This window comes from Triticum urartu, chromosome 3A (assembly GCF_056163025.1).
Source record: "Triticum urartu cultivar PI428250 chromosome 3A, HENAU_Tu73, whole genome shotgun sequence".
In the NCBI taxonomy this organism is placed as follows: Eukaryota; Viridiplantae; Streptophyta; class Magnoliopsida; order Poales; family Poaceae; genus Triticum; species Triticum urartu.
Genome location: NC_141875.1, coordinates 547,302,614 through 547,374,702, shown reverse-complemented (window position 1 = coordinate 547,374,702; position 72,089 = coordinate 547,302,614). Strand labels below are relative to the sequence as shown.

Sequence of the window (72,089 nt, the reverse complement as noted above, 5' to 3'; positions counted from 1 at the left end):
ATGTATGAGATTGATCATGTTCTTGTAATAGGAATCACGACTTGCATGTCGATGAGTATGACAACCGGCAAGAGCCATAGGAGTTGTCTTTATTTATTGTATGACCTGCGTGTCATTGAACAATGCCATGTAATTACTTTACTTTATTGCTAACCGGTAGCCATAGTAGTAGAAGTAATAGTTGGCGAGCAACTTCATGGAGACACGATGATGGAGATCATGATGATGGAGATCATGGTGTCATGCCGGTGACAAGATGATCATGGAGCCCCAAGATGGAGATCAAAGGAGCTATATGATATTGGCCATATCATGTCACTATTATTTGATTGCATGTGATGTTTATCATGTTTTTTGCATCTTGTTTACTTAGAACGACGGTAGTAAATAAGATGATCCCTAATAATAATTTCAATAAAGTGTTCCCCCTAACTGTGCACCGTTGCGACAGTTCGTTGTTTCGAAGCACCACGTGATGATCGGGTGTGATAGATTCTAACGTTCACATACAACGGGTGTAAGACAGATTTACACACGCGAAACACTTAGGTTGACTTGACGAGCCTAGCATGTACAGACATGGCCTCGGAACATAAGAGACCGAAAGGTCGAGCATGAGTCGTATGGCAGATATGATCAACATGAAGATGTTCACCGATGATGACTAGTCCGTCTCACGTGATGATCGGACACGACCTAGTTGACTCGGATCATGTAATCACTTAGATGACTAGAGGGATGTCTATCTGAGTGGGAGTTCATAAGATGAACTTAATTAACCTGAACATAGTCAAAAGGTCTTTGCAAATTATGTCATAGCTTGCGCTTCAGTTCTACTGTTTAGATATGTTCCTAGAGAAATTTTTAGTTGAAAGTTGATAGTAGTAATTATGCGGACTAGGTCCGTAAACTGAGGTTTGTCCTCATTACTTCATAGAAGGCTTATGTCCTTAATGCACCGCTCAGTGTGCTGAACCTCAAACATTGTCTATGGATGTTGCGAACATCTGACATACACATTTTGATAACTATGTGATAGTTCAGTTAAACGGCTAAGAGTTGAGGCACCGAAGATGTTTTGAAACGTCGTGAAACATATGAGATGTTTCGAGGGCTGAAATTGGGATTTCAGGCTCGTGCCCACGTCAAGAGGTATAAGACCTCCGACGATTTTCTTAGCCTGCAAACTAAGGGAGAAAAGCTCAATTGTTGAGATTGTGCTCAGATTGTCTGAGTACAACAATCGCTTGAATCGAGTGGGAGTTGATCTTCCAGATGAGATAGTGATGTTTCTCCGAAGTCATTACCACCAAGCTGCTAGAGCTTCGTGATGAACTATAATATATCAGGGACATATATGATGATCCTTGAGTTATTCGCGATGTTTGACACCACAAAAGTAGAAATCAAGAAGGAGCATCAATTATTGATGGTTGGTGAAACCACTAGTTTCAAGAAGGGCAAGGGCAAAAAGGGATGCTTCATGAAACGGCAAATCAGCTGCTGCTCTAGTGAAGAAACCCAAGGTTGAACCCAAACCCGAGACTAAGTGCTTCTGTAATAAGAGGAACAGCCACTGGAGCAGAATTACCCTAGATACTTGGTAGATGAGAAGGCTGGCAAAGTCGATAGAAGTATATTGGATATATATTGTGTTGATGTGTACTTTACTAGTACTCCTAGTAGCACCAGGGTATTAGATACCGGTTCGGTTGCTAAGTGTTAGTAACTCGAAATAAAAGCTACGGAATAAATGGAGACTAGCCAAAAGGTGAGATGACGATATGTGTTGGAAGTATTTCCATGGTTGATCAAATATAGTACGCTCCCTCTACCATCAAGATTGGTGTTTGCGTTAAGCATAGACATGATTGGATTATGTCTATCGCAATACGGTTATTCATTTAAGGAGAATAATGGTTACTCTGTTTATTTGAATAATACCTTCAATGGTCTTACACCTAAAATGAATGGTTTATTGAATCTCGATCGTAGTGATACACATGTTCATGCCAAAAGATAGTAATGATAGTACCACCTACTTGTGGCACTGCCACGTAAGTCATATCGGTATAAAACGCATGAAGAAGCTCCATGTTGATGGATCTTTGGGCTCACTCGTTTTTGAAAGGTTTGAGACATGCGAACCATGTCTATTGGTGTATATGCATGAAGAAACTCCATGCAAATGGACCGTTTGGACTCACTTGATTTTGAATCACTTGAGACATGAAAATCATACCACATGGGCAAGATGACTGAAAGCCTCGTTTTCAGTAAAATGGAACTAGAAAGCAACTTGTTGGAAGTAATACATTTTGATGCATGCAATCCAATGAGTGCTGAGGCATGTAGTGGATATCATTATGTTCTTACTTCACAGATGATTTGAGTAGATGTTGAGTATATTTACTTGATGAATCACGAGTCTGAATTATTGAAAGGTTCAAGTAATTTCAGGGTGAAGTTGAAAGATCGTCGTGACAAGAGGATAAAATATCTATGATATGATCATAGAGATGAATATCTGAATTACGAGTTTGGCACAGAATTAAGACATTGTGGAAATTGTTTCACAACTAATACATCCTGGAACACCATAGTGTGATGGTGTGTCCGAACATCATAACTGCACCCTATTGGATATGATGCATACCATGATGTCTCTTATCGAATTACCACGATAGTTTATGGGTTAGGCATTAAAGACAACCACATTCACTTTAAATAGGGCACCACGAAATTCCGATGAGATGACACTGTATGAACTACGGTTTAGAGAAACCTAAGCTGTCATTTCTTAAAAGTTTGGGGCTGTGACGCTTATGTGAAAAAGTTTCAGGCTGATAAGCTCGAACCCAAAGCGGATAAATGCATCTTCGTAGGACACCCAAAACAGTTGGGTATACCTCCTGTCTCAGATCTGAAAGCAATAAAGGATTGTTTCTAGAATCGGGTCCTTTCTCGAGGAAAAGTTTCTCTCGAAAGAATTGAGTGGGAGGATGGTGGAGACTTGATGATGTTATTGAACCGTCTCTTCAACTAGTGTGTGGCAGGGCACAGGGAGTTGTTCCTGTGGCACCTACACCAATTGAAGTGGAAGCTTATGATAGTGATCATGAAACTTCAGATCAAGTCACTCCCAAACCTCGTGGGATGACAAGGATGCATACTACTTCAGTTGGTGAGAGATGTTATAGATAACAATGAACCTACGAACCATGGAGAAGCAATGGTGGGCCCGGATTCCGATAAATGGCTCGAGGCCATAAAATCCAAGATAGGATCCATGTATGAAAACAAAGTGTAGACTTTGGAAGAACTACTTGATGGTCGTAAGGCTGTTAGGTACATATGGATTTTAAAAGTAAGACGGACAATGATGGTAAATGTCACCATTAAGAAAGCTCGACTTGTCGTTAAGATGTTTTCCGACAAGTTCAAGGAGTTGACTATGATGAGACTTTCTCACTCGTAACGATGCTAAGAGTCTGTTGGAATTATATTAGCGATTACTGCATTATTTATGAAATCTTGCAGATAGGATATCAAAACATTGTTTCCTCGACGATTTTTGAGGAAAGGTTGTATGTGATACAACCGGAAGGTTTTGTCAATCCTGAAAGATGCTAATAAGTATGCAAAAGCTCCAGCAATCCTTCTGAGGACTGGAGTAAGCATCTCGGAGTTAGAATGTATGCTTTGATGATGATCAAAGATTTTGGGTTTATACAAAGTTTATGAGAAACTTGTATTTCCAAAGAAGTGAGTGGGAGCACTATAGAATTTCTGATGAATATATGTTGTTGACATGTTGTTAATCAGAAATGACGTAGAATTTCTGGAAAGCATATAGGGTTATTTGGAAAGTGTTTTTCAATGGTAAGCCTGGATTAAGCTACTTGAACATTGAGCATCAAGATCTATAAGAATAGATCAAAACGCTTAATGGTACTTTCAAATGAGCACATACCTTGACATGATCTTGAAGGTGTTCAAGATGGATCAGTCAAAGAAGGAGTTCTTGCCTGAGTTGTAAGGTATGAAGTTAAGACTTAAAGCTCGACCACGGCAGAATAGAGAGAAAGGACGAAGGTCGTCCCCTATGCTTAAGACATAGGCTCTACAGTATGCTATGCTGTGTACCGCACCTGAAATGTGCCTTACCATGAGTCAGTCAAGGGGTACAAGAGTGATCTAAGAATGGATCACAGGACAGCGGTCAAAGTTATCCTTAGTAACTAGTGGACTAAGGAATTTTCTCGATTATGGAGGTGGTAAAAGAGTTCGTCGTAAAGGGTTACGCCGATGCAAACTTTGACACTAATCCAGATTATTCTGAGTAGTAAACTTGATTCATATAGTAGAATAGTTATTTGGAATAGCTCCAAATGTAGCGTAGTAGTTGCATCTACAAGATGACATAGAAATTTGCGAAGTACATACGGATCTGAAAGATTCAGACCCGTTGACTATAACATCTCTCACAAGCATAACATGATCAAACCCAGAACTCATCGAGTGTTAATCACATGGTAATGTGAACTAGATTATTGACTCTAGTAAACTCTTTGGGTGTTAGTCACATGGGGATGTGACCTTGAGTGTTAGTCACATAGCGATGTGAACTGGATTATTGACTCTAGTGCAAGTGGGAGACTGTTGGAAATATGCCCTAGAGGCAATAATAAATTGATTATTATTATATTTCCTTGTTCATGATAATCGTTTATTATCCATGCTAGAATTGTATTGATAGGAAACTCAAATACATGTGTGGATACATAGACAACACCATGTCCCTAGTAAGCCTCTAGTTGACTAGCTCGTTGATCAATAGATGGTTACGGTTTCCTGACCATGGACATTGGATGTCATTGATAACGGGATCACATCATTAGGAGAATGATGTGATGGACAAGACCCAATCCTAAGCCTAGCATAAAGATCGCGTAGTTCGTATGCTAAAGCTTTTCTAATGTCAAGTATCATTTCCTTAGACCATGAGATTGTGCAACTCCCGGATACCGTAGGAATACTTTGGGTGTGCCAAACGTCACAACGTAACTGGGTGGCTATAAAGGTACACTACAGGTATCTCCGAAAGTGTCTGTTGGGTTGGCACGAATCGAGACTAGGATTTGTCACTCCGTGTGACGGAGAGGTATCTCTGGGCCCACTCGGTAGGACATCATCATAATGTGCACAATGTGATCAAGGAGTTGATCACGGGATGATGTGTTACGGAACGAGTAAAGAGACTTGTCGGTAACGAGATTGAACAAGGTATCGGGATACCGACGATCGAATCTCGGGCAAGTATCGTACCGCTAGACAAAGGGAATTGTATACGGGATTGATTAAGTCCTTGACATCATGGTTCATCCGATGAGATCATCGTGGAACATGTGGGAGCCAACATGGGTATCCAGATCCCGCTGTTGGTTATTGACCAGAGAGTCATCTCGGTCATGTCTGCATGTCTCCCGAACCCGTAGGGTCTACACACTTAAGGTTCGGTGACGCTAGGGTTATAGAGATATTAGTATGCGGTAACCCGAAAGTTGTTCGGAGTCCCGGATGAGATCCCGAACGTCACGAGGAGTTCCGGAATGGTCCGGAGGTAAAGAATTATATATAGGAAGTGCTATTTCGGCCATCGGGACAAGTTTCGGGGTCATCGGTATTGTACCGGGACCACCGGAAGGGTCCCGGGGGTCCACCGGGTGGGGCCACCTGCCCTGGGGGGCCACATGGGCTGTAGGGGGTGCGCCTTGGCCTATATGGGCCAAGGGCACCAGCCCCAAGAGGCCCATGCGCCAAGAATCAAGGGAGAGGAAGAGTCCTAAAGGGGGAAGGCACCTCCGAGGTGCCTTGGGGAGGAGGGACTCCTCCCTGGCCGCACCCTTCCTTGGAGGAAGGGCCAAGGCTGCGCCTCCCCCCTCTCCCTTGGCCCTATATATAGTGGGGGGAAGGGAGGGCAGCCCAACCTAAGCCCTGGCGCCTCCCTCTCCCTCCCATGACACATCTCCCTCCTCCCGCAGCGCTTGGCGAAGCCCTGTTGAAATCCCGCTACTTCCACCACCACGCCGTCGTGCTGCTGGATCTCCATCAACCTCTCCTTCCCCCTTGCTGGATCAAGAAGGAGGAGACGTCGCTGCTCCGTACGTGTGTTGAACGCGGAGGTGCCGTCCGTTCGGCGCTAGGATCATCGGTGATTTGGATCACGACGAGTACGACTCCATCAACCCCGTTCTCTTGAACGCTTCCGCGCGCGATCTACAAGGGTATGTAGATCCACTCCTCCCTCGTTGCTAGATGACTCCATAGATAGATCTTGGTGACACGTAGGAAAATTTTGAATTTATGCTACGTTCCCCAACAGTATATTCACTTGTATTTCACAAAGTAGTTAGATTCCTCACTTGTACTGATCCATGGATTCGTACAAATCTGGAACCAACTCCTTATCTATGAGTGAATGTCTTCGCACGATGAGGTCAATGTCTTCTAAACTGATTTATCTTCAAAATCTTCTGAGAATGCATATGACCTCTTCCCCTTCCCTCGCACCTTAATGCTGTCGCAGGTACATGTCCGTGGGAGAATCCCTTGGCTCTCATAGTCTGCATTCATTTGCAGAATACTTACAGAATCACATAAATTCTCCCGAAGCCAGTTCCTACTTGTCCAGCAAGCGAAAACCTTTGAAGCCTTTGAACGTATTGAAGCCTTTCAGTTTAAAGTTCATGGCTTCAGAGAAATCAGCAAAGAAGGGTGGCAGAAAGCGTCGAGGAGAAACATCAAGAGATCTGCCCGATGACCTCTCAGAGCTGTACAAGACAGATCCTAAAGAGGATTACAATCAGTGCAAGACACGAATCCAATGGATTCGACGCTATTGGGCAGAACAGTGGTTCAAGTACAGATTTGTGACAAAGGAATATGCTGAAAAGAATGCCATCAAGCGACCATGGGGAGACATCCTCTACAAAAATCTTCAACCCAGGACCAGAGATGAAGCCATTGAACAAGGCTTCTATCCCTGCATGGTCCGTGGACCACAGCCTGCGGATGCTGACCCATCGTCACTGCTATGGTGTCGTGACAACAATCTGTTTAAGCGCAACTTCCAGTTTGCCCAGAACTCAGCGAAGCAGAACAAGAAGTCTTTGGGATTAGACTTCAACCCTGGTCCCTCTGCTCCCCGTGCCGATGAAACTCGCGAAGCTGAACCCAATCTTCTTGGGCCCTTCTACAACCTTGAAGGTCTCATCACCCATATAGTGGTTCAAGGGACTGCCGTAAATGAGCCTGCCGATGACGTTGACTCAGATGAAGCGCCTGCAGCGCCGAAGCCAAAGAAACTGAAGCAGCCAAAAGCTTCCAAGCCTACCTCTGCACCCAAAATCTCACGAGCGAAGCCATTGGCAACTGCACCTCCTGAAGACAGTGTGCAGTCTGAAGATTTGTCACTCATCTCCAAGCCCCAGAAGGTCAAGATGCCTCTGCCACACACCGGCCAAGAGCTGACAGTTGCTGCCATTCTGCGCAACGATACCATTGATCTGTCCAGTGATGAAGATCTTGCAGATGACGCTCTTGAGAAACTCATCAAGAGCAAAGAAGAAGCAGAAATTTTCAATGATCTGCCTCTCTTTGATGTGACAATCATCCACAACTTCATTGATGAGTGGTTTGACACGCCCAACATCAGCTTCGAAGATCTGCAACTACCCATTGGCCTCAGTGTCGCCTTCCATGGTGCCATTGCTTCAGAGCTAGCTCTCACTCAGCGCATCGTCGAACTGAAGCAAAAGATTGACTATGAAAAGGCTCAGTTCAAGAAGCATATGGCCAAGCTCAGCGTGCAAGAGGTGAAAAACTTCAAGATTATGCTGTTGGGGAACGTAGTAATTTCAAAAAAATTCCTATGCACACGCAAGATCATGGTGATGCATAGCAACGAGAGAGGAGAGTGTGATCTACGTACCCTTGTAGATCGACAACGGAAGCGTTAACTTGGTTGATGTAGTCGTATGTCTTCACGGCCCGACCGATCAAGCACCGAAACTACGGCACCTCCGAGTTCTAGCACACGTTCAGCTCGATGACGATCCCCGGACTCTGATCCAACAAAGTGTCAGGGAAGAGTTCCGTCAGCACGACGGCGTGGTGACGATCTTGATATACTACTGTCGCAGGGCTTCGCCTAAGCACCGCTACAATATTATCGAGGACTATGGTGGAAGGGGGCACCGCACACGGCTAAGAATATGATCACGTGGATCAACTTGTGTCTAGAGGTGCCCCCCTGCCCCCGTATATAAAGGAGCAAGGGAGGAGGAGGCCGGCCCTAGGAGGGGGCGCGCCAAGTGTGGAGTCCTACTAGGACTCCCTAGTCCTAGTAGGATTCCACCTCCCATATGGAATAGGAAAAGAGGAAGGGAAAAGGAGAAGGAAGGAAGGGGGCGCCCCCCTTCCCTAGTCCAATTCGGACCAGACCAAGGGGAGGGGTGCGGCCACCCTTGAGGCCCTTTTTCTTCTTTCCCGTATGGCCCAATAAGGCCCAATACGTATTCCCGTAATTCTCCGGTACTCCGAAAAATACCTGAATCACTCGGAACCTTTCCGATGTCCGAATATAGTCGTCCAATATATCGATCTTTACGTCTCGACCATTTCGAGACTCCTCGTCATGTCCCCGATCTCATCCGGGACTCCAAACTCCTTCGGTACATCAAAACTCATAAACTCATAATATAACTGTCATTGAAACCTTAAGCGTGCGGACCCTACGGGTTCAAGAACAATGTAGACATGACCGAGACACGTCTCCAGTCAATAACCAATAGCGGAACCTGGATGCTCATATTGGCTCCCACATATTCTACGAAGATCTTTATCGGTCAGACCGCATAACAACATACGTTGTTCCCTTTGTCATCGGTATGTTACTTGCCCGAGATTCGATCGTCGGTATCTTAATACCTAGTTCAATATCGTTACTGGCAAGTCTCTTTACTCGTTCCGTAATACATCATCTCACAACTAACTCATTAGTTGCAATGCTTGCAAGGCTTATGTGATGTGCATTACCGAGAGGGCCCAGAGATACCTCTCCGACAATCGGAGTGACAAATCCTAATCTTGAAATACGCCAACCCAACATGTACCTTTGGAGACACCTATAGAGCTCCTTTATAATCACCCAGTTACGTTGTGACGTTTGGTAGCACACAAAGTGTTCCTCCGGCAAACGGGAGTTTCATAATCTCATAGTCATAGGAACATGTATAAGTCATGAAGAAAGCAATAGCAACATACTAAACGATCGGGTGCTAAGCTAATGGAATGGGTCATGTCAATCACATCATTCTTCTAATGATGTGATCCCGTTAATCAAATAACAACTCTTTTGTTTATGGTTAGGAAACATAACCATCTTCGATTAACGAGCTAGTCAAGTAGAGGCATACTAGTGACACTTTGCTTGTCTATGTATTCACACAAGTATTATGTTTCCGGTTAATACAATTCTAGCATGAATAATAAACATTTATCATGATATAAGGAAATAAATAATAACTTTATTATTGCCTCTAGGGCATATTTCCTTCAGTCTCCCACTTGCACTAGAGTCAATAATCTAGTTCACATCGCCATGTGATTTAACAGCAATAGTTCACATCACCATGTGATTAACACCCATAGTTCACATCGATATGTGATCAACACCCAAAGGGTTTACTAGAGTCAGTAATCTAGTTCACATCGCTATGTGATTAATACCCAAAGAGTACTAAGGTGTGATCATGTTTTGCTTGTGAGATAATTTTAGTCAACGGGTCTATCACATTCAGATCCGTAAGTATTTTACGAATTTCTATGTCAACAATGCTCTGCACGGAGCTACTCTAGCTTATTGCTCCCACTTTCAATATGTATCTAGATCGAGACTTAGAGTCATCCAGATATGTGTCAAAACTTGCATCGACGTAACTTTTTACGACGAACCTTTTTGTCACCTCCATAATTGAGAAATATTTCCTTATTCCACTAAGGATAATTTTGACCGCTGTCCAGTGATCTACTCTTAGATCACTATTGTACTCCCTTACTTAACACAGTGTAGGCTATACAATAGATCTGGTACACAGCATGGCATACTTTATAGAACTATGGCTGAGGCATAGGGAATGAATTTCATTCTATTTCTATCTTCTGCCGTGGTCGGGCTTTGAGTCTTACTCAATTTCACACCTTGCAACACAGGCAAGAACTCTTTCTTTGACTGTTCCATTTTGAACTACTTCAAAATCTTGTCAAGGTATGTACTCATTGAAAAAACTTATCAAGCGTCTTAATCTATCTCTATAGATCTTGATGCTCAATATGTAAGCAGCTTTACCGAGGTCTTTCTTTGAAAAACTCCTTTCAAATATTCCTTTATGCTTTCCAGAAAATTATACATTATTTCTGATCAACAATATGTTGTTCACATATACTTATCAGAAATGTTGTAGTGCTCCCACTCACTTTCTTGTAAATACAGGCTTCACCGTAAGTTTGTATAAAACTATATGCTTTGATCAACTTATCAAAGCATATATTCCAACTCCGAGATGCTTGCACCAGTCCATAGATGGATCGTTGGAGCTTGCATATTTTGTTAACACCTTTAGGATTGACAAAACCTTCTGGTTGCATCATATACAACTCTTCTTTAAGAAATCCATTAAGGAATGCAGTTTTGTTTATCCATTTGCCAGATTTCATAAAATGCGGCAATTGCTAACATGATTCGGACAGACTTAAGCATATATACGAGTGAGAAAATCTCATCGTAGTCAACACCTTCAACTTGTCGAAAACCTTTTTCGACAATTCTAGCTTTGTAGATAGTAACACTACTATCAGCGCCCGTCTTCCTCTTGAAGATCCATTTATTTTCTATGGCTTGCCGATCATCGGGCAAATCCATCAAAGTCCATACTTTGTTCTCATACATGGATCATATCTCAGATTTTATGGCCTCAAACCATTTTGCGGAATCTGGGCTCATCATTGCTTCCTCATAGTTCGCAAGTTCGTCATGGTCTAGTAACATGACTTCCAGAACAGGATTTCCGTACCACTCTGGTGCGGATCTCACTCTGGTTTACCTACGAGATTCGGTAGTAACTTGATCTGAAGTTACATGATCATCATCATTAGCTTCCTCACTAATTGGTGTAGTAGTCACAGGAACAGATTTCTGTAATAAACTACTTTCCAATAAGGGAGCAGGTATAGTTACCTCATCAAGTTCTACTTTCCTCCCACTCACTTCTTTCGAGAGAAACTCCTTCTCTAGAAAAACTCCGAATTTAGCAACAAAAGTCTTGCCTTCGGATTTGTGATAGAAGGTGTACCCAATAGTCTCCTTTGGGTATCCTATGAAGACATACTTCTCCGATTTTGGTTTGAGCTTATCAGGTTGAAACTTTTTCACATAAGCATTGCAACTTCAAACTTTAAGAAACGACAGCTTAGGTTTCTTGCCAAACCATAGTTCATACGGTGTCGTTTCAACGGATTTAGATGGTGCCCTATTTAACGTGAATGCAGCTGTCTCTAATGCATAATCCCCAAACAATAGTGGTAGATTGGTAAGAGACATCATAGTTCGCACCATATCTAATAAAGTACGATTATGACGTTCGGACACACCATTATGCTGTGGTGTTCCAGGTGGCGTGAGTAGTGAAACTATTTCACATTGTTGTTAACTGAAGGCCCAACTCATAACTCAAATATTTTACTTCTGCGATCATATCATAGAAACTTCTTATTTTTGTTACGATGATTCTCCACTTCACTCTGAAATTCTTTGAACTTTTCAAATGTTTCAGACTTGTGTTTCATCAAGTAGATATACCCATATCTGTTCAAATCATCTGTGAAGGTCAGAAAATAACGATACCCGCCGTGAGCCTCAACACTCATCGGATCACATATATCAGTATGTATTATTTCCAATAAGTCAGTTGCTCACTCCATTGTTCCGGAGAATGGAGTCTTGGTCATCTTGCCCATAAGGCATGGTTCGCAAGCATCAAGTGATTCATAATCAAGTGATTCCAAAATCCCATCAGCATGGAGTTTCTTCATGCGCTTTACACCAATATGACCTAAACGGCAGTGCCACAAATAAGTTGCACTATCATTATTAACTTTGCATCTTTTGGTTTCAATATTATGATTATGTGTATCACTACGATCGAGATCCAACAAACTATTTTCATTGGGTGTGTAACCATATAAGGTTTTATTCATGTAAACAGAACAACAATTATTCTCTAACTTAAATGAATAACCGTATTGCAATAAACATGATCAAATCATATTCATGCTCAACGCAAACACCAAATAACACTTATTTAGGTTCAACACTAATCCCGAAAGTATAGGGAGTGTGCGATGATGATCATATCAATCTTGGAACTGCTTCCAACACACATCGTCACTTCACCCTTAACTAGTCTCTGTTCATTCTGCAATTCCCGTTTCGAGTTACTATTCTTAGCAACTGAACTAGTATCAAATACTAAGGGGTTGCTATAAACATTAGTAAAGTACACATCAATAACATGTATATCAAATATACCTATGTTCACTTTTCCATCCTTCTTATCCGCCAAATACTTGGGGCAGTTCCGCTTCCAGTGACCAGTCCCTTTGCAGTAGAAGCACTTAGTCTCAGGCTTAGGACCAGACTTGGGCTTCTTCACTTGAGAAGCAACTTGTTTGTCGTTCTTCTTGAAGTTCCCCTTTCTTCCCTTTGTCCCTTTACTTGAAACTAGTGGTTTTGTTTACCATCAACACTTGATGCTTTTCTTGATTTCTACCTTCGTCGATTTCAGCATCACGAAGAGCTTGGGAATAGTTTCTGCTATCCCTTGCATATTATAGTTCATCATGAAGTTCTACTAACTTGGTGATGGTGACTAGAGAATTCTGTCAATCACTATCTTATCTGGAAGATTAACTCCCACTTGATTCAAGCGATTGTAGTACCCAAACAATCTGAGCACATGCTCACTAGTTGAGCGATTCTCCTCCATCTTTTGGCTATAGAACTTGTTGGAGACTTCATATCTCTCAACTCGGGTATTTGCTTGAAATATTAACTTCAACTCCTGGAACATCTCATATGCTCCATGACGTTCAAAACGTCTTTGAAGTCCCGATTCTAAGCCATTAAGCATGGTGCACTAAACTATCAAGTAGTCATCATATTGAGCTAGCCAAACGTTCATAACGTCTGCATCTGCTCCTGCAATAGGTCCGTCACCTAGCGGTGCATCAAGAACATAATTTTTCTATGCAGCAATGAGGATAAACCTCAGATCACGGATCCAATCCGCATCATTGCTACTAACATCTTTCAACACAATTTTCTCTAGGAACATATCAAAATAAACACAGGGAAGCAACAACGCGAGCTATTGATCTACAACATAATTTGCAAAATACTACCAGGACTAAGTTCATGATAAATTTAAGTTCAATTAATCATATTACTTAAGAACTCCCACTTAGATAGACATCCCTCTAATCCTCTAAGTGATCACGTGATCCAAATCAACTAAACCATGTCCGATCATCACGTGAGATGGAGTAGTTTCATTGGTGAACATCACTATGTTGATCATATCTACTATATGATTCACGCTCGACCTTTCGGTCTCCGTGTTCCGAGGCCATATCTGTATATGCTTGGCTCGTCAAGTATAACCTGAGTATTCCGCGTGTGCAACTGTTTTGCACCCGTTGTATTTGAACGTAGAGCCTATCACACCCGATCATCACGTGGTGTCTCAGCACGAAGAACTTTCGCAACGGTGCATACTCAGGGAGAACACTTCTTGATAATTAGTGAGAGATCATCTTATAATGCTACCGTCAATCAAAGAAAGATAAGATGCATAAAAGATAAACATCACATGCAATCAATATAAGTGATATGATATGGCCATCATCATCTTGTGCTTGTGATCTCCATCTCCAAAGCACCGTCATGATCACCATCGTCACCAGCGCGACACCTTGATCTCCATCGTAGCATCGTTGTCGTCTCGCCAATCTTATGCTTCCACGACTATCGCTACCGCTTAGTGATAAAGTAAAGCATTACAGCGCGATTGCATTGCATACAATAAAGCGACAACCATATGGCTCCTGCCAGTTGCCGATAACTCGGTTACAAAACATGATCATCTCATACAATAAAATTTAGCATCATGTCTTGACCATATCACATCACAACATGCCCTGCAAAAACAAGTTAGACGTCCTCTACTTTGTTGTTGCATGTTTTACGTGGCTGCTACGGGCTTAAGCAAGAACCAATCTTACCTACGCATCAAAACCACAACGATAGTTTGTCAAGTTGGTGCTATTTTAACCTTCACAAGGACCGGGCGTAGCCACACTCGGTTCAACTAAAGTTGGAGAAACTGTCACCCGCAAGCCACCTATGTGCAAAGCACGTCGGGAGAACCGGTCTCGCGTAAGCATACGCGTAATGTCGGTCCGGGCCGCTTCGTCCAACAATACCGCTGAACCAAAGTATGACATGCTGGTAAGCAGTATGACTTATATCGCCCACAACTCACTTGTGTTCTACTCGTGCATATAACATCAACATATAAAACCTAGGCTCGGATGCCACTGTTGGGGAACGTAGTAATTTCAAAAAAATTCCTACACACACGCAAGATCATGGTGATGCATAGCAACGAGAGAGGAGAGTGTGATCTATGTACACTTGTAGATCGACAACGGAAGCGTTAACTTGGTTGATGTAGTCGTACGTCTTCACGGCCCGACCGATCAAGCACCGAAACTACGGCACCTCCGAGTTCTAGCACACGTTCAGCTCGATGATGATCCCCGGACTCCGATCCAGCAAAGTGTCGGGGAAGAGTTCCGTCAGCACGACGGCGTGGTGACGATCTTGATGTACTACTGTCGCAGGGCTTCGCCTAAGCACCGCTACAATATTATCGAGGACTATGGTGGAAGGAGGCACCGCACACGGCTAAGAATATGATCACGTGGATCAACTTGTGTCTAGAGGTGCCCCCTGCCCCCGTATATAAAGGAGCAAGGGAGGAGGAGGCCGGCCCTAGGAGGGGGCGCGCCAAGTGTGGAGTCCTACTAGGACTCCCTAGTCCTAGTAGGATTCCACCTCCCATATGGAATAGGAAAAGAGGAAGGGAGAAGGAGAAGGAAGGAAGGGGGCGCCCCCCTTCCCTAGTCCAATTCGGACCAGACCAAGGGGAGGGGTGCGGCCACCCTTGAGGCCCTTTTTCTTCTTTCCCGTATGGCCCAATAAGGCCCAATACGTATTCCCGTAACTCTCCGGTACTCCGAAAAATACCCGAATCACTTGGAACCTTTCTGATGTCCGAATATAGTCGTCCAATATATCGATCTTTACGTCTCGACCATTTCGAGACTCCTCGTCATGTCCCCGATCTCATCCAGGACTCCGAACTCCTTCGGTACATCAAAACTCATAAACTCATAATATAACTATCATTGAAACCTTAAGCGTGCGGACCCTACGGGTTCGAGAACAATGTAGACATGACCGAGACACGTCTCCAGTCAATAACCAATAGCGGAACCTGGATGCTCATATTGGCTCCCACATATTCTACGAAGATCTTTATCGGTCAGACCGCATAACAACATACGTTGTTCCCTTTGTCATCGGTATGTTACTTGCCCGAGATTCGATCGTCGGTATCTTAATACCTAGTTCAATCTCGTTACCGGCAAGTCTCTTTACTCGTTCTGTAATACATCATCTCACAACTAACTCATTAGTTGCAATGCTTGCAAGGCTTATGTGATGTGCATTACCGAGAGGGCCCAGAGATACCTCTCCGACAATCGGAGTGACAAATCCTAATCTCGAAATACGCCAACCCAACATGTACCTTTGGAGACACCTGTAGAGCTCCTTTATAATCACCCAGTTACGTTGTGACGTTTGGTAGCACACAAAGTGTTCCTCCGGCAAACGGGAGTTGCATAATCTCATAGTCATAGGAACATGTATAAGTCATGAAGAAAGCAATAGCAACATACTAAACGATCGGGTGCTAAGCTAATGGAATGGGTCATGTCAATCACATCATTCTTCTAATGATGTGATCCCGTTAATCAAATAACAACTCTTTTGTTTATGGTTAGGAAACATAACCATCTTCGATTAACGAGCTAGTCAAGTAGAGGCATACTAGTGACACTTTGTTTGTCTATGTATTCACACAGGTATTATGTTTCCGGTTAATACAATTCTAGCATGAATAATAAACATTTATCATGATATAAGGAAATAAATAATAACTTTATTATTGCCTCTAGGGCATATTTCCTTCATATGTTGCATGAGCTCAAAGAAGCCTTTCTCAAGAAACGCACAGAAGCTCAGGGTTCTTGGGAGCGCATGAAGAGCCTGGCTGACAAGTGTGTGCAAGGCTACAATGAGGCTGAGAAGCGCAAGGCCCTTGGGCGTCCGGGCATTGATCCCAGGATGGCTGCTAAGCAGAAGAATAAGCCCATTGTGGCCGAACCCAACGCACCAAGGCAGGAAGCAGATCCCATTGTCTTCCCAACTAGCATGACTGGCTCGAAGCCAAAGGCCCGGTCAACCGCTTCAGAGCTAAAGAAGATGAGGACTGCTGAGGCTGAGGCCAGGAAGAGGAAACATCCTGAAGCCTCTGCTACTGCCCCCTCCAAGAACAAGAGGAACACCAAGAAGGAACGGGCTGCTCCCACAGAGCCCTTGATTGTTGAACCCATCTCCATGGTTCACCCTGACGCTGAACCGCAAGAACGTCAACTGACTGTCCATGAGCCTGCTTTCATAGAGGCTCATGAAGCTGAAGACTTTCCAGTAGCTGATCCCATCACTGCTGAAGACATTGGTCACCATGACCATGTTGAAGATGATGCAGTTCTTCCTCAGCTCGAGCACCAACAGGTATCATCGCCTGTGCTAACGCACAGCGAGCTCATTAGCATTGGTCGTCCTTTGACGCCAATTGCTCAGGATGCATCATGGGCTGATCGCCCACAAGCACAAGAGAAAGAAGACTTTGAGGCCTAGCCAACTCCAACTCCACAGGCGTCGCTAGCGTTGCGCAGGCTTCACAAAGAACCAAGGCCTCCAGTCTCTGAGTCTGAAGCTAAAGCTGCTGAAGACATTCCGGCTGCATCAGCCGATGAAGAAGAAGCCCCACAAGCTGCTACTCCCCTGTCCCACCAAGAAGTTGTTCTCGAGGAGAACGTGACTGTGACCGACCCTCCAGCTCGTCAAGTGGAGGTTGAAAATCTTGAGGCTGCCACCATCAACACCAATGAAGCCACTGACGCTGTCATGGCTGAAGCTAATGTGGAGCCTTCACCAACCCAAGCATCAGAAGTCAGCGAAGCCACTGATCCCACTGCTTCTGTTCCTGCGCCTGCTGTCGGTCCTTAGTTCGACTATCATGTTGAGCACAGGCCTCAGGTACAGAAGCCAATCCCAAGATTGCCCAGGTTTCCAGGTCCTGCATCAGCACCTGGATCCTTCAATGTCAATGGCTTCAGAGCAGACAACACATTCTTCAATAGCTCCAGGAACCCCTACTCAAGGGAAAGAATATCATCTGATCGGTTCTGGAGCTATCCACAGCGAAGCTATTACTCCTGCATTCTATACAGTCAAGGTCGCATCTTCCCACACAAGCGTCTTGACATTGAAGCACTAGCTGGTCTGCCCTGTCTGGAAGAAGCTCTGGATTGCTTCAAAGAGGTTGGACTGCTGCCGTTCGTCACCGACCAAGAGCATTGGAATGAAGAGTTGCTGCTCCAATTATATACCACACTTCACATCCGCGGGTACAACAGAGATCCAAAGACTTGGGTCCTGGAGTGGATGACAGGAAACGTTCATCACGAAGCCAAAGCCTTTGACATCATTGAGCTCACTGGTCTACCCACTCCTGGCGATCTCTATGAATCTGGCTGTCAACTTCACAGTGAAGCTGTGGAGAGCATCTTTCAGAAGCCTGAACCTAACATGAGTCAGATGCTCAGTATGATGAAGCCATTGCCCCAAGATGCTGCATATCCCAAAGAGTTCTTTATTGAAGACCTAGAGTATCTGCCAAGGACTATTTATCACATCATAAGGCGAACTCTCTGGCCCATCAAAGGACACTCTCCACATGCCAAGCTGGAAGGTGCAATGAAGACTTTGGTCTTCTATATTCTTCATGGCAAATGCTTCAATGCACAGGACTTCTTCATTCGCCAACTTGCTGCATCAGGCTCTGATCTTTTTGGCTTGAAGTTCTACGCCCCATGGGTAATGCGGCTGATCAAACTTCACTCCGCTATCTCATATCAGCCATTTGCTCGCAATCATTGGATCTTTCTGCCTGATGTGGATATGTCTATTGAAGCCATCTATCCTGAGCCTGCCAAGGAACCTCTAAGTCTTCAGAATGCGGAGCATCAAAGTTTTTCTCAGAACATTGAAGGAGTTGAAGCAGTCACTCATGTGTATCCTTTGGCTGGAACTACACGTGCACCACATCCTGCTCTTACTGAAGCCATCGACAGCACAACTGCCCAACGACCCAAGAAGCGCACTCGTGTTCTTAATGACCAAGATCTTCTGGTGGCTCTTCATCAGAAACAGGATAGGCATCATGACTGGCTGAAGCGTCAAATGCAAAGCCTCTTAATGGATGTCAACCGCATTCGCAATCTTGCCACCAAGAATGCTTTTGTTGCCCATGAAATCTCTCGACGCACATGGAAGGGGTTGACGCTGATGTGCTCTGAAGATGATCTTCAAGAGGATGGCTTCTCTGAGCGCTTCAAGTTTGACTCCACACCTCCTCGAAGGGCAGTGCTGCGATGAACTCCATCTCTTGAAGACTCTGAGTTCTCTTCCTCTGCTGCAACTGTGAATGCCAGAGTGATCGAGGATGAAGACGATGCTACTTCACCGCCACCTCCTTCAGCATGCTTCGACACTGCTCCAAGTTCTTCTGCACCGCCGAACACCACCGACGACCCTGCTGCTTCACCTACTCTTCATGGGAACGAGTAGATGCTCTATGTCTTCAAACCTTTTTGGTCCTTACTGACAAAAGGGGGAGAAGCATATGAGTTTGATAGTCTTCAAGCGGGTCCATATGGGCGGGTGCTTTATATTTTGCTTCGTGTTTACAACTCTCGTTTTGATACATTTGGTTCTTTGAGTTGTAACACTTAAACTCGATGGTCGTCTGCTACTTATTTGCCACTTTGTGATGCGATGATAAATTCCGCATGTGCGATGATAAATTCCGCACTTAGATCATTTTGCAGACGTCCATTTTCCATTATGCATGTCATTATCTTCACATACCTTCACTTGCATAGTGGATTGTCATCATAAGTTGAAGAGGATCTCCACAAGCACAACCTGCCATGTGCATTTGCATTCCAAAAGCAAATTATTTATATGCACATCTTCAGGGGGAGCCCTTGCAACTTATGAAGACAATTCCTTATTCTTTACAATTTCACATATTATATTCCCCGTTGAAAACTTCAACTAGTTTGTCATCAATCACCAAAAAGGGGGAGATTGTAAGTGCATCTAGTGCCACCCCTAGTTGGTTTTGGAGTATTGACGACAAACCTAGTTGAGGGACTGATGTGTTTGTGAGAATTGCAGGATAACACAGGTAGAAGTCCCTCATTGATTCGGTTCTCCTACCAGAGATGACCCTTAAAAATGTATGAAGACATTAATGTCAAAGGTGGTATATGAAGATATTCACATTGAAGACTATGACAAGAGAAGACATCGCATGAAGCCTATGGAGCTCGAAGACTTAGATCTTTCGTAGTTCTTTTTCTTCTTTGTTGAGTCATAGGAACCACCATACTATTAAGTGGGGTCCAAGAGAACCAGTCAGAATGACTGAAGTGATGCTTAACCAAAACCTATGTCTTCGAGTGAAGACTATGAGAGCGAAACTTGTCCAGAGTCGAACAAGTCAGCTTTGCTTGTAGCCCAAGTAAAGCTGCCGCGTGAGTTTGAAATCTGACCGTTGGAACACGTGTCAGTTCCTTAGTGACCCAGGGTCATTTCGGACAAATCAGGTCGGGTTGCCTAGTGGCTATAAATAGCCCACCCCCTACAACCATAAACGGTTGGCTGCTCAGAGTTAGAGTACGGCTTTTGTCATTTGAGAGCAACCCACCTCGAAGCCTTTGAGAGAGAATTCCTTGCGAGGATAAAGCCCTAACCACCCAGAGCCTAAGAGTGTTAGGCATCACTTAAGTCTTCTTGTCTGTGTGATCTGAAGACTTATTACACTTGAGGACTGTGAATCCTCTAGCCGGTTAGGCATCGCGTTCTGAGCATCCAAGAGACATTGTGGATTGCCGGTGAACGAAGTTTGTGAAGGTTTGGGAGTCTACCTTGAAGACTTACCAGAGTGATTGGGCGAGGTCTGTGTGACCTTAGCTCAAGGGGAATACAGTGAGGACTGGGTGTCCTGAGCTGCGTGTTCAGGACTGGGTGTCCGGGACTGTGTGTCCTCAGGTTTAAATACCTAGCCGCCCTAACCAGGCGTACAGTTGTCACAGCAACTGGAACTGGTCCAACAAATCATTGTCCTCAACGAGTCACTGGTTTCATCCTTCCCTTCCCTTTACTTACTGTTGGTCCTTGTGAAGTCATTGTATGATTGCACTATCTTTTGTCTTCACTGAGTGACTGCGTGTTCTGTTTGGCTTCATAATATCTTCCTACCTGATCCTTACTACATTGCTGCTATTAGTCATTGTGCTTTCACTCCATTGAATACTTGACTATGGTTTTCTTAGTGTAGTCTACCTTCCGTTGCATGGTAATAGGTTTATTTCTATCGTTTGTCTTCATAACTTCCACGTTTTGAAGACTTTCATAAAAATCGCCTATTCACCCCCCCTCTAGTCGATGTAACGCACTTTCAGCGTGCGTCCGCGGGCTTTTGGGGGGTTGGATTTGCCAAGTCCGCCTGTAGATGCTCTTAACGTATAGTATTAAACTATCATGAGATTGAGCACTAGGGCGGACTTTATCCTACTATGATCATCACGTGTTTCTTAAACAACAACGTGTTACCACTGTCTATTGGGGAACGTAGTAATTTCAAAAAAATTCCTACGCACACGCAAGATCATGGTGATGCATAGCAACGAGGGAAGAGTGTGATCTACGTACCCTTGTAGACCGACAGCAGAACCGTTAGCACAACGCGGTTGATGTAGTCGTACGTCTTCACGGCCCGACCGATCAAGCACCAAAACTACGGCACCTCCAAGTTCTAGCACACGTTCAGCTCGATGACGATCCCCGAACTCCGATCCAGAAAAGTGTCGGGGAAGAGTTCCATCAGCACGATGGCGTGGTGACGATCTTGATGTACTACCGTCGCAGGGCTTCGCCTAAGCACCGCTACAATATTATCGAGGATTATGGTGGAAGGGGGCATCGCACATGGCTAAGAATATGATCACGTGGATCAACTTGTGTGTCTAGGGGTGCCCCCTGCCCCCGTATATAAAGGATCAAGGGAAGGAGGCCGGCCGGCCCCTATGGCGCGCCAAGGAGGAGTCCTCCTCCTAGTAGGAGTAGGACTCCTACTAGGAGGGGGAAAGAAGTGGGGAGGGAGAAGGAAAGGGGGGCGCCCCCCCCCCCCCTCCTAGTCCAATTCGGACCAGGGGGGAGGAGGCATGCGGCCCACCTTTGGCTGCCCCTCTCTCTCTCCACTAAGGCCCATGTGGCCCGTTACTTCTCCCGGGGGGGTTCCGGTAACCCTCCGGCTCTCCAGTTTCTTCCGAAATCACCCGGAACACTTCCGGTGTCCGAATATAGCCGTCCAATATATCAATCTTTATGTCTCGACCATTTCAAGACTCCTCGTCATGTCCGTGATCACATCCGGGACTCCGAACTAACTTCGGTACATCAAAACTCATAAACTCATAATATAACTGACATCGAAACCTTAAGCGTGCGGACCCTACGGGTTCGAGAACAATGTAGACATGACCGAGACACGTCTCCGGTCAATAACCAATAGCGGAACCTGGATGCTCATATTGCCTCCTACATATTCTACGAAGATCTTTATCGGTCAGACCGCATAACAACAAACGTTGTTCCCTTTGTCATCGGTATGTTACTTGCCCGAGATTCGATCGTCGGTATCTCAATACTGTAACACCCCGGATGTAACTTTCCCTATTTGTACTCCAACTCTTGTCGTTTCCGGCGTTAAGTTATATTTATTTCCTCGGGTTCGGGTTTTTGTCTCCGTGTGTTGTTGTCGTTGTCATGCATCTCATATCATGTCATCATGTGCATTGCATTTGCATACGTGTTCGTCTCATGCATTCGAGCATTTTTCCCGTTGTCCGTTTTGCATTCCGGCGCTTCATTCTCCTCCGGTGGTCATTTCTAGCTTTCTTTCGTGTGTGGGGATTAAACATTTCCGGATTGGACCGAGACTTGCCAAGCGGCCTTGGTTTACTACCGGTAGACCGCCTATCAAGTTTCGTATCATTTGGACTTCGTTTGATACTCCAACGGTTAACCGAGGGACCAAAAAGGCCTCGTGTGTGTTGTAGCCCAACACCCCTCCAACTTGGCCCAAAACCCACCAAACTCTGCTCCATCATCTAGAGCGTTCGATCACGATCGCGTGGCCGAAAACCGCACCTCATTTGGACTCTCCTAGCTCCCACTATGCCTATAAATAGGTCCTCCTCGAAAATTTCGGATCTCCCTCTCCGAAACCCTAAAAACTGCCCCTACCGCTGACGGACACATCCGATTCGGGCCGGACGCGTCCGCTCCGCCGCCGCCAGCCACCCCACGCTCGCCACGTGGCAAGCCGCTGCCGTCTCCGCCCGAGGCCCGGCCGGCCCGCAACCGGCCCCCGCCAGCCCGAGGCCGCCGCCACCCGCGCCCTTCGCCCGCCGCCGTCGCCCTCCACTCCGGCGCCGCGCCGCCGCGTCCGCCCCGCCGCCGCCGTCGCCACCTCGTCGCCCAGGCCGCCGCAGCCGCCGTCGCCGCCCCGAGCCACCGCAGGAGCCCGCCGGCGTCGCCCCTAGCTCCGGCCGGTCCCAGCTCCGGCCACAGCGGGCCCCTGCGCCGCCGCCCCGGCCACCGGCGACCTCGCCTCCGCCGGCCGCCGTCCTCGTCCCCGCCGTCCTCGGCTTCCGCGCCGCCGGTGAACAGTGTCGCAAGATCCGATCCAGATCCGTGAACAGTAAACCCTAGGTCGTTTTTTTCACTAAGTCCCAGAAATTGCAGATCCATGTGCACATGTTCGCGGCTCCGTAACTTTGCATCCGTAGCTCCGATTCATGCATATAGCATATCAAAATGTTCACCTCAGAGAGTACATCATTTCATTCCATTGCATCATTTTCATTTGAGTTCATCTTGATGCCCGAAATGCTGTTAGAAGAGGGCTACTTGAGTTATTTGTCAGATCTGCTACTCCGTTTAGCACTTTTGTCATTTTTGCCATGATTAATGTGTGCATGATATGCCCTTGAGTTCTACATATGTTTTGTTAAGGGTTTTGTCATCTTTCCAGAGGTGCAACCCATGTATTTTTGTGATGTGTGTGGTGACTTGTGCAAGCTTGCAAAGTGGTGCACTTGCTAATTCTGTTTTCAGAGACTTAGTGATTTCACCAAGTCCTGGATCTGTTTATCTCATGATGCCATATGTTCTTGTTGTTTACTAGTGATCCGTGCCTCTTTTGAGGATGATCAGTAAGGGAATTTTGTTAATATTGTAGTGCTCTATCCATCCATGCCTTTGTTTGCATTTATGGAGCACCCTAGCTTGAGTCAATCGAGCTCTACTTTTGCTACTTTGTGAATCTGGGCAGATTGTCAACTTGTTTGCAATTTTGCCAGTGATGTTGTAGTTGATCCGTGCATGCTATGCTATTGTTCTTGCCATTTCTAGTTTGAATTTTGTTCCTTCTTGATGGGTGTATGATTGTATTGCCATGACTTGCACCGTAGTGAGTGCATCGAGCTCGTAAACATGCCTACTTGAGTTATGTTTCAGCATGTGTCAGTTTTCACTAAGTCTGAAAACTGATTATGTTTTTGCTATGTTCACATGCTTGCAATTGCATTTTCTGATCCCTTTTGGCTCAAGGTTACTAAGGGACTTTTGTTAAGCTCTTTGAGTAGCTCCATGCCATGCTTTACTTTGCCATGTTCAGGCCATGTAACATGTAGTTTTGTTGCTCCGAAGAGGGCTACCTGATCTGAAATTCCAGACAAGTGTTAATTTCACTAAGTTTGAGATCTGTTTGCCATATGCATTTTTGTCGTGCTTGTTTGAACATGTTAATGGATGAATTGGCCATATCTCAGTGCTAGAATTTTGTTAAGCATCTTGTGTGCATCCCTTCCATGTATTTTGTTGTCATGTTTGGGTGTTGTAGCATGTTCATCTCATTGCATTTAGATGCCTACTTGCTGTAAATCGCAGACCGGCGTCATTTTTGAATCGCTTGCCATTTCCAAACCGTAACTCCGATTCCGGTGTTCTTTATATCGTTTTCAAGCGATTTCATCTCATCTTTCCAGTGGCACACTTGGTTTTCCAAGTTGAGGCCAGGTACATGCATTTCCTGTCATATCTTGCATTTTGCATCCCGCATCGCATCCCGCATAGCATATCATCTTTGCATTGTGTTGTTTGAGTTTGCACATGGTTGATTGTATCCTTGTTGCTTGTTTGTCTTGTTTGGGTAGAGCCGGGAGACGAGTTCGCTAACGAGGAGCCCGTTGAGTTTGCTTTTGAGGATCCAGTCAACTCTGACAACTGTGCAGGCAAGATGATCAAACCCTCGAAATCACTACTATCTTTGCTATGCTAGTTTGCTCGCTCTTTTGCTATGCCATTGCTACGATGCCTACCATTTGCTTTCAAGCCTCCCAAATTGCCATGTCAAACCTCTAACCCACCATTGTCCTAGCAAACCGTTGATTGGCTATGTTACCGCTTTGCTCAGCCCCTCTTATAGCGTTGCTAGTTGCAGGTGAAGATTGGAGGCCGTTCCTTATTGGAACATTCTTTTATTTACTTGTTGGGATATCATTATATTATCTTGTTATCTTAATGCATCTATATACTTGGTAAAGGGTGGAAGGCTCGGCCTCTCGCCTAGTGTTTTGTTCCACTCTTGCCGCCCTAGTTTCCGTCATATCGGTGTTATGTTCCCGGATTTTGCGTTCCTTACGCGGTTGGGTTATAATGGGAACCCCTTGATAGTTCGCCTTGATTAAAGCTTTTCCAGCAATGCCCAACCTTGGTTTTACCATTCGCCACCTAGCCTCTTTTTCCCTTGGGTTACCGGAGCCCAAGGGTCATCTTATTTTAACCCCCCCCCCGGGCCAGTGCTCCCTCTGAGTGTTGGTCCGAACTAGGCAGCCTGCGGGGCCACCTCGGGGAAACTCGAGGGTTGGTTTTACTCGTGGCTTGACCTATCTGAGTGTGCCCTGAGAACGAGATATGTGCAGCTCCTATCGGGATTTTTCGGCACATTCGGGCGGTGTTGCTGGTCTTGTTTTAACCTGTCGAAGTGTCTTGAATTACCGAGATACGGAGTCTGATCGGAACGTCTTGGGAGGAGGTCTATTCCTTCGTTGACTGTGAGAGCTTGTCATGGGCTAAGTTGGGACTCCCCTGCAGGGATTGAACTTTCGAAAGCCGTGCCCGCGGTTATGGGCAGATGGGAATTTGTTAATGTCCGGTTGTAGATAACTTGAACCTTAACTTAATTAAAATGAATCAACTGAGTGTGTTACCGTGATGGCCTCTTCTCGGCGGAGTCCGGGAAGCGGACACGGTGTTGGAGTAATGCTTGCGTAGGTTGCTCTCTAGTTTCTGGCTCGCGCTTTGCCTCCTCTTCTCGCTCTCCTTTGTGAATAAGTTAGCCACCATATATGCTAGTCGCTTGCTGCAGCTCCACTCATATTTTACCTTACCTTACCTATAAGCTTAAATAGTCTTGATCGCGAGGGTGCGAGATTGCTGAGTCCCTGTGGCTCACATATTACTATTACACCAGATGCAGGGCCTGATGATTCCGCTCCAGGAGACACGTATGAGCTCAAGTGGGAGTTCGACGAAGACTCTCGACGTTACTATGTTTCCTTTCCCGATGATCAGTAGTGGTGCCCAGTTGGGGGTGAACGGGACCGTTGTCGCATGTTGGGTTCTCTTTTATTTTGGCGCCGTAGTCGGGCCATGAGTGTTTGGATGATGTAATGTTATTTATGTACTTAATTGACGTGGCGAATGTAAGCCAACTATGTTATCTTCCCTTTTATTATCATATTACATGGGATGTTGTGAAGATTGCCTAACTTGCGACATATGCCTTCAATGCGATTATGTCTCTAAGTCGTGCCTCGACACGTGGGAGCTATAGTCGCATCGAGGGTGTTACAAATACCTAGTTCAATCGCGTTACCGGCAAGTCTCTTTACTCGTTTCGTAATACATCATCTTGCAACTAACTCATTAGTTGTAATGCTTGCAAGGCTTATGTGATGTGCATTACCGAGAGGGCCCAGAGATACCTCTCCAACAATCGGAGTGACAAATCCTAATCTCGAAATACGCCAACCCAACATTCACCTTTCGAGACACCTGTAGAGCTCCTTTATAATCACCCAGTTACGTTGTGACGTTTGGTAGCACACAAAGTGTTCCTCCGGTAAACGGGAGTTGCATAATCTCATAGTCATAGGAACATGTATAAGTCATGAAGAAAGCAATAGCAACATACTAAACGATCGGGTGCTAAGCTAATGGAATGGGTCATGTCAATCACATCATTCTCCTAATGATGTGATCCCATTAATCAAATGACAACACATGTCTATGGTTAGGAAACATAACCATCTTCGATTAACGAGCTAGTCAAGTAGAGGCATACTAGTGACGTTTGGTTTGTCTATGTATTCACACAAGTATTATGTTTCCGGATAATACAATTCTAGCATGAATAATAAGCATTTATCATGATATAAGGAAATAAAATAATAACATTATTATTGCCTCTAGGGCATATTTCCTTCAGTCTCCCACTTGCACTAGAGTCAATAATCTAGATTACACAGTAATGATTCTAACACCCATGGAGCTTTGGTGCTGATCATGTTTTGCTCGTGGAAGAGGCTTAGTCAACGGGTCTGCTACATTCAGATCCGTATGTATCTTGCAAATCTCTATGTCTCCCACCTGGACTAGATCCTGGATGGAATTGAAGCGTCTCTTGATGTGCTTGGTTCTCTTGTGAAATCTGGATTCCTTTGCCAAGGCAATTGCACCAGTATTGTCACAAAAGATTTTCATTGGACCCGATGCACTAGGTATGACACCTAGATCGGATATGAACTCCTTCATCCAGACTCCTTCGTTTGTTGTTTCCGAAGCAGCTATGTACTCCGCTTCATATGTAGATCCTGCCACAACGCTTTGTTTAGAACTGCACCAACTAACAGCTCCACCGTTTAATGTAAACACGTATCCGGTTTGCGATTTTGGATCGTCCAGATCAGTGTCAAAGCTTGCATCAACATAACCATTTACGATGAGCTCTTTGTCACCTCCATATATGAGAAACATATCCTTAGTCCTTTTCAGGTATTTCAGGATGTTCTTGACCGTTGTCCAGTTATCCACTCCTGGATTACTTTGGTACCTCCCTGCTAGACTTATAGCAAGACACACATCAGGTCTGGTACACAGCATTGCATACATGATAGAGCCTATGGCTGAAGCATAGGGAACATCTTTCATTTTCTCTCTATCTTCTGCATTGGTCGGACTTTGAGTCTTACTCAATTTCACACCTTGTAACACAGGCAAGAATCCTTTCTTTGCTTGATCCATTTTGAACTTTTTCAAAACTTTGTCAAGGTATGTGCTTTGTGAAAGTCCAATTAAGCGTCTCGATCTGTCTCTATAGATCTTGATGCCCAATATGTAGGCAGCTTCACCAAGGTCTTTCATTGAAAAACTTTTATTCAAGTATCCTTTTATGCTATCCAGAAATTCTATATCATTTCCGATTAGTAATATGTCATCTACATATAATATCAGAAATGCTACAGAGCTCCCACTCACTTTCTTGTAAATACAGGCTTCTCCAAAAGTCTGTATAAAACCAAATGCTTTGATCACACTATCAAAGCGTTCATTCCAACTCCGAGAGGCTTGCACCAGTCCATAAATGGATCGCTAGAGCTTGCACACTTTGTTAGCTCCCTTTGGATAGACAAAACCTTCCGGCTGCATCATATACAACTCTTCTTGCAGAAATCCAATCAGGAATGCAGTTTTGACATCCATTTGCCAAATTTCATAATCATAAAATGCGGCAATTGCTAACATGATTCGGACAGACTTAAGCATCACTACGGGTGAGAAGGTCTCATCGTAGTCAATCCCTTGAACTTGCTGAAAACCTTTTGCGACAAGTCGAGCTTTGCAGACAGTAATATTACCGTCAGCGTCAGTCTTCTTCTTGAAGATCCATTTATCTCAATTGCTTACCGATCATTGGGCAAGTCAACCAAAGTCCATACTTTGTTCTCATACATGGATCCCATCTCAGATTTCATGGTTTCAAGCCATTTTGCGGAATCTGGGCTCACCATCGCTTCTTCATAGTTCGTAGGTTCATCATGATCTAGTAGCATGACTTCCAGAACAGGATTAATGTACCACTCTGGCGCGGATCTTACTCTGGTTGATCTACGAGGTTCAGTAGTATCTTGTTCTGAAGTTTCATGATCATTATCATTAGCTTCCTCACTAATTGGTGTAGGTGTCACAGAAACAGGTTTCTGTGATGTACTACTTTCCAATAAGGGAGCAGGTACAGTTACCTCGTCAAGTTCTACTTTCCTCCCACTCACTTCTTTCGAGAGAAACTCCTTCTCCAGAAAGTTTCCGAATTTAGCAACAAAAGTCTTGCCTTCGGATCTGTGATAGAAGGTGTATCCAATAGTTTACTTTGGATATCCTATGAAGACACATTTCTCCGATTTAGGTTCGAGCTTATCAGGTTGAAGCTTTTTCACATAAGCATCGCAGCCCCAAACTTTCAGAAACGACAACTTTGGTTTCTTGCCAAACCACAGTTCATAAGGCGTCGTCTCAACGGATTTTGATGGTGCCCTATTTAACGTGAATGCGGCCGTCTCTAGAGCATATCCTCAAAACGATAGCGGTAAATTAGTAAGAGACATCATAGATCGCACCATATCTAGTAAAGTACGATTACGACGTTCGGACACACCATTACGCTGTGGTGTTCCGGGTGGCGTGAGTTGCGAAACTATTCCACATTCTTTCAAATGTACACCAAACTCGTAACTCAAATATTCTCCTCCACGATCAGATCGTAGGAATTTTATTTTCTTGTTACGATGATTTTCAACTTCACTCTGAAATTCTTTAAACTTTTCAAACATTTCAGACTTATGTTTCATTAAGTAGATATACCCATATCTGCTTAAGTCATCTGTGAAGGTGAGAAAATAATGATATCCGCCACGAGCCTCAACATTTATCGGACCACATACATTTGTATGTATGATTTCCAACAAATCTGTTGCTCTCTCCATAGTACCGGAGAACAGTGTTTTTGTCATCTTACCCATAAGGCACGGTTCGCAAGTACCAAGTGATTCATAATCAAGTGGTTCCAAAAGCCCATCAATATGGAGTTTCTTCATGCGCTTTACACCGATATGACCCAAACGGCAGTGCCACAAATAAGTTGCACTATCATTATCAACTCTGCATCTTTTGGCTTCAACACTATGAATATGTGTGTCACTACTATCGAGATTTAATAAGAATAGACCACTCTTTAAGGGTGCATGACCATAAAAGATATTACTCATATAAATAGAACAACCATTATTCTCCGATTTAAATGAATAACCATCTCGCATCAAACAAGATCCAGATATAATGTTCATGCTTAACGCTGGCACCAAATAACAATTATTTAGGTCTAATACTAATCCCGAAGGTAGATGTAGAGGTAGCGTGCCGACTGCGATCACATCGACTTTGGAACCATTTCCCACGCGCATCGTCACCTCGTCCTTAGCCAATCTTCGCTTAATCAGTAGTCCCTATTTCGGATTGCAAATATTAGCAACAGAACCAGTATCAAATACCCAGGTGCTACTGCGAGCATTAGTAAGGTACACATCAATAACATGTATATCACATATACCTTTGTTCACCTTGCCATCCTTCTTATCCGCCAAATACTTGGGGCAGTTCCGCTTCCAGTGACCAGTCTGCTTGCAGTAGAAGCACTCTGTTTCAGGCTTAGGTCCAGGTTTGGATTTCTTCTCTTGAGTAGCAACTTGCTTGCTGTTCTTTTTGAAGTTCCCCTTCTTCTTCCCTTTGCCCTTTTTCTTGAAACTAGTGGTCTTGTTGACCATCAACACTTGATGCTCCTTCTTGATTTCTACCTCCGCAGCTTTCAGCATTGCGAAGAGCTCGGGAATAGTCTTATTCATCCCTTGCATATTATAGTTCATCACGAAGCTCTTGTAGCTTGGTGGTAGTGATTGGAGAATTATGTCAATGACGCAATCATCTAGAAGATTAAATCCCAATTGAATCAAGTGATTATTATACCCAGACATTTTGAGTATATGCTCACTGACAGAACTGTTCTCCTCCATCTTGCAGCTATAGAACTTATTGGAGACTTCATATCTCTCAATCCGGGCATTTGCTTGAAATATTAACTTCAACTCCTGGAACATCTCATATGCTCCATGACGTTCAAAACGTCGTTGAAGTCCCGATTCTAAGCCGTAAAGCATGGCACATTGAACTATCGAGTAGTCATCAGCTTTGCTCTGCCAGACGTTCATAACATCTGGTGTTGCTCCAGCAGCAGGCCTGGCACCCAGTGGTGCTTCCAGGATGTAATTCTTCTGTGCAGCAATGAGGATAATCCTCAAGTTACGGACCCAGTCCGTGTAATTGCTACCATCATCTTTCAACTTTGCTTTCTCAAGGAACGCATTAAAATTCAACGGAACAACAGCACGGGCCATCTATCTACAATCAAACATAAACAAGCAAGATACTATCAGGTACTAAGTTCATGATAAATTTAGGTTCAATTAATCATATTATTAAAGAACTCCCACATAGACAGACATCCCTCTAATCCTCTAAGTGATTACGTGATCCAAATCAACTAAACCATGTCCGATCATCACGTGAGATGGAGCAGTTTCATTGGTGAACATCACTATGTTGATCATATCTACTATATGATTCACGTTCGACCTTTCGGTCTCTGTGTTCCGAGGCCATATTTGTATATGCTTGGCTCGTCAAGTATAACCTGAGTATTCTGCGTATGCAACTGTTTTGCACCCGTTGTATTTGAACGTAGAGCCTATCACACCCGATCATCACGTGGTGTCTCAGCACGAAGAACTTTCGCAACGGTGCATACTCAGGGAGAACACTTCTTCATAATTAGTGAGAGATCATCTTAAAATGCTACCGTCAATCAAAGCAAGATAAGATGCATAAAAGATAAACATCACATGCAATCAATATAAGTGATATGATATGGCCATCATCGTCTTGTGCTTGTGATCTCCATCTTCGAAGCACCGTCGTGATCACCATCGTCACCGGCGCGACACCTTGATCACCATCGTAGCATCGTTGTCGTCTCGCCAATTTTATGCTTCCACGACTATCGCTACCGTTTAGTGATAAAGTAAAGCATTACAGCGCAATTGCATTGCATACAATAAAGCGACAACCATATGGCTCCTGCCAGTTGCCGATAACTTGGTTACAAAACATGATCATCTCATACAATAAAATTCAGCATCATGTCTTGACCATATCACATCACAACATGCCCTGCAAAAACAAGTTAGACGTCCTCTACTTTGTTGTTGCAAGTTTTACGTGGCTGCTACGGGCTTAAGCAAGAACCAATCTTACCTACGCATCAAAACCACAATGATAGTCTGTCAAGTTGGTGCTGTTTTAACCTTCGCAAGGACCGGGCGTAGCCACACTCGTTTCAACTAAAGTTGGAGAAACTGTCACCCGCTAGCCACCTTTGTGCAAAGCACGTCGGGAGAACCGGTCTCGCGTAAGCGTACGCGTAATGTCGGTCCGGGCCGCTTCATCCAACAATACCGTCGAACCAAAGTATGACATGCCGGTAAGCAATATGACTTATATCGCCCACAACTCACTTGTGTTCTACTTGTGCATATAACATCAACACATAAAACCTAGGCTCGGATGCCACTGTTGGGGAACGTAGTAATTTCAAAAAAAATTCCTACGCACACGCAAGATCATGGTGATGCATAGCAACGAGGGAAGAGTGTGATCTACGTACCCTTGTAGACCGACAGCGGAAGCGTTAGCACAACGCGGTTTATGTAGTCGTACGTCTTCACGGCCCGACCGATCAAGCACCAAAACTACGGCACCTCCGAGTTCTAGCACACGTTCAGCTCGATGACGATCCTTGAACTCCGATCCAGCAAAGTGTCGGGGAAGAGTTCCGTCAGCACGACGGCGTGGTGATGATCTTGATGTACTACCGTCGCAAGGCTTCGCCTAAGCACCGCTACAATCTTATCGAGGATTATGGTGGAAGGGGGCACCGCACACGGCTAAGAATATGATCACGTGGATCAACTTGTGTGTCTAGGGGTGCCCCCTGCCCCCGTATATAAAGGATCAAGGGGAGGAGGCCGGCCGGCCCCTATGGCGCGCCAAGGAGGAGTCCTCCTCCTAGTAGGAGTAGGACTCCTACTAGGAGGGGGAAAGAAGTGGGGAGGGAGAAGGAAAGGGGGGCGCCCCCCCTCTCCTAGTCCAATTCGGACCAGGGAGGAGGAGGCGTGCGGCCCACCTTTGGCTGCCCCCTCTCTCTCCACTAAGGCCCATATGGCCCATTACTTCTCCGGGGGGGTTCCGGTAACCCTCCGGCTCTCCGGTTTCTTCCGAAATCACCCGGAACACTTCCGGTGTCCGAATATAGCCGTCCAATATATCAATCTTTATTTCTCGACCATTTCGAGACTCCTCGTCATGTCCGTGATCACATCCGGGACTCCGAACTAACTTCGGTACATCAAAACTCATAAACTCATAATATAACTATCATCGAAACCTTAAGCGTGCGGACCCTACGGGTTAGAGAACAATGTAGACATGACCGAGACACGTCTCCGGTCAATAACCAATAGCGGAACCTGGATGCTCATATTGGCTCCTACATATTCTACGAAGATCTTTATCGGTTAGACCGCATAACAACATACGTTGTTCCCTTTGTCATCGGTATGTTACTTGCCCGAGATTCGATCGTCGGTATCTCAATACCTAGTTCAATCTCGTTACCGGCAAGTCTCTTTACTCGTTTCGTAATACATCATCTTGCAACTAACTCATTAGTTGTAATGCTTGCAAGGCTTATGTGATGTGCATTACCGAGAGGGCCCAGAGATACCTCTCCGACAATCGGAGTGACAAATCCTAATCTCGAAATACGCCAACCCAACATTCACCTTTGGAGACACCTGTAGAGCTCCTTTATAATTACCCAGTTACGTTGTGACGTTTGGTAGCACACAAAGTGTTCCTCCGGTAAACCAGAGTTGGATAATCTCATAGTCATAGGAACATGTATAAGTCATGAAGAAAGCAATGGCAACATACTAAACGATCGGGTGCTAAGCTAATGGAATGGGTCATGTCAATCACATCATTCTCCTAATGATGTGATCCCATTAATCAAATGACAACACATGTCTATGGTTAGGAAACATAACCATCTTCGATTAACGAGCTAGTCAAGTAGAGGCATACTAGTGACACTTTGTTTGTCTATGTATTCACACAGGTATTATGTTTCCGGTTAATACAATTCTAGCATGAATAATAAACATTTATCATGATATAAGGAAATAAAATAATAACATTATTATTGCCTCTAGGGCATATTTCCTTCACTGTCTCCCATCTTGCAACAATGGATATGCACACCCAATCCCGGTTCATCGCATTGCTCAACACCTCCTCTCTTCATCTACAACTTTCGACGGGCAAGTCATGGGCCAATGGTATCCGGAGGGTCGTGGCGACGCCGCCCTCACACTCCGGGGCCTTTGTCCTCATCACGACCGACGCCTTGGTGAAGGAGGAGATCGTCATCTCCTTTAGCGACGAGAAGGACCAGCCGCTGCAGCAGCAGCTGGCGACGCAAGACGCGGTGTACGCTATTATGATGAGTACGAGCAGCAGATGGAGGTCATACTCCATCGCTCCGTTCTCCACATCAATGGCCCAACGGCGGCAACGGAGACACTCCTCCATGTCAAGCCGGACACCTGCAGCCCCTCATGCTCTTCATCGCGCAAGCGCGACATCCAAATTGGACACCGCATCCAATTCGGAAAATGCTATATTATACAAGTGAGGAGTATCACTTTATTTATTAGCTTGTAAACTCATTTTGGAAAAGCTACCTTCATAGTGTAAAGTATCATAGTAGTAGTGTCATGGATGACTTCATTTATTAGCTTGTAGGTTTATATTGAAAATGTTATGTTTCACAAACATCTCTATCTTTATTAACTCATTGCCACATAGGCAAATTAACCTCGGATGCATTACGTTATTAGCTAAATTACACCACTGTGAGCAGTTTGTGCATATTTACTGCACATAACTAGAACGCTTTGTCTTAAATATATATGAAGAATATCGATTTTTTCTTTTTCGATACTCCCAACTGGGCAATAAAGGCAACAGCTAAGCAATTACTCACAACAACTAAGAATGTAACTTTATACGCTACTAGGGTAAATGCGAGTGACCCGTACACTTATGTTCTGGTACGATTAGTAACGCATTGCAGCCTATAATTGGTAAAGCATCCGACCAGGATATCCACCGTCACATTGATTATCAACTCCCAAGATATTCAATGCAGTTCAACACATATTTTGTAGTCCATCAGTTTCATAATGTAGTGCATATAGATTTTTTTTAAAATTAAACCTCATATATTTTGACCAAGTTTGTAGAGAAAAATATTTACATCTAAAATGTCAATCATATATCATTACAATGTCTGCTAGCAACACTTTCTTTCCAAGAAAAAGCTTAGGGTTTCTTCGCCTCCCGCCGGCGTCGCCGCCGGTCCGCCTCGTCTCCAGTGGCCTGGTCATGGCGGTGCGGTGGATCTCGGCCCTTGCCGGCGGGAGGGTTCCGTTTTTAGATGTTTCTTCAATTTTTGTTAGGGTTTGTGTTCTGCTTAGGAAGACGAGACGGCGGCGGCTCCCTGAAGATGGAATAAAGTTTTCCCCGCCTAGTTCCCGTTTTCGGTGGTGTGTCTAGCATCGTCGATGGGTGTGTGGAGGTGTGTCTCCGGTGGATCTATCCTGGGTGGATTTGCTCGGATCTGGTCGTAGTTCGTCTACGTTTATGTTTCTTCAGGTTGGATCATTCTAATCTACGCCACTCTTCATCGGCGGCGGCTGCTGTTCTTTTGCGCTGGTCCTATGGGACCTTAACACAACAACTTCTCGACTGTCTACTACAACAAGTTTTGCCCGGCTCCGGCAATGGAGGGGCGATGACGGCAGCGCGCCTTCGGCTCGCTTTAGTGTTTGTAGTCGTCGCTAGGTGGTCTACGGATCTGGATGTAATTTTTATTATTTTTGATGTACGTTGTATTGCCATGATTGAAGATGAATAGATTGAAAGTTTTCTCACAAAAAAAATATATCAATAGGTTCTTTATAAGATGTACATATAAATAAGTTACTCTATAAACTTAAGCAAAGTTTGTAAAGTTTGATTTAAAAAAATCTATACGCATTACATATGAAACGGAAGAAGTAATATTGTTGATACTCAAGTCTGGGCATGAAACTAACCATGCACGCCCTCTCAAAAGGCCCCACCCTCTTGCGCTCCTGCGTAGAAAGTCTATAGGTACGACCAAGCACGCATCGTACAAACAACTCAATCTCGATGGGGTCGAGTACCCGCCATCCCTCTTACTCTAAAAAATGACATGAAGTTCAAAAACCATAAGTTGCGGTATCGGCAGGAGGACAGAGGGTACCTAGTTGCAGACGGATCTTGGATGGACGGCGCCATAGTAAAAGACGAGCGCGCGTTTGGGTGATGGTTGCGGACGTCTAACAATGCCTGGGTGGTGGCTGAAAAGGTACAACGGCGACATCAAAACAGGATGGCGCGAATGCAAAACAAGGAGGAGCAGGGACCGATTGAAAGGCAATGTGACCGGAAGAGGAATTTAAGTAGACCAAGGGTGTCGGAGTCCTGCGTGGCGGCGTTGCGGGCCCGCAAGCCCCCTTAGCGTATGGTACAAACTTAAACTATCATAAGATTGAGCACTAGGGCGGACTTTATCCTACTATGATCATCACGTGTTTCTTAAACAACAACGTGTTACCACTGTCTCCCATTTCGCAACAATGGATATGGACACCCAATCCCGGTTCCATCATTTCATTTCAATCCTCGAGTCGAATATACACGTATTCCCGGGGCTGTCCTGCAAAAAGCCACGCCCGCCCGCCGCACGGTTCCGTGTGGCACACGGACCCGTGACCCGACCCACGACGACGACCCCGAAAGCTGGACGGCCCTCGGCTCCGAAAACCGAGCCAGAGTCCCTGGCCCCAGAGCCAGCCAGCCAACCGGGGTCCGGTCCGCGGCTCGTCCGCCCACCGCGTGGTGCACATGCCGCGAAATAACTCCACCCCCCACGAACCCGAGTCCGGCCTGTACCCGGCCATTCCCAAACCCTCGACGCCGACCCTTTCCTGGGGCTCGCTCGCTTTTAAAAATCCCCCAACCCGGAACGAAATTTTCCCCTTGGCCTCCTGCTCCTCTTTTCCACCACTTCGACGCGGACGGCATCTCCTCAGCCCACCGCACCGCAGCGCAGCCGCCCCCCACCCCCGCCACGATTAAAAACGAGGGCGAGAGAGAAAGGGGCCTCGGGCTCGTCCGGCGGAGAAAAAGCAAGGCCCCGCTCCCGCGGCGAATTGCATGATCGAATCGCGCCGCGGCGGATGATGGCGGAGGAACCGGCGATGGATTTCGACGACGGGGGCTTCGGCGGCGGCGCCGAGGACAACCTCTCCATGCCCCTCGGCGACTTCATGGCCTTCCTCGAGAGCGAGCCCGCCGACGACGGGGAGGACCCGCAGCCCGAGGTGCGTGCGTCCGTGCCTTTTGCCGCCCCGCCCCTGCTCTAATTCGCATCTCGCTCGGACCGGCCGGATCCAATTCGGTAGGCAGGGTTGGCCGCGCCCGGGGCTAGGGTTTTGGATTGCGTCGGAGCGGACGCGTACGACTGTTTGGGGTGCCATGCCCCCCCCCTACATATCCGCAATTCGCGATGCCTGGGGTCTTGTCTCTTAGACGCCGTGCCTTTTCGAGTGAGATGTGTGTGAGCCAAGCGTGATCAAGCCTTGGCAAGGGATTCGGTGCGACTTTTTAGTTTGGGTGGAGTTATTTTTTTTGTTTCTCCCTACTAAGTGGCACACACATGCTTGTTGATGCTAAAAGCTCAGTTATAGCATGAGATGCAATTAAGTTATGCCGTCTATATATGTGCTTGTTAAATGTTGTTGGGAAATGACATCCATCTTTTGGTATTTGAACCCAATCACATGAGCAATGGTCATATGGTGCTGCCTTTGTCACTGGAGGTTGTTGACTTGAAGAGGCTTCGGCCCTGATGCATTGGGTCCAAAAAATGGCCGAGTGTTAGGTCACTGCCCTCGCCTGTGGTAGTATGGCAGCTGAGCCGATTGGGGTGGTTGGTAGCAACGAGTCTATGATGAGATATGTGGACTAGTGCTGACTAGTTAGGTCGTTGATGATCGCGGCATGTGGCCAAGTGAGGATTATAAGGGGTTAGCAGGAGTTGCATTGTTTTTTCCCTTTTCTGGTATGGTATATCGGCTCCCAATTCTTGTTTCGATGTGTAGGGTAGATATGTATGCATCTACCTCTACTTTCTAGTTGCTTATATGATCTCCAGAGTGTGAGAACGGTTAAGTTTTTCTTTTTGTCAGCATTCAGCTATTTGTTGTCACTTCTTGGGTGTGCTTATGGAGCGAAGGAGTTACACTCAGATATTCTAAGCTGGCTGTAATTTTATTATAAAAATTAGATGAATCAGTTTGATTTGATTTTCTGCGGGGCGATGGTGGGAATCTTGGATTCTTACTGTGAGTGACTCAGTGCAGTGTAATACATTGAACATCCAATTATTCATTGGTGATTGGTTGTTATGGTGAAAGGTGTTTCTCCAGTATATGATTGGATTTGGATCAACATGTGACTTTTGAGAGCTCAGCTTGTTACTTGAGCTACTTGATTGTTTGAAAATGTGACACTAAGCTGTTGAATGCTAGGGTTTCAGATTTCATCCATCGGTATTGCGGTAATTTGTTGTTGAATAATCATAGCGCATGTTCCTTTTTCCTAACAAGCCAGAGCATAAAATCAAGTAAAAATGTTCCGTCTACTATTTCTAGCATCATATGGATGCCTGTGCTCAGCAGTTGCAAGATTGTGCGTCTATTTCTAGGCATGCTGTATCATTAATATTTTTTGGAATGTGTCCCTTATGTCATACCCCGTCATTAAATATCATGTTATTCAAATGCAGGCCAATCAAGGTGCGCCAGTGGACAAGACAGGTTTTGCAAATGGTTTTGAAAGCCATGAAGGTATACTGAGCTTTTCAGTTTACCATATGTTTTTACGAGAGCTTTCCTTAAATAAAATCATTGTTAAGCTATTGTTCTATCAATGAGCAGAATTTTTGGAGGATGAAATGCAGGCCAATCAAGATTCCTTAGAGGTGCCAATGGACACGACAGGTTATGCAAATGGATTTGAAAACCATGAAGGTAGACTTAGCTTCTCAGTTCATCATATGTTTTTACGAGAGCTTTCCTTCAACAAATAAAATCATTGTTAAGCTATTGTTTTATCAATGAGCAGAATTTTTGGAGGATGAAGGTTTTTGGTCACACATAGACCCTTCGCAATACCAGATGGAAGCAATGGTTGAACAAGGAGATGGAACCTTTGATGACTCCGATGCTAAGCCTTATGGTTTGGTTGGCAGTGGTGAGAAACAGAAAAATTGCTTTAAACTGACACTTTATGTCGCACTCCGTATGATGCACTATTTATTTGATCATTTCTTCGCAGATTTATCTGGAAACTGCAGAACTACCAATCATAACAACCAACCTTTACCAAGGGACACATTAAACCATATAAATGCTGCTGAAGAAGCAAATGCATCTCCATACGAAGTTCTGTCAAATTGTTCATATGTTGGTGAGCAGTACTTTGGCAAAGCACAGGTCAAAGCAGAGAACCACTTAGAGGGCATGGGGCCACCAACGAATACTTGTATGTCAAATTTCTCCTTGGCAATATATAGCTTGCATCATCTGAGTTTAAAGAAATCATATTCATTTCATATCTACTGCAGATTTGCCACATAATCAGTTCCCAGAGCAATCTGGTTTGAGTGAAGTTAAAAGCGAGGATACAGGGGCAATATTTGATAACACTGGTCAGGCGGGTAATCAATTCATACCAATGAACACATTCTCTTTTGACCATAATGCTGCTATCCCTGATATTTCTTACACTGAGCTGAACATTGGTGAGGCGACTGGAAGCATGAACAATGGCAATAGCAGTTGCCTAACTGTACAGGGAGATTATCTGCAGGCGGAGTTTGGAGAATGTCCCAAAGCAGAGTATGGTTCTCTTGATATGGCTGGTGAAATGTCAATGCATGATTTGCCACATAACAATCAGTCATATGAGATGGAACAGATCCCACAGAATATATGTGAAAGCAGTTCGATGCAGACAGGCTCTCCGGATCAGTATTGTGATGATACATCTTTATCAGGTTACTACATGTCCTCCCCAGATTCATTATCCTGTGAGCAGATCCAGTCTGAATATATTGGTTTCAAGAGTGAGTCTAGCACCGACTCTTCTCCAATACCCTCAAGCAGAAACTCTACTACAGAGGATGCTGATAAATACTTAGGAGGCTCAACAAAACAGTTGCTGAACTCTAGTTTAGTTCCTATCAGCCACCAACACCCGTATAGGAGCCTGACAGATCAAATGCCTCCAGCTTTTCATGAACAATATGATATTCACAGAAGTGGCAACTCCTTTGCTCGGGGGAATTTATCAAGAAGTTGCTTCGGTGCAAATGTCAATGGTGGTTCTGATTTACTTAACCTTAGTAGCCATCGTGCTCCTGGTCATATATTGCCACCCCAGGGAATCCAAGGAAAACTAAATAACTTTCAGCAATCTTTGTCTGCAAATCCTTTTGTTCCTCGATTTGGCGGGATGGCATATAAGTCGCATGATGAAAGGGCGACTCTACGACTCGCATTGCAGGTTATATATCCCTCTGTACTGTTGGATCCTCCTTTTCACACTTATTTAACTTGGTTATACCTGCTATCACGAATCACAAAATCATTGGCCGAATAATGATCATGGCTCATTTGGTTTGGAGGAAACTAAAATGTAGGAATTAGGAGTACTATAGGAATTTGATAGGATGACACTTGTCATCCTAAGGAATTGTCTTGCCTCGGTCCTATGCACAAAATGAGCTTTGACTGGATATGTAGTTTTCTCCAAAAACAAAAGAAACGAATAGTATTCCTACGGATTTTTCCTCTGGAATCCTTGTTTCTAGGTTTTTTGTGTGAAAATCCTCCAAACTAAATGAGACCTTATTGTGAATGATTACTCAAAATCCCCAATTGCAGTTTTTCGTAAGCAACACTTGGGATACTTAATACACACTTTTAGTTTGTTGAGTATCAACATTTAGAAATTCTCTGATAATGTTTATTCACTTGATCTTTCATGTTGGTAATTATTAATTTTTTGGGCAAGTTCCCATATGCTGGTTCTTGAGCTTACTAAGTACTTTCTGTTCTGGTAACTGCTGGTGATTGTGTCTCCCATCTTCCTATGATATCCTATAACCATACCCTATAGAACACTTGGTTTGCCTTTATTGCTGTGAAAACTTAGTGATTGAGCACGGAATTTATCTGATGACGGAGAAAGTAACATCATTCAGTATTTTTTTCTGGCACCTAGTTTTCATGTGCTGCTTCAGTATGCTTAACATATTTGAAGTTTGCCAGGATATATCCCAGCCAAAGTCTGAGGCTAATCCACCTGATGGGCTTTTATCAGTTCCTTTATTGAGGCATCAGGTACACCTTGCAGTCAATGTAATGTGATTCCCTGAAAAATAGTGTCACCAGCTTCTGTGTATTTAGTACTATATTTCATCTTATTTTTACAGAAAATTGCTCTGTCATGGATGGTGCAAAAGGAGAAAAATGGTTCACATTGCTCTGGTGGAATTCTAGCAGATGATCAGGTATACTAGTTAATTTCTCCCTTCTGTTCAGCAAAGTGTGCGAATGTGTCTTAGATGTCATCTGATGCTTTTCAGGGCTTGGGTAAAACTATATCAACTATTTCACTGATATTGACAGAAAGATCACCAGTACCAAGGTCAACTGCCATTAAGCCAGAGCTGTGTGAAGCTGTATCTCTTGACGATGACGAAGACGACCCCACTGATCTTTGTTTGAAAAGGAGGTCACAGACATGTAGCTCTGAAGTGACAACAAGCACTACAGTTAAGACAGAGAATCATATTGTAGAGATTAAGGCCAGGCCAGCTGCTGGGACTCTGGTTGTTTGCCCGACAAGTGTTCTACGGCAGTGGGCGGAAGAACTGAGGAACAAAGTTACCAGTAAAGCTAATTTGTCCTTTCTAATATATCATGGTAGCAACCGTACGAAAGATCCTAACGAGCTCACTAAATATGATGTTGTGCTAACTACGTATTCTATAGTAAGTATGGAGGTACCAAAGCAATCAAGTCCTGATAGCGATGATGAAGAGAAAGGGAAGGCAGACAGATATGGTGCTCCTGTTTCAGGCAGCAAAAAGAGGAAGGCTTCCTCTTCTAAGAAAACTAAAAAGGCCACAACAGAGAAGAGTAACTTACCAGAGAAACCTCTTGCAAGAGTAGCATGGTTCAGGGTTATTCTTGATGAAGCACAAAGTATTAAAAATTACCGAACCAATGTTGCCGGGTCTTGCTGGAATTTGCGAGCCAAAAGAAGGTGGTGCTTGTCAGGGACACCAATACAGAATGCTGTTGAAGATCTCTTTAGCTATTTTAAATTTCTCCGATATGAACCGTATTGTGAATACAAGCATTTTTGCACCATGATAAAAATGCCAATCAGCAGGAACCCAATTAATGGTTACAAGAAGCTGCAAGTTGTTTTGAAGACTGTAATGCTACGTCGGACTAAAGGTCAGTTACTGAACTCACTATTTGTGTTTTCCATCTCTTAGCCTGTGCATATCTAAGAAGTCTTACTTTGTTGTCTCCCAACAAGATGGCTTGCTGATTGTACTTAAACCACATTTTACATTTGACATTTTAATCAGAGTTAACTTTGGCTTAGAATTTATGAAAATTATGATAGTGAAGCTAGTGTTGCTAGTTAATCATCATATTTTTTTATTAATCTTTCACCAAATAACATGTTGAAGAGTTGGAGTTGCTAGGTGTCTTCAGACCATTGATGAAAATATCTTAGTGGATGATACATTAGAGGATGGCATCAAATCATCAATTAGCATGTTAAGCATAATTTGTACCATTTGAAACTTCTATTGGCTATTTCCACAGTTAGTACTCTAAAAATGGGTATTCTAGGTCTTAATACAAGGAACATGCATTATATTATTGACAGATCAAATATATGTTCCTATTGTTTAGAACATTCCCACATTTGAAATTTCTGTCGTTTTATGTTCGTAATCGCTACTGCTGTGCTTTTAATTTCATTTGCGTGCTTATGATCTGGCACCCTGCTATTCCTGTGTAATATTCTTTCTGTTCCAAAGTAGTTGATTTGTGGTCCCCATAATTTTAAACTTTGTAATTGGTGCTGAAAGTTATATTTATTTGGTAATGTAGCGACAATGTTGGATGGAAAACCAATCATTTCCCTACCGCCGAAGACTATATCTCTCAAGGCTGTGAACTTCACAAGTGAGGAGCGTGCATTTTATAACACCCTAGAAGCTGAATCGCGAGCACAATTTAAGGTGTGTTCGCAGTGTTAATTATCCACCCACTTTCTGATGCATTCTTTTATTTATTCTTTCAATATTTTGATTTTTGATATTGTCTTGCTATTTCTCCACAATAAATCAGTCAGGATTATATTCTTAATTATGAATGCTATTCCTTTGTATTGTGAAACATAACTCATATATATTTGGTTAATTTCTATCTATGCTTTTGGAATATATGGATTACATTGCTCCACATACCTGGACAGCAAACATGTTACTTTACTTATGGGATTGGATTAGTACAGTCTGGATAACACACAAAAAAGAACTTGTACAGTCTTGATACTAAACAGTTCATATGAACATTTATGAGATGATGGCATGTTTGACCACTCATTTCATGTTCACTTCACGCCAAGTTGACTATGGCTCCTTATTTATGTGTTCCATTCTTAAACTTAAGGAGCCTACCTACATGGTCAATTGCTCACCTGGTCTAATCTGACAATTTATCTGCAGGTCTATGCAGCTGCTGGTACTGTTAGGCAAAACTACGTGAATATCCTGCTGATGCTTTTACGGCTTAGACAGGCATGTGATCACCCTCATCTAGTTAAAGGTCATGAGTCTAGCTGGACCTCTTCATTGGAGAGTGCGAATAAACTTCCAATGGAACGAAAACAAGAATTGCTGGTTTGTTTGCAATCTTGTTCAGCTATATGTGCTCTCTGCAACGTAAGTGTATTTGCCTCTTCTCTTTCTCACCTATAGTTATAATATCTCCCTAATATCTATGTTTACTCTTTGTATCTACACCATGTTCTACAATATTTCATTTTGCTATTGTCATGCTGCGGGGTGTGGTCTATTGTAATTTATTTGAATAATTGTGGCTCGTAATGTTAAATACTCGAAAGGGGGGTTTGCTTTCTTGGACACACAGAAGGGAAACATTGAAAGGTATTGCAATTTCCTAAGATCGTGTCAGCATAAATCAGAACTAGATAAAAGAAACAAAAACTGGAAAGGAAACCCTTGGCTTCATTCCAGTTTCTTGACCCCAGCTTTGTCATGCCTAATATTCTTCTTCAGTTCATACCTAAATCTTAGCTGACTTAAATTGTGCAGGATGCACCAGAAGATGCTGTCGTTACTACATGCGGGCATGTTTTTTGCAACCAGTGCATATTGGAGCAACTTACTGGTGATGACAGCATATGTCCAGTCTCTAATTGCAGAGTCCGACTTAATGCAACTTCATTATTTTCTCGAGGCACCCTTGAATTCTCGTGCAAATCAACAAGTGAATTCCAGTCTAATGATTCCTGTACAGAGATGGTACATACTGAAAATCAAACTGGGATTGATTCATCTTATGCATCTTCTAAAGTGAGGGCTGCCCTAGATATCATTCTCTCATTACCTAAAGTTGACCCCACCCAAAGTAGTGATAGCACAAAAACAATTGGGCTTGCCTCTGAAAATACCAATGGGATGAGTTCAGAATATGCTGACACCAAGACGACAGAGAAGGCCATTGTTTTCTCTCAATGGACTAGAATGCTGGATTTGCTAGAGGTTCATTTGAAAGCTTCTCATGTGACCTACCGGAGGCTTGATGGAACAATGTCTGTTGCTGCTCGGGAAAAAGCCGTGAATGACTTCAAAACAGTTCCAGAGGTTCGTGTTCAATGATATTTTTTACATGCAACTTTCTCGAGTGTATCACAATTTGTTCTCTGATGATTTCTGCTGTTGGCAGGTTTCTGTTATGATCATGTCTCTCAAAGCTGCGAGTCTTGGTCTAAATATGGTGGCTGCCTGCCATGTGCTTATGCTCGATCTTTGGTGGAATCCTACCACTGAGGACCAAGCTGTTGATAGAGCACATCGTATTGGCCAAACACGACCAGTCACAGTATCTAGGTTAACTGTCAAAGATACTGTTGAAGATCGTATTCTGGCACTCCAGGTAAATTTAAAACCATCAGCGTAAGATCACTTCATTTAGTATGCCTACCCACCTTTTAGACTGGCCAGGATATCGATACTAGGCTACTAGCTATGTGCTCATACTGGCTGTAGGGACCAATGTCTCTCTCTTCAAGAGACTGGTCTCAGTCGCATGAGAGAATTGGTTGGTCAACCGGTAAACCACCGACACCCTGGACTATGAATTCTCGAGTAGGGTGTCTTCACCGTTTTGATCATCGGTCCAGCTTTTAAAAGTATATACGCGTAGGATGCTTAGATTGGCCAGGATATCGATACTTGCTCTGTGCTCAAACTGGCCGTAGGTACCAATGTCCCGGTTTCTCTTAAGAGACTGTTCTCAGTCGAATGAGAAATTGGTGGGTCAAATCAACACCGTGGACTATGAACCATCAAGTAGGGTGTCTTCACCTTTTTTATCAGTGATCCAGTTTTTAAAAGTATAGACGTGTAGGATTCTTGCCTACTCCCGCCCCTACTTTTGAGCAGTGAGAGATACTAAAGAAGTTGGAAAGTCTATTTTTGTAGCTTTAAGTATATCCCTAACATTATTCACATCCTTGTGATGTTGTAAATATATAGCTTCATTTTCCTGGGATCACCTGAGACCAACCGGAACAATAGGTAGGCACCAGAATTCACCTGGACCGAATAGGGTACAACTTGATCACCATACAAAACAGTGCTATCTTTTTGAACCGAAACTGTAGGGAAGGCCCTGACAGTAAAATTTTGTTAGAAGAGAGAAAAATTACAAAAGAGAAACTGCACAAGGGCTATCTTAATACGAAATATTTAATTTCTTGCTTTGAGTTCCAACTGCTCACTCGGTTAAATCCTATGTGATGTAACCCTTCCCATTGGTCCTCGACGAGAGGGTACTATTTATCGATATATTCTGTTTGGCAATGAATTTTTAGATGCACTGTTTCATGCAGTGCGTACTAAGATGTATAATTTGTCTCAGGAGAAAAAGCGGGAGATGGTTGCCTCAGCTTTTGGGGAAGATAAATCTGGTGGCGGTCAGACTCGACTGACAGTGGACGACTTGAATTATTTGTTCATGGTTTAGCATCACCTCCTGAGATGGAACACAATTTTGCTCATGGAATGGTGTAATAGGGGCAGTGATAGATAAATGTTTCTCAGGGGAGGTAACAAATAGCATTTCTATAGGGGCCTAGTGCTTTTAGTTTGTACAGGTGTTGAGATTTTGTAGTTGAAAGATGTCATTGTGGTTGTTAGACCATCCAATTAATTTGGCACTGCAAGTAGGGACCCGACCCTCAGGTTAACTTTCAATTGGCTGCAATGGTGTCGTTTGACTATTATGAAGATATAACAAAGCAAAATGTTGTTAGTTAACTTATATTTGTACAAGTTTTCGTCAGCACATTCTAATCTACTTTTTGGCTTACACGCGTCTGTCTGTTCAGTGCGGTTTTATATAACCATGTGAAAGTTTGAGCGGTGTTCTAGTCTCGTTGTTGGTTTGACGTTGCGTGTGACCTGCTACACAAAAACTGTGGCGACATCTAGTTGGCTCGTATCGGCTATCATCTCACACAGTTATAAGCAATCTAGCAGCTGTATCACCTGATGACTCAACCTAATACCTCAAACTGCCTCAAGATATTTCTTCTTGTTTGGTCCTTTTGACCGATATAATTCATATTTTCATGCTATACAAACCAAACTCAACTCATACAGATATAATTGTACAATCAATCACACCTCCATGTTACAGCACAAGACGAAACACACAAAATCATCGTGAAAGCAGCTTCACAAAATCCACCACATTCACGGCTCCAGAAGTCTATCCCTCACCGAAGACCCTTTGCCAGCATTAGCCCCTGATGACTCGCACTCAGTAACGCCGCCTGGGTTCTGTGTGTTGGACGCACCTCCAACTGATGACACCACAGCAGCCAAGTCAGGCAAAGGGAAGAACGTCGGCACCGGCATCTTCGGTGCCAGCACAGGCAATGGCGCCTCAAACTTCAGGGCATTCAGGGCCTGCCTGATGCTTGGCCTATGCGTGTAGTCAGGATGAGCGCACCATAGTCCAACCACCATCAGATGCTCCATCTGCTTCTCATCGAACTCCCCCTTCAACCTCCAGTCTGCCGCTTGGAGAAGGGCTTTTTTCCCATACAGCTCCCACACCCACGGCACCAGCCTTGCCTTGCTCGGCTCCGCCGTGGGCTCCGATGGCTGTCGTCCGCAAGCAATTTCCAGTGCCACGACGCCGAAGCTGTACACGTCCGACTCTCGGCTTGACTTGCCTGTCGTCAGGCACTCTGGCGCCAAGTAGCCCAGCGTGCCAGCCAGGACGGTGGTGTAGGGCTGGCTGCCATGCTCAACGAGCTTGGCAAGGCCAAAGTCGCCGAGCTTGGCACTGAAGGTCGCATCCAGCATCACATTGCTCGGCTTGATGTCGCGGTGCACAATGCACTGAAGGCATTCCTCGTGAAGGTAGAGCAATGCCGAGGCGAGGCCCAGTGCAATGTCGTACCGTGTCGGCCAGGTGAGGTGCACGCCCTTGCCGTAGAGGTGCTGGTCGACGCTGCCATTGGGCATGAGCTCATAGACGAGCAAGAAGTCGCCACGGTGTTCATGGCACCACCCGACAAGCCGGACCAAATGCCGGTGGCGCAGCTGGCTGATGATGCGTACCTCGGCCGCGTACTCCTTGCGGCCCTGGGTCGACCCCTTGGAGACCCTCTTGATGGCCACCTCCTGACCAAGCTCCTTCAAGAATCCCCGGTAAACAGCACCGAACCCGCCCTGCCCGAGCTTCCTCTGCTCGGAGAAATTATTGGTTGCCGCCGCCAATTCAGCATAACGGAACCTTCTTGGCCCGCTCTGCACGATGAACTCGTCAGTCAGCTCGTCGTACCCCATTGCATCGTCGATATCGACGTAGGGGACACACTCTCCTGTCTTCCTCCATTCCTTCACGAACCAAACAATCCCTGCACCGACGAGCACAACAAGGAATCCACACAATCCCAGTACCACCCACAGCACCACCGTCTGCTCCTTGCTGTCGACGCTGGAGGTGAAATCCCAGTACAGGACCTTGTGCAGCTCGGCGGCCTCGCCGGTGGCGGCGGAGAAGCCAACGGCCACGGCGTCGGGCAGGTGCTCCCTCAAATCGACGGCGTACCACAGAAGGACGTCCGTGGGGGGAGCGTCGCCGTAGGAGAGGGCCACGGTGAGGTTCTTGGCCTCCGCGTCGTACGCGACGCGCGCGTGCGCCGTGCGGCCGTCCTTCATGCTGGTTGGCCAGTCGGCGGTGGCCACGGAGGCGATGCCCCCGAGGTCGATGCCGACGTGGTCGTCGCTGGGGTCCCAATCGTTCCTGTAGGTGTCGAATTCGACGGCGACGAGGGAGCGGCCCCCGTTGCGGGCGGAGGAGTTGAAGAGCCCGAGAAGGCCGCCAGCGGATCTGTTGGGGATGACTGAGGGGAACGGGGAGAGGAAGAAGGCGAGGCCGTCGCCGGAGGCGGCGGAGGGTTCGGGGGCGGAGATGGAGAAGGAGAAGGCGGAGGCGAACGAGGCGGGGCGGCGGGAGACGGGGTCGAGGAGTGGGATGGGGCGGGAGAAGAAGGCCCGGCCGGCGCTGCTGGTGAGGGGCCCGACGCGCTCGTCGCGGGTGAGGCGGATGAACTTGTTGAAGAAGGCGTCGCCCTGGAAGGAGATGCCCGATGGGGCCGAGTCCGAGGCGGCGGTGAAGTTGTAGGTGAAGGAGAATCGCGCGGCGGCCGGCGGCAGGAGGAGGGCGACGGAGAGGAGGAGGAGGAGGAGGAGGAGGGAGGGGACGGCGACGGAGATCCCCATAGAGTGGGTAGGGTGAGCCTTGGCCCTTGGTGGAGGACAGGGTGGGGCCGAGGTTGACTAGAATGAACAAGGCATGAGCTGGATTGCATAAAATCCTACTGCTTGAGACCAGTAAAAAATACGAACTGGGATTAGTGGCTTGTATTATACGTATGGTCACTATCTCTCCAACGCGGCCATGTATTTATCTGCGTATTGGTCCGGACCAGTTCATGGACATTGATGTGAAAACTGGCTATCCAACCGTGTCCATACATTTCAAAGAAATTTGAACAAAATGGCCAAATTTTGCAGATTAGATGATTTCATTCAAACAGATCAAATTCATTGCGTTTTTCATACATTGCAAATAAACAAAAGCGGGCGATATTCTTTTAACCTAATCTAAATGATCGCCAATCGTGGCGGAGTTCGTGTCACACATCTCGTCTTCTTTACGTCTGGCAAGCTCGCCGGCGGTGCATCAACAGGAGGGGAAGAATAGGAGTGGCCTTCTCGGTACCCAAGCCATGGCGGCGTCCCGTGTGCTACTCTTCCTCGCCGGAGTGCGCCCTGTCGACGACGCCGATCTCGTGGTCGTGGCCGTGTGGCACAAACCGCGATGGCGACGCGACCGGCGCTGTCTACGGTTGCCTGGACCTCCTCTCCGGCCACCTCTGTGTCGATCTTTGCGAACATGCGTCCCTCTCCTTCCATAGGACGCGCGATCGCTATAGCTCGTGGCGGATCTCGCGGGCGGTGCGCAGAGACTGGTACATCACCTGCTGCTCATCCAGGAAGTCTTGATCCTCTGTAACCATTGCCGTGACGACATGGTCGTTCGCCTGCTCATCGACGATTTGCCCCTTCATGAGCCGGTGCTCGTCGAGGAGCCGCAGGTTGTACTTTGGTCCTCCCGCGAGAACACAAACACCGGCGACACCTGCAGCTCTTTCGCCATTGCGACGTTGAAGTGCGCCCTTGCCTCCTCCAAGGTGATGCTGGCATGGACCAGCGGGGGCGGTGGCACCAACTCGTCTTCGTACACCTAGTCTGTCGTCTTTGCCCCGTCGCTGCCCTCCGGCGAGCTCGCCGACAAGAGAACCTCTATCCGGTTAGCACGACGGGCCTACCAGGCGGCCGCAATGCCGACCAACTCCTGCTTCTGCTCCGTTGCGAGCCTCTCCCACATCTCTCAAATGCTCACGACGGAGGTGGTGTTGTGCTAGTCGTGCTGGCCAAGGAGGCACCGCTAAAATAGCAGGTGCCGACCAGGACAAGCGGTGGACTATGTCAATGCGGGCACCGGAGTAGGTTTCTCGTTCGTCACGCCTGTTTAATGCCGACATACGGACGGACGTGAACCGGTTTGAATGCGGGTCAGAGCCGTTTAGTCACGTCCGTTCACGCGTCTCCAGCATTGGAAACGGGTGGGGAGACCGGGTGCTGATACGTCTCCATCGTATCTACTTTTCCAAACTCTTTTGCCCTTGTTTTGTACTCTAATTTGCATGATTTGAATGGAACTAATCCCATCCGACGCTGTTTTCAGCAGAATTGCCATGGTGTTATTTTCGTGCAGAAATGAAAGTTCTCGGAATGACCTGAAACTTCACGGAGATTATTTTTGGAATAAATAAAAAATATTGGCGAAAGAATCAACCGAAGAGGACCCACATCCTGTCCACAAGGGTGGAGGGCGCCCCCACCCTCTAGAGAACGTCCTCCTGTCTTGTGGGTCCCACAGACCTCCACCGACCTCAACTCCAACTCCATATATTCACGTTAGGGGAGAAAAATATCAGAGATAAGGATTCATCGCGTTTTACGATACGGAGCCGCCGCCATCTCCTGTTCTTCCTCGGGAGGGCAGGTCTAGAGTCCGTTTTGGGTTCCGGAGAGGGGAAATTGTCGCTATCATCATCATCAACCATCCTCCATCACCAATTCCATGATGTTCACCACCATGCGTGAGTAATTCCATCATAGACTTGCTGGACGGTGATGGGTTGGATGAGATTTACCATGTAATCGAGTTAGTTTTGTTAGGGTTTGATCCCTAGTATCCATTATGTTCTAAGATTGATGTTGCTATGACTTTGCTATGCTTAATGCTTGTCACTAGGGCCTGAGTGACATGATTTCAGATCTGAATCTATTATGTTTTGATGAATATATTTGTGTTCTTGATCCTATCTTGCAAGTTATAGTCACCCACTATGTGTTATGATCCGGCAACCCCGGAGTGACAATAGTCGGGACACTTCCCGGTGATGACCGTAGTTTGAGGAGTTTGTGTATTCACTAAGTGCTAATGCTTTGGTCTGGTTCTCTATTAAAAGGAGGCCGTAAATATCCCTTAGTTTCCAATAGGACCCCGCTGCCACGGTGAAGGAAATATGCCCTAGAGGCAATAATAAAGTTATTATTTATTTCCTTGTATCATGATAAATGTTTATTATTCATGCTAGAATTGTATTAAACCGGAAACATAATACATGTGTGAATACATAAACAAACAGAGTGTCACTAGTATGCCTCTACTTGACTAGCTCGTTGATCAAAGATGGTTATGTTTCCTAACCATAGACATGAGTTGTCATTTGGTTAAACGGGATCACATCATTAGGAGAATGATGTGATTGACTTGACCCATTCCATTAGCTTAGCACTTGATCGTTTAGTTTGTTGCTATTGCTTTCTTCATAACTTATATATGTTCCTATGACTATGAGATTATGCAACTCCCGTTTACCGGAGGAACACTTTGTGTGCTACCAAACGTCACAACGTAACTGGGTGATTATAAAGGTGCTCTACAGGTGTCTCCGAAGGTATTTGTTGGGTTGGCGTATTTCAAGATTAGGATTTGTCACTCTGATTGTCGGAGAGGTATCTCTAGGCCCTCTCGGTAATGCACATCACTCAAGCCTTGCAAGCATTGTAACTAATAAGTTAGTTGCGGGATGATGTATTACAGAACGAGTAAAGAGACTTGCCGGTAACGAGATTGAACTAGGTATTGAGATACCGACGATCGAATCTCGGGCAAGTAACATACCGATGACAAAGGGAACAACGTATATTGTTATGCAGTCTGACCGATAAAGATCTTCGTAGAATATGTAGGAGCCAATATGAGCATCCAGGTTCCGCTATTGGTTATTGACCGGAGACATGTCTCAGTCATGTCTACATAGTTCTTGAACCCGTAGGGTCCGCACGCTTAAAGTTCGGTGACGATCGTAATTAGGGTTTTTGTGTTTTGATGTACCGAAGGTTGTTCGGTGTCCCGGATGTGATCACGGACATGACGAGGAGTCTCAGAATGGTCGAGACATAAAGATTGATATATTGGAAGCCTATATTTGGATATCGGAAATGTTCCGGGTGAAATCGGGATTTTACCGGAGTACCGGGAGGTTACCGGGACCCCCCCGGGGGTTATTGGGCCTACATGGGCCCTAAGGGAGAAGAGGAGGGCCGGCCAGGGCAGGCCGCGCGCCCCCTCCCCCCTAGTCCGAATAGGACAAGGAAGGGGGGGGGCGCCCCCCTTTCCTCTTTCTCCCTTCCCCCTTCCTTTTCCAACAAGGCAAGAGGGGGGAGTCCTACTCCCGGTGGGAGTAGGACTCCTCTAGGCGCACCCCTTGGCCGGCCGCACCTCCCCCTCTCCCTCCTTTATATACGGGGGCAAGGGGGCACCCCATGACACACAAGTTGATCTTCGTGATCGTTCCTTAGCCGTGTGCAGTGCCCCCTTCCACCATATTCCACCTCGGTCATATCGTAGCGGTGCTTAGGTGAAGCCCTGCGTCGGTAGAACATCATCACCGTCATCACGCCGTCGTGCTGATGAAACTCTCCCTCAACACTTTGCTGGATCGGAGCTCGAGGGACGTCACCGAGTTGAACGTGTGCAGAACTCGGAGGTGCCGTACGTTCGGTATTTGGATCGGTCCGATCGGGAAGACGTACGACTACTTCCACTACATTGTGTTAGCGCTTTCGTTGCCGGTCTACGAGGGTACGTAGACAACACTCTCCCCTCTCGTTGCTATGCATCACCATGATCTTGCGTGTGCGTAGGAATTTTTTTGAAATTACTACGTTCCCCAACACACGGGAGGGTAGGACAAAAGATGTCATGCAAGTTCTTTTCCATAAGCACGTATGACTATATTCGGAATACATGCCTACATTATATTGATGAATTGGAGCTAGTTCTATGTCACCCTATGTTATAACTGTTGCATGATGAATGCCACCCGACATAATTGTCCATCATTGATCCATTGCCTACAAGCTCGTTTCATGTTGATCTTTGCTAAGTTACTTTTCCGTTGCCACTGTTACAATTGCTAAAAAACTGCTACTGTTACTTTTGCCACCGTTACTATTACTTCCATACTACTTTGCTACTAAATACTTTGCTGCAGATATTAAGTCTTTCAGGTGTGGTTGAATCGACAACTCAACTACTAATACTTGAGAATATTCTTTGGCTCCCCTTGTGTCGAATCAATAAATTTGGGTTGAATACTCTACCCTCAAAAACTGTTGAGATCCCCTATACTTGTGGGTTATCAACACCTTCTTCTGGCGTCGTTGCTAGGAAGCATGGCTCTATTCTCCGAGTCACTTGGGATTTATATCTGTTGATCACTATGAGGAATTTGAAAGATCAAAGAACTAAGATTTTTCCCTCAACTACGAGGGGAGGTAAGGAACTGCCATCTAGCTCTGCACTTGATTCACCTTCTGTTTTAAGTAAACTTGCGACACCTACACCTGCTATTGATTCCGATATGTCGCATGTTATTGATGATGCCACTTATGCTATGCATGATGCTTATGATGATACTACTTCTGTGATTGATAATACTGTGCCACAAGGTGAATTTCTTGATGAACAACTTGCTAGGGTTAGAGGATGAAATTACTAAAACTGGTGATATTATTGAAACCGAAGATTATGATTCTCTCCCTAGATATGAATTGCCTGTTGTACCTGAGGGTTATGTTATGGATGAGGAAACTGCTAGAGACTTTCTTGCTTGTAATGATAGAGATGATCTTAAGAAATTGTTAGCTAAGCTGAAAGAGAAGTCTTTGAATGCTAGAATGCAATATGACCCTATGTTTGCTACTTCACCTATCTTTGTTACTGATAAGGATTATGAATTCTTTGTCGATCCTAAGTTAATTACTTTGGTTGAATCTGATGCTTTCTATGGTTATGAATCTGAAGCTGTTGTGGCACATCTTACTAAATTGAATGATATAGACACCTTATTTGCTCATGAGGAAAAATTTCGCTATTATTATATTCTTAAGTTGTTTCCTTTCTCGTTAAAGGGTGATGTTAAGTTACGGTTTAATTCTCTTGCTCCTGGTTGTGTGCGTAGTCCCCAGGATATGATTTACTACTTCTCTGAAAAACATTTCCCTGCTCATAAGAAACAAGCTGCCTTACGGGAAATATTTAACTTTGTGCAAATTGAAGAAGAGAGTCTCTCACAAGCTTGGGGGAGGCTTCTCCAATCACTTAATGCTTTGCCTGATCATCCTTGAAATACTTGATATCTTTTATAATGGACTAACCGATGCTTCCAGAGACCACCTGGATAGTTGTGCTGGTTGTGTTTTCAGGGAAAGAACTGTTGAGCAAGCTGAATTGCTATTGAATAATATATTGAACAATGATAATGATTGGACACTTCCTGAACCAACTCCTAAGCCAACTCAGAAGAAAAGGGGTATTCTATTTCTCAGTCCCGAAGAGCAAGAGGCAAAGAAATCTATGAAAGAAAAAGGTATTAAAGCTGAAGATGTTAAGAATATACCACCTATTGAAGAAATACATGGTCTTGATAACCCGACATAGGTAGTAGAGGTAAACTCTCTCCATAGATTTGATGAAGGTGATATTCCTCATAGTAAGTTTGCTAGTCAATGCTTGGATGAGTTTGGTAATTTTATTGTTAAACGAGAAAACTTCAATGCGTATGTTAGTAGACAATTGAAACGTAATGCTTACATGCTTGACCACTTGGGTGATTATATGAGTAGAACTATTAATGATCTTAAGCTTATTAGTAAACATGCTTCCATGGTTACAACTCAAGTAGAACAAGTACTTAAGGCACAAGATGATTTTCTTAATGAGTTGAATAGTAAGAATAATGATAATGTTGTTAGGGTTATGACTAGAGGTGGTAAAATGACTCAGGAACCTTTGTATCCTAAAGGCCATCCTAAGAGATTTGAGCAAGATTCTCAGAGATTTAATACTGATGCACCTAGTCCTAGTAATAAAAAGAAAAAGAAAACTGATAGGACTTTGCATGCTTCTAGTGAACTTGTTATAGACACACCTGAGAATCATAATTATATTTCTATTTCTGATGCTGAGACACAATCTGGTGATGAACATGAACCTAGTGATAATGTTAATGATGATGTTCATGTTGATGCTCAACCTAATAATGGTAATGATGTAGAGATAGAACCTGTTGTTGATCTTGATAACCCACAATCAAAGAATCAACGTTATGATAAGAGAGTCCTCATTGCTAGGAAACATGGTAAAGAAAGAGAACCATGGGTCCAGAAACCCATGCCCTTTCCTCCTAAGCCATCCAAGAAAAAGGATGATGAGGATTTTGAGCGCTTTGCCGAAATGATTAGACCTATCTTTTTGCGTATGCGTTTGACTGATATGCTTAAAATGCCTCCTTATGCTAAGTATATAAAAGATATTGTTACAAATAAAAGAAAGATACCGGAGGCTAAAATTTCCACCATGCTTGCTAAATATACTTTTAAGGGTGGAATACCAAAGAAACTAGGAGATCCAGGAGTACCAACTATACCATGCTCTATTAAAAGAAACTATGTTTTTTTGCGAGTGAAAAGAAAAGAAACTATGTTAAAACTGCTTATTGTGATCTAGGAGCCGGTGTTAGTGTTATGCATTTCTCTTTATATCGTAGACTTGAATTGAATAAGTTGACATCTACTGAAATTTATTTGCAAATGGTTGACAAATCAACTGCTATACCCATCGGTATTTGTGAGGATGTGCCTGTTGTGGTTGCAAACGTTACTATCTTAACGGACTTTGTTATTCTTGATATTCCTGAGGACGACAGTATGTTGATTATCCTTGGTAGACCCTTTTTGAATATTGCAGGGGCTGTTATTGCACAAAGGCAATGCCACTTTTCATGTTAATGGTAATGAGCATACGGTACACTTTTCGAAGAAACAACCTCAAGTTCATAATATCAATTCTATTGGAAAAATTTCCTCTTCCTACTGTCAAAAAGAAATATGATATTCTTATTGTTGGGGACATGCATATCCCCGTTGAGGTAACCTAGTGTTATTCGAAAATTCTCTGGTTTCATGTCATTCGGAAGAAGTTTGTTAATAATACTTGATCAACCTTGTTAATGGATTCCTTTTGATAGGCATGAGATGGATGAATCTAGAAAGCACAACCTTCTGTACCCACATTTTACTTCCTGTTATTTAGAATAAATAAAGCAAAAACAATATTTTTTGCATGTTTTCTGAATTGTCCGTGCAATAAAAAATGTCCCGAAAATAAAGTTCTCCAAATGCCCTGAAAATTTAGTATGATTTTTATAGAATATTTGAGAATTTCTGGCACCGAGAACACACCAAGGGGATGCACCAGTGGACCACAAGGGTGAAGGGCGCGCCCTACCCCCTGGGCACACCCCCTGTCTTGTGGGTCCCACATGGGTCCCCTCCACTTATTCCAGCACCCATCCACTTCATCTTTGTCCAGAAAAAATCATCCCAAGCTCAAACCCATGTTCTTGCTCATTTTACTACCATTTTCGATCTCCTTGCTCAAAGCTCCTTTCACAAAACTGCTTTGGGGGATTGTTCTTCGGTATGTGACTCCTCCAATGGTCCAATTAGTTTTTGTTCTAGTGCTTTATATATTGCAAATTTTTGCTGCTGTGGCGACCTTGTTCTTGAGCTTGCATGTCAAATTTATATGGTCCAAAGTAGTTTTGATGCATGATTTAGCTTCTAGGCACTTGTAGGAGTAGTTGCTATCAATCTTGTTGATTTTGGTTCACTTTTATTTTGAGTCACTAAAAATTTCAGAAATTTTTCAGAGGAAGAAAAATGTCCACGAAAATGTACCAAGGTGGTTCTTCGAGGAAGCAAGCACTGAGGCTCGCGATACGTGAGCCAGACCTTGAACCACCCAGGGAAGCTCAAGTGCGGCCTTGTGAATGGCCGCCGGATGAATTTATGGTTCATGCAGGTTTCAAGGATGAATTTGATGCGTATGTACGGAATGTTGATCTTGAGGACTTCGTATCAGATAATTGCCAACAATACTATTACCTCACCGACTCCTTTGTGCGAAGGTTTGAATTTTCATCTAAACGCAACACCCATACTGTTTTATTTGAACTTTATGATGAATCATATACCATGGACCTTGAAGATTTTAATACTGCTTGCAAAATCCCACAATGGGGCCTTCATAGTGAGCCTCACAAATCTGAATACAATGATTTCCTTGCTAGCATCACTGTGTGAGAAACTAGAAATATCACACAAGCTACCATACAGAGCATTCACTTTCCTGCCATACATTATTTTGCTCTCTTTATAGGTAGATGCATTAACGGTAAACACGAACAGTTCCTCCAGTACCGACTAATCTTTGAAAAATGGCGTGCTGTCCATATTACCCTTCCTGCTCCTGCCTTCTTTAGCTTTCAGGTAAATGGGAGATATTTTATAACTAGAGAGGAGGCAAACGAGTATGAGAGAACAGTGGAGGTTGCTCGCCTCTAGGAAGCAGCTCACCAAGCGGTAGCTGCCGCAGCACAGTACAACCCCAACTATGATTTCAGATATCATCCGGGCCAGTGGTGGCCCTAGACCAACTTAGGCTAAAAGCCTAAGCTTGGGGGAGTATGTATTTATCACCGACATTACATTCATGCTCTCACACTCATTATAGTTGTCGGTGTTCATACTTTTTCATTGTATATCCATGTTAGTTTATTTGTTTTTCTCGCTTTCTTCTTGTGTGTTTGAAAAACCTTAAGAAAAACCAAAAATATTAGTTGTAGTTTAGTTTACTTTCCTTGTTCATTTACTAGTAGTATTAAAAGAAAACACAAAAAGATTCGTTCTTCTTTTGCTTGTTGGGAGCTTTCGCGTGTAAATAGTTTTCTCGTTCTAGTTTTACTTTCTTTAGAAAAACAAAAACTCCCAAAACATTTCAGTGTGTTTCTTTGAAATTCTTTTCTTTTCTTTGGGGGTCAATAGGAGAAGACCACGATGAAAATGTTGAGTGGCTCTCATATGCATTATTGTTGATCTAACAAAGAGCCCATATTACCTTGTCTTCTCCTTTGAATAAATGTTTGCAGATTCCAGCTTAGTCCAATGCACGTGCACTATTATTATTATCCACACCGTTCGGTCGTGCAAGTGAAAGGCAATAATGACGATATTTGATGAAATGATTGAGATGAGGAAAAGCTGGTATGAAGTCGACCTATCTTGTTTTTGTAATTATGATTAGTTCATCGTTCCTGATTTAGCCTATTATGAATGGAACATGTTTGCAATGAAAATTAGAGATTATAGTTACTCATGCCATGCTTAATTAGATAGGAGTTTATAATGGTTTACCTTGCGTGCCAACATGCTTTTAAAATGGTTGTGATGTAGTATGATAGGATGGTATCCTCCTTTGAATGATTCGAGTGGCTTGACTTGGCACATGTTCACGCATGTAGTTGAAACAAAATCAACATAGCCTCCATGATATTTATGTTCATGGTGATTTATATCCTAGTCATGCTTGCACTCAATGTTGGTTAATCTCAATGCATGTTTATGATTGTTGTCGCCCTCTAGTTGGTCGCTCCCCAGTCTTTTTCTAGCCTTCACTTGTACTAAGCGGGAATACTGCTTGTGCATCCACTTCCATAAACCCAAAGTTGTTCCATATGAGTCCACCATATCTACCTATATGCGGTATTTACCTGAAGTTCCAAGTAAATTTGCATGTGCCAAACTCTAAACCTTCAAATGATAATCTGTTTTATATGCTCGAATCGCTCATGTAGCAACTAGGGCTGTCAATATCTTCCATGTTAGGTGGGTTATTCTCACGACGAGTGGACTCTGATGACCCACAAGTATAGGGGATCTATCATAGTCCTTTCGATAAGTAAGAGTGTCGAACCCAACGAGGAGCAGAAGGAAATGAAAAGTGGTTTTCAGCAAGGTATTCTCTACAATCACAAAAATTACCGGTAACAGATAGTTTTGTGATAAGATAAATCATAACAGGTAACAAGTAAATAAAGTAACTAAAGTGCAGCAAGGTGGCCCAATCCTTTTTGTAGCAAAGGACAAGCCTGGACAAACTCTTATATAAAGCAAAGCGCTCCCAAGGACACATGGGAATTGTTGTCAAGTTAGTTTTCATCATGCTCATATGATTCGCGTTCGTTACTTTGATAATTTGATATGTGGGTGGACCGATGCTTGGGTGTTGCCCTTCCTTGGACAAGCCTCCCACTTATGATTAACCCCTCTCGCAAGCATCCGCAACTACAAAAGAAGTATTAAGGTAAATCTAACCATAGCATGAAACATATGGATCCAAATCAGCCCCTTACGAAGCAACGCATAAACTAGGGTTTAAGCTTCTATCACTCTAGCAACCCATCATCTACTTATTGCTTCCCAATGCCTTCCCCTAATCCCAAATAATGGTGAAGTATCATGTAGGGCACCGCATAAACTAGGGTTTAAGCTTCTAATTTTTTCCAGGTCAAAACACACCATATAGTCAAAGATGGGCACCGGAGGCCTGCCAGGGGCCCACAAGGTCGGGGGGCATGCCTAGGGGGTAGGGCGCACCCTCCACCCTCGTGGTTGGCTGGTGGCACCCCTCCGGTACTTTCTTCGCCCAATATTTTTATATATTCCAAAAACATGCTTTGTGAAGTTTTAGGACTTTTGGAGTTGTGTAGAATAGGTCTCTAATATTTTCTCCTTTTCCAATCCAGAATTCCAGCTCCCGGCATTCTCCCTCTTCATGTAAACCTTATAAAATAAGAGAGAATAGGCATAAGTATTGTGATATAATGTGTAATAACAGCCCATAATGCAATAAATATCAATATAAAAGCATGATGCAAAATGGACGTATTAGCTCCCCCAAGCTTAGACCTTGCTTGTCCTCAAGCGAAAGCCGAAATCGAAAAATATGTCCACATGTTTAGAGATAGAGGTGTTGATAAAATAAAATATGGACATGAGGGCATCATGATTATCTTTAGAACAACAACATATAGTGCCATATAATTTATTATGCTAAACTAACAATTCGTTCACAAGGTAAAGTATGAATCAAAAACTTTATTGAAAACTAACAAACTATGATCTCAATCATTGGAGCAATTGCAATTTATCATAACATCGGAAAGAGTCAATATAAGAGCTTTTCAGCAAGTCCACATACTCAACTATCAATTAATGTTTCACAATTGCTAACACTCACACGATACTTATGGGTACAAAGTTTCAATCAGACATAGAGAAAGATAGGGGCTTGTAGTTTTGCCTCCCAACCTTTTACCTCAAGGGTAATGTCAACCGTAATACTTTATGAAAAACCTACATCCGAGGGGATATATATATCCGGATCTCTCCACCATATAGTGCTTGCCAAAGGAAAAAAGTGTAAAAAGGAAAGGTGATGATCACCATGACTCTTGTATAAAGATAGAAGATAAAAGTAAAAGATAGGCCTTCGCAGAGGGAAGCAGAGGTTGTCATGCGCTTTTATGGTTGGATGTACAAAATCTTAATGCAAAAGAACATCACTTTATATTGCCGCTTGTGATAAAGACCTTTATTATGCAGTCCGTCGCTTTTATTTCTTCTATATCACAAGTTCGTATAAAGCTTATTTTCTTCACACTAATAGATCATACATATTTAGAGAGCGATTTTTATTGCTTGCACCGATGAAAACTTACTTGAAGGATCTTACTCAATCCATAGGTATGTATGATGGACTCTCATGGCAAAACTGGGTTTAGGGATGTTTGGAAGCAAACATAGTATCTCTACTTGGTGAAAAGAATGTGGCTAGCATGAGAGGGAAAGGCAAGCTCAACATGTTGGATGATCCATGACAATATAACTTGTATTCAGATATAAGAAAACATAACCTATTATGTTGTCTTCCTTATCCAACATCAAATTTTTAGCATGTCATATTTTAATGAGTGCTCACAATTACAAAAGATGTCCAAGATATTATATTTATATGTGAAGCCTCTCTTTCTTTATTACTTTCTATTAATTGCAACAATGACCAAAACTATGTTTGTCAACTCTCAACAACTTTTATTCATCATACTCTTTATATGTGAAGTCATTACTCTCCATAAGATCAATATATGATATTTTTATTTCTTCTTTTACTTTCTTTTATTAAATTCCCTCAAGATCGTAGCAAGAAAGCAGAGCCCTTAACTCAAAACTACTCTTTATTATATATATCTCAAGGACTCGATTACATAGAGGGAGCATAAAGCAAAACTCAAGGCTAGATCATACTAAAACTATATTCTACTAGATCAAGATATAACCAAACAGACCGGATTAAGAAAAATGATAAAGATAGAGGTGTGATGGTGATACGACACCGGGGCACCTCCCCCAAGCTTGGCAGTTGCCAAGGGGAGTGCCCATACCCATATATTTATGTCTCTTTCTTCGGAGGTGATGATGTGATATTCTTGGCGATGATGCCCCTTAGGATGTGATTCTCTTCGTCGAGCTTATTAATTTGCTGCTTAAGATCCATTACTTCCTTGTGAAGTTTACCCATGACGGCAAGAGCTCCATCTACCCATGGATGTTTCCTAGCTGCGGGAGAAAAAGCAACACTCTTTTTCATATTTTCATAAGAGAGAAATCTAGCACTGGGATGAATGACCGAATTTGGTATTGCTGAGCTCTGAAGTTCCTCCAGCATGAATCTGGTTTGAAGACGAGAGGTAACTTCTTGATCCTCCTCCATGACAGCCACCCTTTTCAAGTCAGCCTCCATCTCTTCCTCCATTGATTGCCCGAAGTGGTCAGCTTTGCTGTATGCTCTTGGGCCCGGTGTCAGGTGAGATACCCGACTCTCCCCGACCGACTCTTGCAAAGACATCCTGCTCTAAATCTACTGCAGAAACAACTCAAAACAATAACAGGGGATTTTTCCATGGTACGATGGTCAAAACCTTCGGGATATTATAGAATGAACTTTTACCGACCATAAGGAGTATCGTGCAAGAAAACAGAGTCCGGAGGGCACACGAGGTGGCCACAAGGACGGGGGGCGCGCCCAGGGGTAGGGCGCGCCCTCCACTCTTGTGGTGGCCATGTGTCTCTTTCGAACTACTTTTAATTTTCCTAAATTTTCAAATATTCCAAAACGGAGAAAAATTATCATTGGAAACGTTTTGGAGTCGGTTTACTTACCATACCTCATACTTATTCATTTTCGGAGTCTGAAACGTTCTGGTAAGTGTCCCTTATGTACTCCTCCGGTGTTACGGTATTAATTATATTGCTCTCAACATTTATAGGAGTACCTGAGATGTAATGTTTGATTCTTTGACCGTTTACCACCTTTGGATTTGTGCCTTCGGCGTTGTTGATCTTTATGGCACCGAAATGATAGACCTCCTCGATAATGTAGGGACCTTCCCATTTAGAGAGAAGCTTTCCTACAAAAAAATCTCAAATGAGAGTTGTATAGCAAAACATGATCACCTACATTAAACTCACACTTTTGTATCCTTTTATCATGCCATCTTTTAACCTTTTCTTTAAACAACTTGGCATTCTCGTAGGCTTGGGTTCTCCATTCATCAAGTGAGCTAATGTCAAATAACCTCTTCTCACAAGCAAGTTTGAAATCATAATTGAGCTCTTTAATAGCCCAATATGCCTGATGTTCTAGTTCAAGAGGCAAGTGACATGCTTTTCCATAAGCCATTTTATATGGAGACACGATACGTCCATTTTGCATCATGTTTTCTTACTGTTATTTATAATGTTTTTATCCATAATAATGCTTTTGGAGTAATTCTAATGCCTTTTATCTCATAATATGCAAGGTATACACAAAGAGGGAGAATTCCGACAGCTGGAAATCTGGACCTGGAAAAGCTACGTCAGGCTACCTATTCTGCACAACTCCAAACAAGCTGAAGCTGTGGAGCAAGATATCTTCCGGTGTAAGGGGATGGTGGAGCGTGGGCTCAATGCCAATCACCTCATGATCACGGACGTTTCCCATGATCTCAAGGTGGATGGCAAGCCCATGAAGGACATCATCTTCACCCTCAACGAGAAAATCAACTTTCTCCAAAGCCAGATCTATGATCTTCAAAACCAAGTCTTTGAATATGAGGCACAGTTTAAAGGTATGAGTTTGGCTGCTAGTTGCAGGACTCGTGAGACTCACTCCTCCTCCTATGATGGTGGACCACTGCCATGGAAATCCGAGGACAAGATCTCTTCTTCTTCACCAACATCACCTTCTTCACCACCAAAAGGGAATTGAGTATCGGGTATGGGCACTCCCCTTGGCTTCCGCCAAGCTTGGGGGAGGTGCCCCGGTATAGTATCATCCCACTATCTTTTTGCTTTTACTTATTTTAGTCCGATCTTTTGCTTTAGATGAATAAAAGTTTAGTTCGATCCTTTCTTCTTTGAGAGTTGCTTAGTGATCTATCCTTGTAATCATGTGCAAGTTATATATAAAAGTTTAGTTTGAGTTTTTGCTTTCTTTACTTTCATGTTGCAAATAGAGAAAAGAAATAAGAAAGGAAAAAGAGGAAGGAAATAAACAAAAAGAAAGGAAATAAATCAATAAGATTATATACTAATCCTATGGTAGGTGATGGCACGAGATAAGGAAAAGTATAAGTAGAAAATTTTATTAGAGATTGACAAACATAGCATTAGTCAATGATGCAACTCATGAAAGAATTAATAAGGGAAGAGAAGATTCACATATAAATATACTATCCTAGAAATCTTTTGTGATTATGAGTCCTCATCAAAATATTATATGCCAAAATTGTTGACGTTGGACAATACAACGTAATGATTTATGCTTGTTCATATTCACATAGAAGTCATATTGTCATGGATCCTTTAACATGTGGTGCTTGCCCCCTATCTTTGCTAGCCAAAAATTTCGCACTAAGTAGAGATACTACTTGTGCATCCAAAAACCCTTAAACTCAAATCTTATTTTCAAGTGTCCACCATACCTACCTAGGGATTGAGCAAGATCCCTCAAGTAAGTTGTCATTGGTGCAAGAAGGCAATAAAAATTGCTTCTAAAAGTGTTGGATCATTTAGTGTAAGAGAAAATTGAGCGTTGTACGAACTTGTGATGGTGAAGAATAAAAGTGACATACTGCATAATAAAGGTCGCTATCACAAGGGGAATGTAACGTGATGTTCTTTTGCACTAAGGGATTGAGTATACAAACAAATAAGCGCATGGCAACCTCTGCTTCCCTCTGCGAAGGGCCTATCTTTTACTTTTATGCAAGAGCCAAAGTTTTTCTCTCTATTCCTTTTATTTTTCTCCTTTGTCAAGCATCATGTGGCGAGGAAAGATCTAGGCACATATGTCCAGTTGAATATGGATGGCATGAGTTATTATTGTTGACATTACCCTTGAGGTGAGTACATTGGGAGGCGAAACCATAAGCCCCTATCTTTCTATGTGTCCGGTTGAAACGTTTTGCTCATGTGTACGCGGTGAGTGTTAGTAATCATAGAAGACTATATGATGGTTGAGTATGTGGACTTTCCTAAAGGCGCTGACATGTGACCCTTCCTGAAAAGATGACGAATTGTAGTTGCAAAGTTGACTGAGAACATAGTTTGTTGGTTTCTAATAGAGTTTTTGCTTTATACTTCGATTGTGTGATGAACTATTACTTATTCATGAGAAGTATATGATAAAGGTTCTATGATAAAAGTCCTATGTTTAATTTTTTTGACGTTATAATAATCAACATGATGCTTCTATGTCCGTATTTTGTTTTTATCGACACCTCTCTCTCAAAGCATGTGGATATGTTTTTCGTTTTCGGTTTTCGCTTGAGGAAAAGCGAGGTCTAAGCTTGGGGGAGTTGATACGTCCATTTTGCATCATGTTTTCTTATTGTTATTTATAATGTTTTTATCCATAATAATGCTTTTTGGAGTAATTCTAATGCCTTTTCTCTCATAACTTGCAAGGTATACACAAAGAGGGAGAATTCCGACAATTGGAAATCTGGACCTAGAAAAGCTACATCAGGCTACCTATTCTGCTCACGGAGATTTTTTATGGAATATTTAAGAATTATTGGAGCAAATAACTACCAGAGGGGTCCCACCAGGTGGGCACAACCCACCAGGGCGCGCGCGCCCTGGTGGGTTGTGCCCTCCCCGGCCCACCTCTGGTGCCCATCTTTTGGTATATAAGTCATTTTGACCTAGAAAAAATAAGGAGATGACTTTCGGGTCGAAGCGCCATCGCCTCGAGGCGGAACTTGGGCAGGAGCACTTTTGCCCTCCGGTGGAGCGATTCTGCTTGTGGGTGACTAGTAATGTTGATTACATCTTGTAGTTCATTACTATATGGTTTGTTTGGTGGAAGATTATATGTTCAGATCCATTATGCTATTTAATACTCCTTTGATCATGAGCATGTTTATCATTTATGAGTAGTTACCTTTGTTCTTGAGGTCACGGGAGAAATCATGTTGCAAGTAATCATGTGAATTTGATATGTGTTCGATATTTTGATAGTATGTATATTGTGATTCCCTTAGTGGTGTCATGTGAACGTCGACTACATGACACTTCAACATATTTGGGCCTAAGGGAATGCATTGTGGAGTAGCAATTAGATGATGCGTTGCGAGAGTGACAGAAGCTTAAACCCCAGTTTATGCATTATTCCGTAAGGGACCGATTGGATCCAAAAGTTTAATGCTATGGTTTGAATTTATTCTTAATACTTTTCTCGTAGTTGCGGATGCTTGCGGGAGGGTTAATCCTAAGTAGGAGGGTTGTTCAAGTAAGAACAACACCTAAGCACCGGTCCACCCCCATATCAAATTATCAAAGTACTGAACACAAATTAAACCAACATGATGAAAGTGACTAGATGAAATTCCCGTGTACCCTCAAGAACGCTTTGCTCATCATAAGATACCGTTTTGGCCTGTCCTTTGCCTCAAAAGGATTGGGCTACCTCGCTGCACTTTTGTTATTACTATCGTTACTTGCTCGTTACAAATTATCTTGCTATCAAACTACTCTGCTACTTACAATTTCAGCACTTGCACACATTACCTTACTGAAAACTACTTGTCATTTCCTTCTGCTCCTCGTTGGGTTCGACACTATTACTTATCGAAAAGAGCTACAATTAATCCCGGATACTTGTGGGTCATCAAGACATACCCATAGGATTCTTATAAGCAGTTCTGTAAGCCCATAATGCAACATCAAGTTTCTTAGATCAATTCTTTCTAGATCTATTAACAGTCTTTTGCAAAATTAATTGAAGCTCTCTATTACTCAATTCTACTTGACCACTAGACTGAGGATGATATGGGGATGCAATTCTATGATTAACATCATATTTAGCAAGCATTTTACGAAAGCACCATGAATAAAATGTGAACCACCATCAGTCATTAAATATCTAGGGACCCCAAACCTCAGAAAAATAACTTCTTTAAGCATATTAACAGAAGTGTTATGATCAAAACTACTAGTTGGAATAGCTTCTACCTATTTAGTAACGTAATCAACATCAACTAAAATATGTGTATACCCATTAGAGGAAGGAAAAGGTCCAATATAATCAAAGCCCCAAACATCAAATGGTTCAAGCACAAGTGAATAGTTCATAGGCAATTCCCGACGTCTATTAATATTACCAATTCTCTGGCATTCATCACAAGATAATACAAACTTACGAGCATCTTTAAAGAGAGTGGGCCAATAGAAACCGGATTGCAATACCTTATGTGCAGTTCTATCTCCAGTGTGGTGTCCTCTATAAGACTCGGAGTGCACTACAAAAAAAGACACATCCGTGACATTTTGGGCCGAACGAATTTTTTTCTGTCATACATATGACACTTCTATGACGATAATTGTGACAAAACCCGGTATCATCATAGATGTGGTGGGCTCCTACTTCTATGACAAAAAATCATGATAGAAAATGGGCTTTTCATCCTGGGCGGGCCGGAGACGCAGCTGCATGATGGAAAAAACCATGGTAGAAGCGAGGGCGAGGAAAATTTCGGGGAGTTCCCGGTTACGGTGGGAGGTCGGGGGCCGAGCGATGCGCGTTTCTCTCGTACACGTACGCGCGTGTGTGCGAGGCGTTGGCTCTAACTGAACCCGAGGGAGGCGTTGGGCTCTAACTGAACCCGAGCGATTGCACTGCAGGCTACGCGTTACTGAACCCGAGCGATCGATCGATGGCTGTTAACTGAATCCGATCAAGCGATTCCTTCGCTACTGCTGCTAACTGAAGCCGATCGATGGGATGAATAGTGAGCGTTGCAGGGGGGGGGTGGGGTTGGATGAACAGTGAGCGGTGGCGTTGCCTCTGGATGAACAGGACCCCGTGGTGTGGTGGAGGGCTGGATAAACAGTAGACGGTGGAGGGGTGCCCGTGGAGGGGTGGATGAACAGGACCCCGTGGTGTGGAGGGCTGGATGAACAGTAGACGGTGGATGGGTGGTTGAACAGGACCCCGTGGTGTGGAGGGCTGGATGAACAGTAGACGGTGGAGGGGTGCCCGTGGAGGGGTGGTTGAACAGGACCCCGTGGTGTGGAGGGCTGGATGAACAGTAGACGGTGGAGGGGTGGTTGAACAGTAGCCGGTGGAGTAGCGCGCGGTGGAGGCTGGATGAACAGGAGCCCGTGGAGGCTGGATGAACAGGAGCCCGTGGAGGCTGGAGGAGGTCGACGGCGGAGATGAACAGTATCCCGTGGAGTCCTGTTTTGCGGTACGCCACACCCCTCCCGATGAACAGGACCCCCGTTTCGACCGTAGCGCTCCAACACAAGTCCGTTTCCTCCGTTTTGCGATACGCCACACCCCTCCCGATCAACAAGACCCCCGTTTCGACCGTAGGAGGTCCGTTTCCTCCGTTTTGCGGTACGCCAGACCCCTTCCGATGAACAGGATCCCGTTTCGAACGTGGCCGGTCGAACACAAGGCCGTTTCCTCCGTTTTGCGGTACGCCAGGCCTCATTTCCATCGCCTGTTCCGTCCAGGCCCTCCCGATGAACACGACACATTCCGTTGCCTCCCCATGAACACGACGCATTCCGTTGCCTCCCCATGAACACGACGCATTCCGTTGCCTCCCCATGAACACGACGACGACGCTGTTTCTCCATTCCGACCCAGCCATGTACACGAGCCCTGGCCGTACGTATGCGCGAGTAGGCGTTCGAGACCCCGCCCGTATGTACACATACGTGGCCGTATTTTCTTTCTTGCACCCTGGCCGCTGTACATACGTGTAAATGCTACGTGCGCGCCTCTACTACGACACGTGCGCGCCTCTACTATGACACGTGCGCGCCTCTACTACGACACGTGCACGCCTCTACATCGACCAGTATGTACGTACACGTTCGTGACCAGAATGACAACGCTATGTACGCTTCGACCAGGTGGGTCCCAACTGTCATGCACTTCCTTGCCTACGAAGGTGTAGCTGGTCGGTCCCAGCAATCAGGGGCGAATCATTTTTTTTGCCCGGACACACTTCCTTGCGTGCGAAGATGTAGCTGGTGGGTCCCAGCAGTCAGGGGAAACGTTTTTTTTTCGCGAAATACAGTGTCCGTCCAGTGGGTCCCAGCTATCAGGTGGAGGAATCAGTATTTTCCGCGTAATAAGGAGGCACTTCCTTGCTGCGGCCGTGGACCCAGCTGTCAGCCTCTCCACGTACAGTCCACATCCGATGGAAGTCGTTCCTTGACCACGTTGGCCACGCCGTGCCGAGAGCACCAGGGCGGTGGACGACGGCGAGGCCTAGGAAGGAGACGACACGGAGGCAGGGAAGACTCGGCAGTTGTTTCCCGCGCGGAGGGGAGTATGACTGTATGAGGGTTTACTGGTTCATCTGCCGTCGCCGGAGAATAACAGCAGGTGTGGTGAGTAGAGGGATGGCTAGGCCAGCGATGGGAGCATGGCCGGGCGGTGAGGCCTGCGCGGCAGCACAGCCGGCCGCGAGGAGGAGGGAGCAGGCAGTCCCGCCGGCGCTTGTTTGAGCGGCTGGAGCAAGAAGAGTAGAGATTGAAGAAGCACGACGGCCGTTGGATGGACATCCAACAGTCAGTGCTTTGTTGGGGAACGTAGTAATTTCAAAAAGTTTCCTACGCACACGCAAGATCATGCTGATGCATAGCAACGAGAGGGGAGAGTGTTGTCTACGTACCCTCGTAGACCAGAAGCGGAAGCGTTAGCACAACGCGGTTGATGTAGTCGTACGTCTTCACGACCCGACCGATCAAGCACCGAAACTATGGCACCTCCGAGTTCTAGCACACGTTCAGCTCGACGACGATCCCCGGATTCCGATCCAGGAGAATGTCGGGGAAGAGTTCCGTCAGCATGACGGCGTGGTGACGATCTTGATGTTCTACCATAGCAGGGCTTCGCCTAAGCACCGCTACAATATTATCGAGGATTATGGCGGAGGAGGGCACCGCACACGGCTAATAGATCTCAAGGATCAATTGTTGTGTCTAGAGGTGCCCCTGCCCCCGTATATAAAGGAGCAAGGGGGAGGGGCGGCCGGCCAGGAGGAGGCGCGCCAGGGAGGAGTCCTACTCCTACCGGGAGTAGGACTCCCTCCTTTCCTTGTCCAACTAGGAGAGGGGGAAGGAAGGGAGAGAGGAGAGAAAGGAAAGGGGGGCGCCACCCCTCCCTCCTTGTCCAATTCGGACTAGAGGGGGAGGGGGCACGCAGCCTGCCCTGGCCGCCCCTCCTCTGCTCCACTTTGGGCCCATGAGGCCCATTAACCCCCCCCCCGGGGGGGGGGGTTCCAGTAACCCCCGGCACTCCGTTTTATATCCGATAACTCCCGGAACCATTCCTGTGTCCGAATATAGTCGTCCAATATATCAATCTTTATGTCTCGACTATTTCGAGACTCCTCGTTATGTCCGTGATCACATCCGGGACTCCGAACAACCTTCGGTACATGAAAATATATAAACTCATAATGAAACTGTCATCGTAACGTTAAGCGTGCGGACCCTACGGGTTCGAGAACAATGTAGACATGACCGAGACAGGTCTCTGGTCAATAACCAATAGCGGAACCTGGATGCTCATATTGGCTCCTACATATTCTATGAAGATCTTTTATCGGTCAGATTGCATAACAACATACGTTGTTCCCTTTGTCATCGGTATGTTACTTGCCCGAGATTTGATCGTCGGTATCTCAATACCTAGTTCAATCTTGTTACCGGCAAGTCTCTTTACTGTTTCCGTAATACATCATCCCGCAACTAACTTATTAGTTGCAATGCTTGCAAGGCTTATGTGATGTGCATTACCGAGAGGGCCCAGAGATACCTCTCCGACAACCGGAGTGACAAATCCTAATCTCAAAATACGCCAACCCAACAAGTAACTTCGGAGACACCTGTAGAGCACCTTTATAAATCACCCAGTTACGTTGTGACGTTTGGTAGCACACAAAGTGTTCCTCCGGTAAATGGGAGTTGCATAATCTCATAGTCATAGGAACATGTATAAGTCATGAAGAAAGCAATAGCAACAAACTAAACGATCAAGTGCTAAGCTAACGAAATGGGTCAAGTTAATCACATCATTCTCCTAATGATGTGATCCCGTTAATCAAATGACAACTCATGTCTATGGTTAGGAAACATAACCATCTTTGATCAACGAGCTAGTCAAGTAGAGGCATACTAGTGACACTATGTTTGTCTATGTATTCACACAAGTATTATGTTTCCGGATAATACAATTCTAGCATGAATAATAAGCATTTATCATGATATAAGGAAATAAAATAATAACATTATTATTGCCTCTAGGGCATATTTCCTTCAGTCTCCCACTTGCACTAGAGTCAATAATCTAGATTACACAGTAATGATTCTAACACCCATGGAGCTTTGGTGCTGATCATGTTTTGCTCGTGGAAGAGGCTTAGTCAACGGGTCTGCTACATTCAGATCCGTATGTATCTTGCAAATCTCTATGTCTCCCACCTGGACTAGATCCTGGATGGAATTGAAGCGTCTCTTGATGTGCTTGGTTCTCTTGTGAAATCTGGATTCCTTTGCCAAGGCAATTGCACCAGTATTGTCACAAAAGATTTTCATTGGACCCGATGCACTAGGTATGACACCTAGATCGGATATGAACTCCTTCATCCAGACTCCTTCGTTTGCTGTTTCCGAAGCAGCTATGTACTCCGCTTCATATGTAGATCCTGCCACAACGCTTTGTTTAGAACTGCACCAACTAACAGCTCCACCGTTTAATGTAAACACGTATCCGGTTTGCGATTTTGAATCGTCCAGATCAGTGTCAAAGCTTGCATCAACATAACCATTTACGATGAGCTCTTTGTCACCTCCATATATGAGAAACATATCCTTAGTCCTTTTCAGGTATTTCAGGATGTTCTTGACCGTTGTCCAGTGATCCACTCCTGGATTACTTTGGTACCT

General features: G+C 44.4%; 1 protein-coding gene and 1 pseudogene across 1 annotated transcript; one reads left to right on the top strand and one right to left on the bottom strand.

Moving 5' to 3' along the window:
• Window positions 1–37,079: 37,079 nt before the first annotated feature.
• Window positions 37,080–46,773, top strand: LOC147980467 (helicase-like transcription factor CHR28). Its single transcript, XM_087547679.1, has 14 exons — window positions 37,080–37,428; window positions 38,895–38,955; window positions 39,046–39,138; window positions 39,233–39,361; window positions 39,446–39,652; window positions 39,735–40,675; window positions 41,443–41,514; window positions 41,607–41,684; window positions 41,760–42,639; window positions 43,312–43,442; window positions 43,932–44,147; window positions 44,541–45,092; window positions 45,175–45,384; window positions 46,372–46,773. The coding sequence occupies exons 1-14, from the start codon at window positions 37,285–37,287 to the stop codon at window positions 46,474–46,476; spliced, it is 3,819 nt and encodes a 1,272-aa protein (XP_087403805.1). The 5' UTR covers window positions 37,080–37,284; the 3' UTR covers window positions 46,477–46,773.
• A 231-nt stretch (window positions 46,774–47,004) lies between these two features.
• Window positions 47,005–49,324, bottom strand: LOC147980466 (L-type lectin-domain containing receptor kinase IX.1 pseudogene; annotated as a pseudogene).
• Window positions 49,325–72,089: the final 22,765 nt, after the last annotated feature.

What these genes read in the sequence shown, in the direction of transcription:
- LOC147980467 (XM_087547679.1), top strand. Translation starts at nt 37,285, where the DNA reads ATGATGGCGGAGGAACCGGCGATGGATTTCGACGACGGGGGCTTCGGC. An exon ending in TGGTTTTGAAAGCCATGAAG is followed by an intron (nt 38,956 to 39,045) that starts GTATACTGAGCT and finishes ATCAATGAGCAG; the next exon opens with AATTTTTGGAGGATGAAATG. An exon ending in ATCGTATTCTGGCACTCCAG is followed by an intron (nt 45,385 to 46,371) that starts GTAAATTTAAAA and finishes AATTTGTCTCAG; the next exon opens with GAGAAAAAGCGGGAGATGGT.